The sequence below is a fragment of the Andrographis paniculata genome, unplaced genomic scaffold (genome assembly GCF_009805555.1).
Source record: "Andrographis paniculata isolate CXL003 unplaced genomic scaffold, ASM980555v1 Contig48END, whole genome shotgun sequence".
Classification (NCBI taxonomy): Eukaryota; Viridiplantae; Streptophyta; class Magnoliopsida; order Lamiales; family Acanthaceae; genus Andrographis; species Andrographis paniculata.
Genome location: NW_026137582.1, coordinates 1 through 72,079, shown reverse-complemented (window position 1 = coordinate 72,079; position 72,079 = coordinate 1). Strand labels below are relative to the sequence as shown.

General features: G+C 36.3%; 2 protein-coding genes and 1 long non-coding RNA gene across 5 annotated transcripts; 1 reads left to right on the top strand and 2 right to left on the bottom strand.

Moving 5' to 3' along the window:
• Positions 1-20,003: 20,003 nt before the first annotated feature.
• Positions 20,004-21,210, bottom strand: LOC127252757 (uncharacterized). The gene is made up of 3 exons (XM_051277056.1): positions 21,203-21,210; positions 20,813-20,939; positions 20,004-20,440 (listed from the first exon to the last, which is right to left on the bottom strand). The coding sequence occupies exons 1-3, from the start codon at positions 21,208-21,210 to the stop codon at positions 20,045-20,047; spliced, it is 531 nt and encodes a 176-aa protein (XP_051133013.1). The 3' UTR covers positions 20,004-20,044.
• Positions 21,211-27,551: 6,341 nt separating this feature from the next.
• LOC127252758 (uncharacterized) lies at positions 27,552-31,583 on the top strand. 3 transcript variants are annotated; one of them, XM_051277059.1, is made up of 12 exons: positions 27,552-27,822; positions 28,122-28,439; positions 28,526-28,763; positions 28,864-29,105; positions 29,216-29,422; positions 29,506-29,595; positions 29,705-29,803; positions 29,901-30,209; positions 30,304-30,366; positions 30,477-30,561; positions 31,030-31,169; positions 31,260-31,580. In XM_051277059.1, the coding sequence occupies exons 2-12, from the start codon at positions 28,125-28,127 to the stop codon at positions 31,275-31,277; spliced, it is 1,806 nt and encodes a 601-aa protein (XP_051133016.1). In that variant the 5' UTR covers positions 27,552-27,822; positions 28,122-28,124; the 3' UTR covers positions 31,278-31,580. The 3 variants fall into 3 exon arrangements, with proteins under 3 accessions (XP_051133016.1, XP_051133015.1, XP_051133014.1); XM_051277058.1 differs by lacking the exon at positions 27,552-27,822 and adding an exon at positions 27,866-27,969 and having other exon boundaries at positions 29,913-30,209; positions 31,260-31,583; XM_051277057.1 differs by lacking the exon at positions 27,552-27,822 and adding an exon at positions 27,873-27,969.
• Positions 31,584-34,902: 3,319 nt separating this feature from the next.
• On the bottom strand, positions 34,903-38,197 carry LOC127252759 (uncharacterized). Its single transcript, XR_007839136.1, has 5 exons — positions 38,067-38,197; positions 36,755-37,593; positions 36,463-36,618; positions 35,095-35,414; positions 34,903-35,016 (listed from the first exon to the last, which is right to left on the bottom strand). It is a non-coding gene; the product is annotated as an uncharacterized LOC127252759 (long non-coding RNA).
• Between the last annotated feature and the right edge of the window lie 33,882 nt (positions 38,198-72,079).

The window sequence follows — 72,079 nt, the reverse complement described above, 5'->3', positions numbered from 1 at the left end:
GTACGAACTCAATCACTTTTTTCTGTGTCGCGTTCTTCAAAGGGACTGCCTCTACTACCCATTGGTGAAATAATCAGTTGCTACCAGGATGAAACGAATTTTGCTTCGATGAAGCCGGATGGATTTTCCCCTATTACATCCAACGTCCAGGCTTTGAATGGCCATGGTTTGATCATCGCCTGGAGCTCCACTGTTGGCAGATGATTTAACGGGCCATGCCTCTGACACTTGACATCCTTTAGCAAATTTGATACAATCATCAAATATTTTTGGCCAATACAACCCCAGGGTGGATAGCCCATCGCATGTTCAATCCTGCTCGGTGTGCTCCACAGACTTCACCATGAACTTCTGCCATCACTTTGATGGATTCTTCCGGTCCCAGACACCTTAATAATACTCCTTCAAAGGTTCTCTTATACAGAACCCCTTCAATAAGTTGAAAATGTAGTGCTTTCAATCGAATACCCACAGGAGTCGCAGAATTTGGTGCCTCCAAATAGGCAATAATTTATGTTCTCCAATTGGTAATCGTATCAATGTTGCCAACAAATATTGGTTGACACGTATTCTGAGTCAAATTATCTGCTTGTCGATTCTCTGTTCTCGGTACATGCTCAATAACCACCTCTGCAATTCTATATAACAGGCGATATACCAAATCTCGATTTTGGCGTAAATGAGGATAATTACAAGCGTACCGTCTTAAAACTTGATTGATGACCAATTGAGATTCTCCAAAAATAATAACTGCCTGTGCCCCATTTGCCACAAGTGCTTCCAAGCCTAAGATCAATGCTTCATACTCTGCAGAGTTGTGAGTCATCTCTTCCATTTGAAGCTGCAGGCCATCTTCTGTGTTTCCTAGTCCTTCTAAAACAACTCCCGCTCCTGACCTCCCTTTTGAACGAGAACTATCAAAAAATATTTTCCATGGACTAGTACCTATATACGGTACCATTTTGTTTTCTATTGGCTCACTATTCGTAAATTCAGCCAATAAATCAGCCACCACCTGTCCTTTCACTACCTTGATAGGCCGATGTCACAGCGAAAATGGAGCTAATCTTATCACCCATTTCATTAATCTTCCCTGCATTGTTGGTCTGTGCAGAATTAATCTTATCGGTCCACTTTAGAAACCACCTCGGTTTCTCTTGGCAAAATATAGTGCTCCAATCGAGTACAGGCAAAGACTAAAGAATAACACATTTTTTTCAGGCATGGTATAATTTAGCTCCGGCTTTGTTAGAGTATTGCTTAAGTATTAAATAGCCCTTTCTTTCCCGTCTTCCCATTCTTGTGCCAGCAAACTACTTACCACGTTAAAACTGTTTGCCACATACAGTCTAAGAGGCCGGTCTCCTCTTGGAGGAACCAACACGGGAGGTTTTGTTAGTGCCTGCTTAATTTCTTCTAATGCCTCCTGCTGCTCCGGACCCCATGAGAAGTCGGTTGCTTTATTCTTTAGCAACCTGGTGATAGGTTTTAACTTTCCTACGGCATTTGATATGACCTCCTCCTCAGGTAGTTTATTTTACCCAGTAAACTTTGTACTTCCTTGACCGACCGAGGGGGACTTTTTAGAACCGCTTTGGCTTTATTCGCATCCACCTCTATACCCGTTTCATCCACTAGAAACCCAAGAAGTTTCCTGCTGAAACCCCAAAAGCGCATTTCGTTGGGTTCATCTTGAGGTTATATTTTTTCATCCGAAGGAAAGCGTTCTTGAGGTCGGCCAGATGTGTATCAAAGTCAGTAGACTTAATGATCACATCATCAATATAAACCTCCATTGACCGCCAAATTAAATCGTGAAAGATAGTATTCATTGCCTGTTGATATGTTGCTCCAGCATTCTTTAAGCCGAATGGCATAACTGTCCATTCGTAGATTCCCAAGGCTCCTGGGCATCTGAATGCGGTTTCGGTATATCTTCTTCCGCTAGTGAGATTTGATTATATCCCGCATAACCATCCATTAGGCTCAAAATTCGATGACCTGCCGCAGAATCGATCAACATGTCTGCTACGGGCATTACATACTCGTCTTTGGGGGTAGCCAGATTGAGATCTCTGAAATCAATGCAGAACCGAATTTTACCATTCTTCTTGGTTACAGGGACAATGTTGGCCAACCATTCCGCATACCGACAGGGTCGGATGAATCCAACTTTCAACAATTTCTCAATCTCTTCTTTAATCTGTGGAAGTAGCTCGGGACTAACCCGTCTTGGTGGCTGTTTGTACGGCTTGAAGCCATTTTTAATGGGTAATCTATGCTCTATTAGCTCGCGCACTAATCCGGGCATTTCTGAATAATCCCATGCCAGGCAATCTATATGATCTTGAATTACTGCCACCATTTGCTCCTATTGTTTCCTGGACAGCAATCCGCTAACCCTGACCATCTTGGGTGTTCGTTCGGTTCCTACATTGTATTCAATGAGTGGATCTTGAGTTGACAGAGAAGACTTTGTTTTCTCTAGAAGGTCTGGCCAGGGGAAGCCTTCCCCTTCACCAATATTATTGCTTGAACCTCCATCGCCATGTAATCTAACCATTAATTGGTTAAAATAAAACTGCCTAATCAACAAGTCGCATTCACCTATCTCTTCCATAATTAAACTTTAATAATTTTAGTATTTTTTGGCTAACAACAGAGCCACAATAGAAAACAAAAAATGTTTCTAATGAAACATATATCCCTGCGCAGTGAGCTTACAGCTCTTCCAGGGATACTCATCTATCACAGCTGTCTGTGAGATCGGAGGTACATATTCAGAGTAAAGTACGGATTCTTCCACAATCTCTGTGGAGCCGAACGGATTAGTGCTGGCATCCATTCTGAAAACTTGATCTCCTTCCTAGAACATGATATGCTAATGGAGAGAAGAGGGCACGCACTTGGAAACGTGAATCCAATCTCGCCCTAATAAGACCGAGTAAGTGGTGTTAGCATCCACCACAAAGAACACAGTTGAGATCACCTTCGGACCAACCTCAATAGGGGCCACCATCATCCCCTCTGGTTTCGTTGGCTGCCCTGTGAAGCTTGTCATCTCGATATCAACCGGAGACAAATCACCAACTCCTTTCCCCAATTTCCTCAAGGTTTTGAGAGGCATAACGTTGAAGACAGCTCCATTATCAATGAAAACCTTGTTAATCAGCTTACCATAGATGTGAGCGTTAACATATAATAGTTTTAAATGCGGGATTGCCCCTTTTGGTATAGGTGGAAAAACCATAGGTGGAGGATTGCTGTGCGTATGCCTGGGACTGTCAGTCATTGCCGCCCATTCTTGTTCCTCATCCTTCAGACTTGCCCAGATAGGTTCATCCTCTTCTTCGAACCATCACATACCAGTCATCCTGATTTCAAACGTTGTCTTGTCTACCCTTTCTATCTTACTACACAAAGTTCTCGTCCCCCCTGGGGCAAACGATCCAAAGATTATCTCAGGGGCCTCCTCTTCGGTGGCTACTATCTCGGGATCAATGTTGATCCATCTGCAGAATTGACAACAGAAACACATGGCCTTCTTGAGAGGCCTCTCGATTTCCCAACGCTCCTGTAGTTGGTCTCTTGGGTTTTTTCTTTCGGGTGGCGCCTCCATCTTCTTCTTCCCTTTGTCTGTTCGCCTCCCATGCTGAGCTGCATACCTGCGTTTGGCATTATGGATTTGCGTACAATTCATACCTGGAAACCGTGGATCTATGTCTATGGGCAAAGGCTTCCTATTCCGACTTCATTTGTCATGGACTGGTTGTGGCTTGCGTGTTGGTCGATCTCGAACCACCACTTTGTCTTTCAACTCCACTTCGAAAGAGCCATCCTTGTTGTCCCATTTTTTGCCACCCTGGTTTCGCAGGTCTTGAACCTATCATCCTGATCAAGCTCTCGCTCTTTTGGCCTACGCTCATTCCGTTTGGTGTCTCTTTCATCGTCACTTTGTGTGTTTTGTGAAGGATGCACAGAGATTACCCCAGTAGTTACTTTTGGGAAGGGCTGCTGCTCTACCATCGTCACATATTTAAACCGTCCAGCTTTGATGGCTCTTTGGATTTCCTTCCGAAAGTGCGTACACTGGTTAGTGTAATGCGTAAAGGAGTTATGCCATTTGGAGTATGACCTTCCCTTTATTTCCTCCTTTTTCGCCAACCGTTGTCCCTTTGGGATGCGAATTTACCCATCTGCTAGCAGAATATCGAAGATCTTATCTTCTTTGGATGCATCAAACATCGGTTGCTCCCGTTCTTCTGTCCCTGGGAGGGGTTTCAGTTTGGAACATACATAAGGCTTGCCATTTACAATCTCAGCCGCCATTTCTTCAGCACCTTTCCTTTGTTCTTCATCTGGTGCATACATCTCTGTATCGACACTGGCCATCTGCTGGACCTTGTTCCGCTGGAAGTTGTGATCCTTCTCTCTAAAGAGGGATTCTAGTCTCCCTGCCTTAGATGCTAAACTGGCCGAATCTCCAACATCGTGGACTTTCAAAGCCTTTCACAGTCACGTATATATATTCCTGACCACCAAATTGGTCATTTCGCTCTCCTCAATGACTGTTGGGCAACGTCCTTTCATCAGTCCTTTCATCACTCGTATTCCAAGGTTTTCCAAGGAGCCAGCTCTGGATGGCTCCGAACTCGCAATAGAGCCTGTTCCGAGCCGCTCATTACCTTCTGTGGAACCTGCTCTGAATGGCTCTGTACTCGCAATGGAGCCTGCTCCAGGCGGCTCACATTGAATTTCGTCACATTCGAAATTCATCATAATCTTCTTCACTCATAGGTCGTGGATTGGCCCTCGCTTGAATTCTGAATTGGTTATCACTAAACACACATTCATAATTTCCCTCGTTAGGAATGGAGGCGATCACTTCCAACAATGGAATCATCTTCGAATTGTAGAAAGTCGCATCTGCAGCTGTGACCTCCGTTGCGAATGGATCTTTCTCCGCTTTTACCTCTTGAACCTCATCGCCATCCCAAAACAGCAACTTCTGATGCAAACTCGACGGGACACACTCGAAAACGTGAATCCAATCTTGCCCTAACAATGCTGCATACGAAGGGTGGCTGTCTATTATCACAAATGCTGAGGGCAACTTCTTTGTGCCAACTTGTACTTCAACGGTAGCGATTGCCGCTGGCTTGTACGAGTTTCCCATAAAATCTGTAGCTCGCACTGAGGTTGGTATTAAGTCGTCCCTTGTCTTTCCTAACTTTCTGAATGTCCGAAACGGCATCATGTTAGGAAATGCGCTGCTGTCTATTAGTACTCTACCCACTGGTCGTCCTTCCATTAAAGCCCGAATGTACAGGGGCTTCACATGTTTATTCTGCCCGGACCCAATTCAATCAAATGTGACCGTTGTCACTACATCATTCCATTCTACAGCTGGTTCTTCATCTACGGTCACTCCCTCACAATTTTGCTCCCCTTCTGGAGCTTTGAACTCAGACGGCAGCAACTCCACAACCGATAATTGGCCACCTTTAGCATCACACTCCTTCGGTTGTGTAGTTTTCGGGACCCATCGGCGTTGCCAATTTGGAGCAGATCCGGTGTTTGGCGTAGAAAAAATCAGGCGAGGTTGCAACTCTTGATTTTTCCAAGGTCTTTCCTTCTGTTCATAAACTTTCGAGGCTTTCTTATCCAGATTAGTCGCTTGCTGAACCTCTTATTCAATTTTCTTACCATTTGCCCCCGCACTTTTCTGATCTAGCTGAATACCTTCAGCTTCCAACTTAGCCTGTAATTGTTTCCTTTGTGCCATTCTCTTCTGGGAGCGCGTGAGGTCACCCATTGCCCACCTGGAATTTGCCTCCGGCACATTAATTGTCCATTTGTCTGAATCTACTACTGATGGAGGCTTCCTCGTCGTTTTTGGAGTAATGGTAATCTGATCAGCGGATGTGATAGTCCAAACTCGTTTTCCACTAGCGACTTTCACCTCAGCCACAGTGGCATCCAGCTTGATATTTGAGCCTAGAGCTGTGGCTTTAGTCATCATGTTGTTGCGCTCCCGAACTTCCCGGGCATTTGGAATCGTCACTTTCATATTAGGGCTCCACTCTACGACTCTAGGTTCCTTACCTCCAACATTTCCATTAGGTGTGTTTCCTACAGATAGGCTATCAAAGACTGAACCTCGTTGTGGTATCCTAGGCCCGAGTCATTCATGGACCGGCTGCCGAACCGGTTGTTTCCCTTTGTTTTGTCTCTTAGGACCTCTTGTGGACATGTTGTTAATGGACGGAGCAGGAAATGGATTTGCGTCCACCTGCATACTCTTTTCTGCTAACTTCAGTCTGCCCTCATCTAAGGCCTTCTGGATTGTATTTCGTAGGTATGTACAATTGGCAGTAGCATGTGTACAGCTCCCATGCCACTTGCAGTACACTTTCCCTTTCAGCTCTTCTGGTGACGGCATTCGCTGCCCGTCCCGGAGTTTAATTTGTTTATCCTTCAGCAGATGATCAAATATCTATTTGACTTTAGACACATCAAAGGTATACTGCACACCTCCGATCTCCTTCTCCCTTGTAGGCCTTAATGCCGAACAAGAATAAGTTTTTCCCTTCAACAATTCAGCGGCCAACACATCTTGTTCCTCACAGCAATTCTCATTGTCTGAAATTTCATCATCTGCACAGCAAGTTACCCTAGCTTTCCCATCTTTCTTCCACCTTCCGACTGCAGCATCCCGTCTCTCTCGGATGAGCTTTTCTGCTCTCATTGCTAGTGCATTAAATGCGAAAAATCCTGAAAATCCTGAACTCCTAACCGATCTCGAAGATCTGATCGCATGTTATCTACTGCCATCGCAGTTGCTTGCTATTCAGGAATTTGCACTGTACACCGCGTCTTAGCTTGTCAAAATCTCTCCAAGAATTGTGCCACAGGCTCATCATACCCCTGTTTTATGGCTATCAGGTGAGATATTGTAGTCTCCACTGGTGGCACATAAAAACGGTCATGAAAAAGCCTCTCTAAATCTGACCAAGATTGCAGGGTACCTGGAGCCAACGACGTATACCACGAAAATGCAGTATCCGTTAGAGATAAAGAAAATTGTTGTAAATGATACCAACCATTTCCTCCCAAATCCCTGCACTGAGCTGTAAATTTCCCAATATGCTCTATCGTTGATCTCCCATCTTCACCTGAGAACAATGTAAAATCCGGTGCTTTATTTCGAACAGGCAACGGCATCCTCTCACTTACCCAAGTTGGATAGGGTTTTTGATACACCGGTCGCTCTTCAAATTTCATTCGTGGGAAAGCCCTTCGGATACTTTCTACTAGAATATCTGTATCTATCAATGGTCGGGCATCCTGCTGATTAGGAATCAGCGGCTGCCCTCCTGATCCTTAAGCTTGGCCAGCCATTCCTCCATGAGGGACAGCGGCATACGGAGCCTGCTGAACCCATGGCTGTGGAGGTGCGTTCCATGTAGGCTGACCTGAGAACTGCCCCGGCAATGTTGTCTTTGGATGGTTTTCATAAACACCGTTTCCCGCGACATCCGGTCCTCCTACCATCTGAGGGCCAAAGCCTCCGCTGGTTTGCCCTCCTTGCGGGCGTGGGAGAATCGTTACATTGCCGAACTGCAATCCTGCTCCACTCGTCAGCCCCTTAGGCGATCCAGCATTTCCACGACCTAAGATGGAACCTACATTCCCTGTGAGGGTTGGAATCCCTCCACCAGATGGAGTTATTCCCCTCGGACCTCTATATGTATTTCTTGAAATTCCAGAATTCTGGACTCCACTAGCCGCTGCTCGACGTTCTTCTTCGCGAATCTGAAATGCTTCATTCCTCACAGTTGGTCGGATCACATCAGCCAATTGCCTAGAGATTTCATACGCGATATCCCCGATTCCAGCATGAATACATTGATTCACTTCTCTGCGTACCATGGTCACCATCGTTTCGGTGGTTGATGATTCTTCTTCTTTCCTTAGCCCTGGGGTGCGGCTTCCACTTGGATGAACCGGCGTTCCAGTTCCAGTAATTCCTGCACTGATATTCAGACCTGAGCTCTGATTCTGATTTTCCATGGTGATCAGTTTACCACTACGAAGTTGCATACACGAACACGAACCCGACTTGGTCCCACCAGGCGTGCCAATTGTTGGAACCTGAATTTTTGAATTTCCAAAATAATTCGTCGATGTCGTCAGTGTGGGTTCTGAAAGTACTATAGAGAGCCAATCCGTCGTCGAGTTATGAAGATTTCACGAGATTGATCGAACTAAACTACGATTAACTATGAAAAGCGAGTAAAACAAATTGTAAGAACGTGAAAGCAAGTAAATCGAATTAAATTGCATAAAAATGAAAATAGAACATGAAAGAAAAGTAGAAAATAGATGATTTGATCTGGTTGTGCCTCTGTGTGTTGTGTTTTTTTCTAATTTTAATCCTAAGCTAGAATAACAACTTCTCCCACTAAAAGGGGCAGTTACAATTATTCTTCCACTTCTTCTAATAGCCAGGTAACCTCCTTCCACCAGCTTCCAGCCGCTTCCATTGCCACTGGACCGAGTTCCATTCGTTCTGGCGTCTTCCGTCGTTCCTGGACCGGGTTCCATTCGCTCTGAACTTCTTCCATTCCCTCTGGATCAAACCTGCAGCCTTACCCTGACTTGCTTCCATCATACTCCTAGCCGGTCTACGGAGATATATCCCCAACAGCCTGAGTTACAGGGAATCCTCACTCTTCTTTCTTTCATTTTGACCCATAGAACCTTCCATATAGGACATATAGGTGTCGGGGACTTCCATTAATATTACAAAGTTGCCAACTCAGGGTCGATGGAGCTTGTTGTCCAAATGTGGAAGTTATACTTTCTTGCTCCATGGAAGCTCCGCAGCCTGATGGAAGTCGTTACCTTCAGCTTTGAATCATTTCGACTTGGGGTCCACCATTTCCCAAGAACATGAAAACATAATATGATCTTGATTAAATGCTGATTAATCCAAGAAAACATCCAAAATAATTCAACATGCTCTGATACCAATTGTTGAATTTAAATGCCCGATTCTTAAAGCGAAAGGTACCTGAATATGAAGTCATATGCTAATCTTGGGTGATTAAGGGTTTGGTCTTCCAAGATCAGAGCAACGGCTTCTTTTCTATCATTGACGGGTGATGAGTAGAAATTACTGGAGAATCAGATCACTATACTCTATCCCGGGGACCTAACCCTAGCCTATTTATAATAAGGCAAACTGTTGCCACACTAAAATGTCATTGATAATGGCTGTCCGATTTTGGAAGATTTTAATCAATTGAATCAAGGCGACTTGGGCCGATGTAACATAATTTTGTTAGCGTCAGGTCCAAACATCTAAATCGGATTAATCATTGGTGAATTTTGATTAGCAATGACCCAAAAGAATGCAAGCTCGATGAAAAATCCGACCCGATTGATGATTTACGATGTTTAGCGTTTGGAATGGAAAAAGGGAATGAGTTAATTAAAATGTTAGTGGGGTTGATGGCCATGAACAAGACATTTAAATATGCAACATGATCTCAAGTAATAATGAGAAAGCAATGAAGGTAAATGAAAGTTACAAAAACCTTTGAGATTGATCAACTATGGAAGACAATTATGGGAATGTTAATGCAACTTAATGAGAATATTTTGCATAAAACAAGAACAACAATCGTGTGGAGAAAGACCACATCTCAATCCAAGAAATTATCTTTGTTGTCTTAACATTTTTCTTGCATTTGTTTTCTTTTGTTTTTGTATAATAATGTTGAAAAGCAGGGTACAATTGTAATACCCGACCCGTAACAGAATCATCTCATTAGGTATTTAACGAATTTGATTGTTTAACCCCTAGTCGATATGTTCATTTTGATCAGATATAAATTTTTTAGTTTTTATTTGTTGTGGGTGAATTTTATCTCATTGGATAGGTTTTAAAGTTATTTTTTCAATATCACTGATAGAGAGTAGATTTTAAATGTTGAACAAAAGAGATATGTTCAATTTAGTAAAAAGTTGTATGTCAAGAGTTTATGTCACAACTGTTAAGTTTCAAAATTCACCATAAATCTTGTATAGATCCAATTGATCTAAAATTTTAGAAGAGATAGTAATTTAACTTAGCTATCCGTTGTTTCAAATGAGGGGTCAATCGAATATTGGATGAGTGAGTTACAACCCAAATAGCATTTTAATATCCAAATTGTATGTTCACTGTATGGCCAAACGATTTTAAAAAATGTATTTTGCATATTTTGCCAAATTAAAAACTCTTACAACCCTCATTTCTCCCCCATTTAATTCTCTAACAGTGGATAAGGTTCATGGAAGGTTATATAATCAATCACTCAATTCTATTCTAAGTCGAATTTTACGGTAAACATTTCAACTAATTCATATTTTCGGACGCCTTTTCCATTCTAAAGTATTATCCAAGTTTTGTTCCTCTTTCAATGGTTTAATTTCAGTTTGGGAATGAATGTTTTTGGTTCATATCAAATTGGCTTGGTTTTGGTTAGTAAAGGATGTATTTGAACCTGTTTTTCCATTTACCGATTGAATTTGATGTCAATTTTGAGAAATTGAGTGTAATGCAATTTTCACCAAATTGATTTATAAATTAGGATTTTAAACTCAATTTGAGATGTGAAAATTTTAATTGATGGGGATTTTCACATATTATTGCAATTGGACCTTAATTATACGGTTAGATATTTCAAAATTGTAAAATCGACGTCGTTTGACCACCGTACCCTGATTTTTCAGCCTTGTTTGAATGACTATTGACTTGAAAATGATATAAAGGTACTTTCTAAAGCCTTGTGAATGATTTCGGTAGTTGTTGGATTGAGTTGGGATCATTTGAGAGCCGTGTGTTTGATTTTTTTGTCCGAGTTACCGAATTTTGTGCATTGTTGTTGTTTGATGTTCGTGTCTTAATTGTGGTTTAAGATTGTCCAGAAGTCCCGGCCGGCTTCAGGTTGTGCCATGTTTCCATTAGGCGAGATAAGTCTACAATTAAGGTAAGGGGTTAAATTATACATGCTTGAAATAAATGGACCATTATGATTATATCTTCGTGACATGTTAATACTAATTGCTAAATAGATTTGATGTGATATATAGTGTATATGATAAAAAAAAAATTTTGGGTTATTGATGCTGTTGGCGGTTGATCGAAGATTTTTGGAGATTCAAAAATATCTTTTAAGATACACAAAAATGATATATGTATAAAATGAAAATAGTGTCGTGCGTGTTCGTGTAGTAACTCCAAAATTTCATCAAAAATAAAAAAATATCTTTAACCAGTGAGTGCTCGGGTCAAACTCAGGGAATATCGACCAACTTTATCAAAATCCCGATTTATACTTATACTTAAAAGAATTTCAATTATTGAATAGATTCAAATTCAAACTCAAATTAAACACAATTAAAATCGATTGACTCGAGAAAATAACATATTTTGCGGCTAACTTTATTTTAAATAAAAATAAATATAATAATATAAAATAATTTAATTCAACATAAATTAGACAACAACAAATTAAACAAAATAAATTAATCGACATAAATTAAACAACATAGATTGAAAATAAATAGGAATAATTTAAGCCAAAATAAATTAACCCCAAATAAATTTAAAAAAATACTAATTAATTAAATGAACCTCTGATTATCTATCTAAACTAAACAATTAAACATAAATTATAATCAAACAAAGAACTACGTTAACTAAGCTATCATGATCTGCAACCAATTTAATTAGAAAATAAGTGGAAGCAAAACACGAAACTAAAGTTATGCTAAAGGAACAACAGATGCTAAAATTAACCAAAGAACTAAACTCATCTAATCTTATTAAACAAGCAGGCAACCAAGGGCAACATCAGAATGTCAATCTGTTTTACTACTGCAGGTAAACTGTCCAACTAGCACTCTTATACTAATGCAATACACAACAGCAGACTTAATCCAAAACAAGGCCATCTAAGACTAATGAAATGCAGCAGCAACTTAAGCTATCGATTGAAACTAAGCCAACGAATTACAACATACTATCCGATTCTTGCATATATAACAATTAAAAACAATGTATATACTCAAATAGGCATAAGCTAACGCTAATTACACATCAGCAATGAACAACAACAAATTACTAAGAATCAGTCTAAGCTAATGCAATCACCAAGTACGTATCAACTAACTAAACATGCAGCAAGACTGAGCTAGGACTAAACTACGTTAACTAATTTAACTAAAAGCACACCTACAAAACAACACTGGAGACTAACTTTAACAACTCAATATACATTATTATACAAATAAGCAAGTAACATACCGCCAAAAATACATTACAAGACCTAAACTGCAACTAATTACAAATTCAAACATGATTGAATCTAAAAACCTAACACAACTACACTCAACCTTAAATGCAGCAGACTTAACTATCACTAACTTATCAAACAAATGGATCTAATTCAACCAATCTATAGACTAAACTAATACTAATCTAAAAAAAAAAAAAAAAAGCTAAGGCAACTAGATTGCGACTAAGCAATTAGCACATATTTTACATATGCAAGTTAGTAATCAGTTAGTAAGCAAAGAGATTAACAATAATGCAAATAGACTTCCCTGCTTTTGTAGATGTTCCAGCCGAATTCTTTTCAAAATTTTTGGTAGTGCCGATGACTTCCCTCCTCACACTTGAATTGTTGTTTGTCCACGAACAACCTTGATAAAAATCGGAGGGAGCTACAATCAAACAAAACAACACTTCAACATAGCATAATTTATCATAGATGTAATGCAACATTCAAAATATGATGCAACGGAACTCCCTTTTTCGACATCATTGAAGTATCTTCGTGGTTTAGGAACTTTCCAAACATCGACATCCTCACACTTATTGCAAACTAAGTGTCAAATCTATTTCTGAACATTCTGAAAATTCCAGAATACGCGCACAGCAACAGCTTGTTATATGTAGATTTTCATCGAATGCCCTTAATTACTCAAATCAAATCAATTCAACACAACCTGCAATCAGCCCTGGGAGGTTGTTCATGCCTTGTCTAAATTATCGATTAATCCTAAAATCAACATAAGAATTAAACTCACAACTCATCTTACTCAAATCTCCTAGAAAGTCCGCAATTCACCAATCATATACCAAATATGTATATAAATTCGACAACTCATTCTAATCTAAGCTAAATCCAAATTCCAACATAATTTTATCCTAATCATAACATCAATAAATATCAGCAGGAGGACATAATCCAATTAAGGAATTAAAGTCACAATCGAATCCCAAAACAGCCCGGAAAATTTTCAGAGCATTAGCATTATGTTTGAAATTAAGAAATTCGATGAAAATAGGCAAGAGAAGGTGAAATTGAGTAATACAACCTTTCTTCCATGCTTACCAGTGGATTCGTAGGCAGCTGGAATTGGAACAAGTGGTGCTGTTGGCTTCATCGTCGTTGGTGGAAGAAAAGAGGTTACGGTAAAGAAATTGGGGGAATTTACGGTAAAATAATTAGGGTTGGACAAAATTGAAGGCTAATTCGATAATGAAGGAAGGTAATTGAAGGCGGTATTTTCACAAATGGTGACTGGAGGAAGATTTGAAGGTTGTAGTGGTTAGGCTTAGACTGACGGATCAATTCGGGAAAAAGAATTGGGCGCCACCACTCGAGAGGAGAGAAAGAAAAAGAGGAAAAATATATATATATATATATATATAAAAATCAATTTCCTTACCTGAACTTACCCGTATTGTTATCGCCAAAATTCTGAAAAAAAAATTCCAAATGTTTTCGAAGAATCAATTTAGGATTCAAGGCCCCACACTTTTAATTTTGTCTGCGTCAAACGGAGCACTGGTTTAGATAGACCGGCCCGGCTTCGCTGGGTCAACTATAGCTCCGCTCTTGGGAGGTAGATCGCTGCACTTTCAGGGGAAATTCTCCATCGCTGCAGTGGCTGGGCATCTTCAATCGATTCACAAACCTCAGCTTTGCTTCGATTTTATTTTCTGAATGAGTGGATAATTTGAAAATCTTGAATGAACAACAAAAATCATGATTATTAATAATATTATTATTATTTATTATTATGTACGCAATAAGATAAAGGTGCAGCGGCTCAATTTTTTTTTTTTATTATGATTATTAGTATTATTATATATGTATGTATATATACATGAATTGAAATCGAATAGAGCAGCGCAGAGCACACGAGCTGCAGACTTTTTTATTTTTTATTTTTTGAAAATTCTGATTTTCTCCGAAAGATAAATGTCGTGCAGGTTTGATCTTTGAAGGATATCGCATTCTCGAAACCTACAAAGCATACAGCCGATGGATTAGATGTTCAAAATAAAATAAAATTCAATATTAAAATTGAATTAGCAGTAAACTCAATATTTTCCAATTAAAACAAAGATACTAAGTTTATTCCCCGGCAACGGCGCCAAAATTTGATCGAAGATTTTTGGAGATTTAAAATATCTTTTAAGATACAAAAAAATGATATATGTATAAAATGAAAATAGTGTAGTGTGTTCATGTAGTAACTCCAAAATTTCGTCAAAAATAAAAAATCTCTTTAACCGGTGAGTGTCCGGGTCGAACTCAGGGAATATGCGAATATCTTATATTTAATTAGAAAAAAATGCAATGAGTTAATGCAACCGAAGAAACTGAAAAGATAAATTGCAGAAATTAAATCTAACTAAAAAGCGATAAAATATACGTATTTCGAAAAGGATGAAACGAGACGTTTGTGTCTGGCTTTTGCGTTCCTTAGTGGCTAGATTTCCATGGATGAAATGAGTGGGATGACGATGGCATGATAGCGAAAAATATATGTATAATTGCGGGGCGGCTCGGAATAATGAGTGTGATCAAGGGGCGGCTCTTAGAAGGAGCAGAGTGAGCGACTACTCAGGGCCCCTCAATAATAGAGGGCCCAAATTTAAAATATTACCCATTATTATTATTATTAAATTTTAACTTGTAGATAATATTTTTTTTTTTATAATTATCCAAATAAATTTTAAAATTTTAATTATATATTTTGTTTCCTCTCTTCTTTCTAACGGTCTTATCTATCTTTCCAAATTCAATCATCGTTTACAATTCTCTACATCACACCCTATCGCACTGCGTCTACCCACTTAAACCAAACTCGTTCACCTTCTCTCTCTTTCGTCCTCACTCAGTCATTCTCGCTTTTCGAACTTTCGGACAATTCATCTTTCATCTTGTTTTTTTTTCAAATCTACCATTGTCATATTAAAATTTCTGGTCCAATCGATGTCAATCAGTGATATTATTTTAAAAATATATTTTAATCATGTGTTTATAGGGCCTATAATTTATTTTTTGCTCAGGGCCCCAAAAAAGTCCGAGATGGCCCTGAGCATCATATTTGCTCGCTTAAGCTGATTCTCGACTCGGTTGGTACTTCACCTTAGGGGATTTACAACGAGGCTTCAGCGACACCCGCCGAAGAACATTATAAGCAATAAACTCTACTGTCACCTTAGCTATGTTGAACTACCCAAAATTTGTTTGTGACGCGAAACAAGGCTGACATAGTCGATTATTCTATCGCCCTTTCCGCAGCCTTGTCGAAAATTTAACTTGAACAATTCAAATTGAACATGGAATTTTTGGGTGTAGGTGACGTGGAGAAATATGATAGGAATTTTACTAGCTAAAATAATATGCTGGAATTAAAAGAAAATGAGGAGAAAACAGTTTGTTTGCGACACAAAACTAAAAATCTCGTATTATTTAACTAGATAAAAATATCAAGGAAAAGAAATGGAGAAAAATGGAGTGTATGGAATCTATATTATAGTGTATATGGTGTATTTAATATACAATTAGAGGAGATATTTATAGTGGAAGAAGCTTCTACAAGCTCCGCGGTTACAACCGCCCATAAATAACTACATCTAAAAATAACTACTAACTACCTCTAAAAATAGCTAATAATTACCTCTAAAAATAGCTATTAATAATTAATTATTAACTTACTAATAACTACCTATTTTCTAGAAAGATCTAGAATAAAAAAATACATAAAATAGACAAAAATTGGCTAAAAAGTAGTGTAGGATTTTAGTTAAGGGAGCTGGAAGAGTGCAGTAAATGCAGGAGCCTGGGCAATAAATATGCAGCAGCTGCTCATGGATTCCGCGCAGCCGTCACTTGCTTTTTGCGCCAACCGTCGCTTCGCTCACTTCTATACATGGCATTCCGCACTCATAAATGCAACCGCCGCTAGCTTTCCGCATAGCCGCCATCGCTTTCTGGGCAGACTCCGTCGCTTTCCGTGCAGCCTCCGTTGCTTTCCGCGCAGCCGCTATCGCTTTCCGCGCTCGCTCACTTCTGTGCTGCCGCCGCTCAGATTCCGTGCCTGCTCAAATATCCGCGTCAGCCGTCGTTCAAATTCCGCGCCAGCCGCCGCTCGCGCAAAATTAATGCTACTGCTGCACGTATTTTTGCACTGCATTAAGGTAAATTCAATATTTAATAGAGTTTGAAATTTATTAAAATTTACACAATAAATATTTAATTAAATAAAATAAATTATCTATTTAAAATGATTAATTACTTAATCTGCCAAAATTAAATATTTAAATTATAGTGTTTTCTTAAATATTTAATTTAATTAAAATTAAATATTTAAATAAAAAATAAATAATGCCAAAAAAATATAATTCAAGCAACGCATAAATTAATTTAATTTATACACCAAAATAATTATAAAATATATTTAAAAATTAATAAATTAATATTTTACACACAAAATACAATAAATACAATTATTAGAATAAATTTACATAAATTATACATAAACTCGACATACATAAATAATTAATTAAATAAAAATAAACTATAAAATATGTCAAAATCAAGAGTATCAGCGGTCAAATAATTATTGATAAATTATATTAGTCTTGGATTTGGCTAGATTTAGCCGTAGAAATATATGTTTTTCACCAAATCTCCTTTTGTTGATGACTTTAAATTTTTAATTTTCTCTTAGTTTCACATTTTTCTTGTCTATTTATATATTGTAGAAATATATTCTAAATAGATATTATTTAAATTTATTAATTATTATTTAATACTTCTTCCGTCTCAAACACCGTGCAACATATGAGTTCGGCACGGGAATTTAGGTAGCTAGTATTATGTAGAGTAATTTGAGATAATTTGGAAATTATGTGATGTGATCGGAAAAAGAATGTATATTATTTTTATTTGAGTGATGTGATAAGATAAAATGAAATGTATATATATAAATATAATTAATTATTACTAAATTTAAAAATATTGCAGTGAGTTTGAGACAAATAAAAAAGAAAATATTGCAGGGTGCATGTTTGGGACTGAGAGTAGTATCTAATAGATTAAGTTTTATTATTTAAAATTATTATGTCATTATTATTTGACTTTATCATTATTTATAAAGTCTATAAATAAATTTTAAGTTCATTCATTATTAATAAATATCTCATAAATCTTCTTTACCCACACCCGCTCCTCTACCAAGATGAAGATGGTTCGAATAATGTAGGGTGTGTTTTCTCCGGCCAAAGTTTGAAGGTTTCTACTGTGGAGCTATTGTGCGGTGGCCTTTGGGCGGGAATCTCACCCTACCATGACGATTGATAGGTAACATTGCAGTGTTCAAAACACGTGTGGGAAGACCACCGTATTCGAATACGACCTTGAATAGAGGCATGAACACAGTTATGTTCATAACAGGATAATGAATACGGCCCTCTTAACTATCCGGATAGTTTAATCTTCTTTTTGACTCATCAATACGGTTGTGTTCAATATCTGAGATTGATTAAGTTTAATTTAAATAAGACCAAAATTGATAAAAAAAAAAAAAAAATCAATAAGAATTGATAATTATGATATACAATGAGATCAAAAATAATTTTTACACTATTTTTGTTATGTTTTGTGTTTTGTACTTGTTCAACCATAGGCTCGTATACATACACACATAAGTTATAGTTTTGGTATGAATTACACTCGAAAGCGTTGTACCTCTTTCGATGACTATTGCGAGCCCTCCATATTCAACACTCTTCGTCATAATGGAATGTATTTTCCTATTTTTTAAATAAATTTAGAAATAATATTCCCTCCAGGATTAAAAAATAGAAATAATATATTTCTATTTGTAGGTTTGTTAAATATTTGAATAATTCATTTATAATAAATAATTTTATCAATCCACAATTTTATTGTTCTTAGTATAATAAATAATAATTAATTTACTACTACTTTTTCCTATTTATCCAATTTTTTTATTAATTTTTTAACAGTTTTTTTTTTTTAATACTCTCAATGTACTTTTTATGAGTCATCTTGGTAGCACTATGACTATCACAATGAAGAACCGTAGAAGATGACTGAGCAACACTAAGATTAATGAGTAATCGACGAATTCATAAGAGTTAGGATGTAGAGTCAACAAGAACACGATACTCTGACTCAGCACTCGATCAAGAAACTCAAATGTATTTCTTGTTGCGCTAAGAGATGAGAGAATCACTCAGGAACAAGTAGAAACCAATGGTCGAACGCCGATTGGAAGGGTCGCCAGCCCAATCAGCATCAGAGTAATCGCTGAGTGTCAAAGATGAGTGAGATAAAAAAAATGTTTACCATGCAGAAGAGTGTCTTTCATATATAGCGAAGAATATGTAAGACAACAGAGTAATGTAAGGTCCTCGGAGCGGCCATGAACTGACTCACAATGTGAACTGCATGAGCGATATTAGGTTAAGTAACAATCAAATAGACCAAACTCCCAATAAGCTGACGATATAGATTAGGATCATCAAGAAGAGAGCCATCATGAGGGGTAAGTCGAACGTCATAGGGAAGCGGTGTGCAAACTATCTGACAGTTTGTGAGGCCAGCTTGAGAAATAAGATCGGAGGCATACTTAGCCAGAGACAGATATAAACCATCGGAAGAATCAGAGACTTCAAGTCCTAAAAAGTAACGAAGATGGCCAAACCTCTTCATCTTAAACTACTGACTAAGATATACATGTAGATCAAAAATACCAGACACATCATAACCCGTGATGATCATGTCATCAACATAAAGTAAAAGGGTAACTATCCCTGAGGAAGAATGATGAATAAATAAATCAGATCGTAACTGAATGTGGTAAAACCAAACTCCGAAAGTGCAAAGTTAAATGTGGCATACCAGGCCCGAGGGGCCTGCTTCAACCCATATATAGTGCGGCGTAAACAACAAACCTTCGCAGAACCCGGGAAACCTGGAGGACTCCAGGAGTCCTATAAACTTCTTCAGAAAGAGTGTCATGCTAGAATGCATTCTTGACATCTAACTTAAATTGAGTCATATAAAATGAAGGATTAATCAATTATTTATTTATTTATTTTATTAAAAAAATTATTTAAGATATTTTGCGTTTTTTATTTGCATAAAAATTGTATAATAAAACATGAGGGGATTTCGCACAATAAATAAAACACATGATGCTTTGAGCAATTTACTAAAATACAAGGGGGGTTAAGTTGGCGGTTTGCCTATTCAATCTTTTCCATGTGAGCTATTGTAATTTTTTTCCATTTTTTTCTTTTTTAAATGTTAAGGTTGCCGGATTGTGTTTTTGAAGCTTTAGGTTGTGTAATATATTTGCCTTGTGTAATTTTATAAAATTAAAATTGCTTAAATATTACAAAGGGCGGAGTTTTTGACATATAAAATACTTAATAGTAATTTACAATTTTTTTTTGTAATTATTTCAAGGATGGTTTGACATTAAAAAAAATAAAAAATAAAAAATAAAAATCTTGATTAATTATATAATATATATTATTTTTCTTCTCTATCCAAATCTTAATTCCTTTTTATTCTTACATCACTCAAAATTTGGATAAAATTATCTTAACTAACTATGCAAAATCATGATAATTTTAAAAATAAAAATATACTATTTATGTAACTCTTTCTGGTTTTGGCGAGTCACCTGCTGTTGCTGGTGCAGCTACTTCATCGGGGGTTAGAAGTGGAGGTGACGGTAGGCGGGGGTCAGACGGACGCTTCAGCTCCTGCAGCAGCAGCAGCGCCCGATCCATCTGCTCCTGCACCGGATCCATCAGCTGATTCATCCCCTCCTGCACCCGATTTATCCCCTCCTGCACCCGATAAATCTGCTGATTTATCCGCTCCTGCACCCCATAAATCTCCTGATTTATCCGCTCCTGCACCCGATCTATCTCCTCCAACAACTGATGTATTTCTATTGGTGCTGTTGCTGGTGCAGCTGCTGCATCGGGGTTAGAGCTGGAGGTGACCGTTGGTGGTGCTGGTTGTATTGAAAATTCTAAAGCCTATCGATTAATCTTCAAAACAAACAATTATAACACTCTTGTAGAAGTATATAATAATTTAAGGGTCACATAGTAAATGCAATGTAATTCAAGTATAATTCCATAAAAAACAAACAATTAAAACACTCTCATAGAAATAGATAGCTTAAGCTTCTAGTGTTCCGTACAAGAGTTGAAATTGCAACCCAACTATCCAAGAGCCTAACCCAAAACAGTAAAATATCCTAAAAGATTGATTCAATTAAACTCTGGTAAGAATCAATGGATTGTTTGTACATGTAAATACAGCTTCAACAAATTAAGGTTTAATTTCTCGTCCAAATTATCAATCTCACGACTCCAACAATTAAAATTTAGGGTTTCAGATACTACCAATTTGCTGGACTGGTCGTGGAAGAAGGTGCTTGGGCGACGGTCGGCGGCTGGGCAGAGCACAGCGGTGGCGTCGTACGGCGTCTGCTTTCGTGCTGTCGATTGAGGAGGAGAGAAATTGCGAACCCTAATAAATCATGTGTTAATAGTGTTTTTAGGGGTACGCATTATTTTTTAGTTTGATAGGATTTGAAATCTTATCATCACATGCTAAAATTACGTAAGATTTATAAATTTCAAATCTAATTTGTTTTACAGATAAATTGGAGTATTTAAATTATTTATATTTTAATTGATATAAATTAAACTTGTATATTTATTTATTTATTTATTTTTATCAAATTGAGTTGTTGCAATAAATATTTTTTTAATAAGTATTAAAAATACTACATATTCATCTCTAGAGTTTATATTTATTTTTTGCAGTTAAATTTATTATATTAAAATATAGTACAAATTTATTATATTTATTTGAGTATATAATATAAAGAAATTTTAAATTAAAAATAAATTAAATGTATAAAATTAAAATACAAATAATAATATATAAATAATAAAAATAATTTTATATCCAATTAATAAAAATATAATCGGTTACTCTTTCCATCTAGTTCGATTATATCTTTTTTAAAATATCTAATCAAAATATGTTATATTTATACAACATCATATAATTATTCAATATTAAAAAAAGAAAAAAAGAAAAATTCAAACCCCGGTTACAACCACACAAGGGTTTAGGGTTTCTTCTTTTCGTTTTTAGGGTTTCATAACTTCTTTTATTCTTCTTCCCAATATGTCAATGGAGGTAGTTGAAGGCAAGTCAGTGTCGTTCGCGGATGGGGTGGTGGCGTCTGTGCGCAAGAATGGATTGGAAAAGGTGATGTTGACTTGGTCGATAATGATGGTGATATTTGAAGTGGTTAGAGCGGTGGCTATGAAGAAGATGGAAGTGGTGGAAGTGGCGGCGCTGGTGGGACTAGTCGCCGGCGGCACGTTAATCAATTTGTTCCGGGAGAAGAGCAACCGCATGGGCAATGCAGCCGAACTGTTGGGTATGGTCTTGGTATGGATCTCGCTTAACGGATACGTGGCTTCGTTTCCATTCGTCTTCGGACACCTGAGGTGGCCGATCACTATTTTGTGGATTTTGAGTGTACTTTTGTGGTCGGCTCTTGTTGTTTCATACGTATCCCTCGTTTTATTGTATTTTAGATCACAAGAAGAATCTGCGCTAGAGAATGTTTAAATATACTTTTATATGTCTTTTTTTTTAAAGTTAAATAATTAGCAATTAATAATATATATTTCGAATCTATATATTAATTGTTTGTTTTGTAGTGTATGTTTATTGATTTGGATTTGCACGATGATGATGATTTGTGTGAGTACTCTATGCTATCCTTTTGACATTAATTTTAGTAATATGTTTTTTAGTTATGTATGTCCATTTAGCTTTGTGAATCCTATCATTGATTACCACGGTGGCTGTAATTTAGGATGTGTTTCTTTGATTTTTTTTTGAAAAAAAAATTAGTTTGAGTTTAGTATAAAAATAACGTTTGATGAGTTGTTTTGTGAGAAGAACAATATATTTTTTTCGGGAATGCAAAATTCAAATAGTAAAATTTGAAAAAACTTTGCTAAAGAAATAGACCATAAATTTCTTTCTGGTTGAGTGAAAGCTAGAGCTATGGAATCCTTGTGAGTGTGGAACTTGACAATATGATCCAAGTTTATCTCCTAGCTATTTCTATGCATTTGTGTGTGTATGTATGTATATATATATATATACACATGTTTTAACTAGTAGGATTGGATTGAATTGAATTGTGTGCAAAGTGTTACCAAATTAAACTAAAGCTAAAGCTAAAACTAAAACTAAAACATAACCTCCCTGAGAAGATTGTGGCTGAATTATATTGCTTAGAGAAAGCACCTGAAGATTGTGATCAAGAAAACAACCAACTAACCACTACAAAGCCACAAAACTACAAAAATTATTTTGGATTTTTCGATTAATCACTCACATTGATAATCAACAATATAAAGCAGTGTGTGTTTTTTATAAAGAAGACAGGAAAAAAAATGATATTCAAGTCATCAAAAATAGTAATTAACATTGCACATCTATAGATCAAAAATAGTTAGTTAGTTTATGACGTATATATGGAATGATAAGTGATATTTTTATAATTGTATCAAAAACTTGAACACCATAGCATATCCGGCCTGAGCTCTTGAATGTAAAATTTAAGATATGTATGTATATATTAGTATTAGTTAATTTTTAGTTTAATAAATTCTGATAATATTTTATCACATCTATATTAAATATATGATACATATTTTAAATTTATTATATTATAAATAAATATCAATTAAATAAATAATCTCCGACAAAAAAGGCCCAAATTTAACAATTTTTTTAAAAAAATGATTTAATTTATAGTTTTCTTATGATTGATCTTAAAAAATAAATAAATAAGATGATAGTTGAATGTGTTATTTTATAAAAACAATAATATAAGTAGTACTTTTGGTAGATAACAAAAATTCAAACCATACACGCTACCAAAAAAAGGGCTATTCACCACGGGTTGAGAGTCCGTAACAATAAAATCGTAACAAATAGATATATTAGTTACGACAAAATCCGTGACGAAAAAAAAAAGCCCGGTCAACGTTTTAGGTTCTGTCGTTACGCAAAAAATATCGTAACAAATAATGAGATGGTAGAATTTGGTCAAAATAACATTAGTTACGTAAAGTGTTCGTAACTACTGGTATTTAATTTTTTATTTTTGGAAAAGTTAAATTAAAAAAAAAAAAAAAAAAGTAAAATACTGGATTGACGCTTTCATTCCAGAAACGATCAAAATGGACAAAAATGCTATATCATCCCACACTTAGACAAATTAGGGCATCTGGTTCATTTCCCTCGTTCGCTTCTCACAGTCGCCCGCGATCCGATTTCCTGTAGCTGCCGACGACGACGCGCGAGGTGAATTCGATCCGTCCCTGGGATCTACTCCGGCGCACCTCACCCAGGTAAGGTTTTGAAGGTAGCTCGAAAAAGATTTTGTATTACGCGAGGTATCTTCGACAAATTAGGGCATAATCTCGACTACCAAAAAAATGGGCTTTCATTACGGAAAGAAGATTCGTAACAATATTGTCATAATAAAAGATGGTTTTTGTTATGAATTTTTTCGTGACAAAAGGAATTTTTATTAGTCAACGTCTTTCTTTATTTATTACGATAAATGTTTCGTAACAATTAAAAATATGACAAAAAAATATCGTAAATACAATAATTACGACTTTATTCTGTAACAAAGAAAAGCATTTTTTATAATTTTTAATAAAAAATTAAAAATTAAAAAAATAATCAAACTTCAAATTTTGAAAATAATATTTAACAAATTGAATGTAAAATAAATATAAATAAAAATTTATTATTAATTAATTGTATATAAAATTTATTACAATATATAATAAATAAGTAAAAATATATTGCACTATCTACCAGCCGCCCTCCTCCTAGTTTTAACAAATTGAATGTAAAATAAATATAAATAAAGATTTATTATTAATTAATTATATTTATAAAATTTACAAAGGGTGTGTTTGGTTGGATGATTGGATTTTGGATTTGGATTTTGGAGAATTTTGAAGTATGGATTTTTAAGTTGAATTTGTTTGAGAGTTTGAATTTTGTAATGATTATGTAGGATGAAATTATTATTTTATTGAAAAAAATGATATATTGATGTGATAATTTGAAAGAGATGATATTTAAATAATATTTTATTGAAGAAAATGATATATTTAAATTTAGAAAATTTATTTTTTTGGTCTTTTATTTATTGTGTTCTTTTATAAAAAAATTTCAAATTTCAAATTATTATTCATATTTTTTTTTTGCTAAAAATATAAAATCAAATAAATATTTTTTACTTTAATAATATACTAAAAATTAATTTTATATTTAAAATATCACGTCATTGACTCAATATCTATTTATATCATATTATACCATTATTTTAAATATAATTTTAAATTATTTTTTTAAAAAAATAAATATAAATATGTAAAAATAAAATAATATTATCATTCATTTTTTCCCATCACTTATAACTAAATCATAAACCCTACCCACACCCGCCGCCCTCCCCTTTTCTTCTCCAACGCGAAGTTATCCTTTCTTCGTCCTCTTCTTTTTTCTTCTTCTAACTTGCTCAGCCGCCGGCGCCCCTGTAGGTTAAAAATCGATAATGTGAAAACATTTTTCTCATATCGATTTTTAATTTATGTTTCTTCCGTTTGCAGTCTCATCTACCTTGGTCGCTGGTCGAATTCTCCCCGCCGCAGCGTCCCGTTGAAGTGAGGGATTTTGGAACACGTCTCCGGCATCGATCCATCAGGTAGGTGGTTTTTCTAGCTTCTCCCTTCTCTTATTTCTTCTTGTCCTGCTTTCCTTCCTCGCCATGCCCTCGTCGGTGAATTTTGTTTATTCTATTTTGCGTTTCCATTCCCATTTGTTCATTGCTTGTTGTTAGGGTTGGTTGTTCAGCCACAACAACCAATGGCCGATAAGTTTGAAAGATTTGTAGTATTTTACATTGTAGATTGTCCTCTAGGTTTTATTTTGAAGCTCCTTCTGTTAGATTTAAAATATGCTTTTGTATATTTTTACACATTGAGTCATATATTTGGAAGTCTGATGTTTTGTTAGAAGCAAACTCTGGTATTGCGTGATCCACCATGTTGGTGATGTGTTTGTAACACAGATACTGAAAATTAATTTAGCCAGCAAAGTGCAGCACTTTTGAATTTTTTACATTGTTACTGTATACAATTGTGCCAAGTGAATTTATCGATTAAGTTAAGTGTGATGTTTTGTGCTGTTTGGTTTAGGAATTTGGGCATCCTACATTATGATAAATATATGTGAAATTCCAATGGTGTATGGTTCTGTTTCAATTTTCATGAAGATATGACAGCTTCTCTGTTTGTGTAATTGTATTGCATTTCAGTCATAATATCTGGGAAAGAGTGCTTCTGTTGTGGATTTTTTGGATTTGAAATTTTTCGGATGGAAAAAGGGTTTTTGGATATTATGTTTTGAATAGAAAATAGGTGTCGGATGTGATAATTAAATAGAGGGAAGAAGATTATTTTAGTATAGATTATATGATGCAACAAGATTTTTTTATTTTTTTTAAAAAAAACCAAAGTGCACACACAAGCAAAGTTAATAAATACACTTTATGATTTGATGGTTTTGTGAACTTTATTTATTTATTGGTGTACCCTCCCAAGACTTTCACTCATTTTATCTTTTCATTCTGCAATAATTGCAATGAAGTACAAAAATGATCTAGCAACACTATCCAATATAGAGTGCTTCTTTCCAAAACAACTTTGAATTTTGTTATTATGTGTGGATATTTAAATAAGTTTCATTGGATTCTACAGCATAATATATACAGATTCAGACGCATATATTGTTAGATAATGATACATACATATGCTGCATAATATGAATATGATATCATATCTACACTCTAAGTATTGGCTCCTTTGTCGGAACCAATACCATTTTTTTTGTTACTTGGTTGTATGCGTCGATTTGTCGGAAGCAACACCATTTGGGCTATTTTAACTGAAAATGAGTGCATATTTAACTTGTGTTTTTTTACAGGATACTAAATTGTGGAGACAAAAGTGTGCAGTGTGAATTCAGGATAAGCAACATTGAGTTTAACGGAAGGTCGGATTTCTTTTTAATGCATTTCCACAGTGCAAAGCTTCTAAGTGTTCTATGTTTTCTCGAGTGGTGGTGTAGTTAAGTGTTATGTGCATTCCCACAAACCTGCTTTACTCTTTAGACATCAGATTTGAGGATTTTTTTCATATTCGTACAAAAGGGCAAGGAAAAATTTAGAATAGTAGGAAATTTTTCTTGACCCAAGTAGGGTATGGATAATTCTTGCTGCTCTAGTATCTAGAGATGACGCTCAGAATTTTTGGCGGAGCGTAGACATCATTTAATTCTCATTAAATGGCATCCATAAAAGGTTCTAAAGTGGAGATAATGGCTGATTTTAAACCATGGGCCTTAATGTTGTGATGAATGTTATGTTTTACTTATAAGTGCAATACATGGACTTATAGGTACAAAAATGCAGTTTATTAAAGCTGATGCTATAACTTTGTTCATTTAAATTGAGGGAGCAAGCCCGTATCAAGACCGGGATGCAAGGAAGGGGACACAGTGTGCAGGTGTTATGGTTACGGCAGATACAGTGAGTTATGCCTCAGCTAGGGACCATAACCCACGAGAAGGTTCCGTGGCATATTACGGGATTCTTACGGACATTGTGGAAGTGTACTATAGCAATCAACAGAAGTATCTCCTTTTAAAATGTGACTGGGTGGATCTGGAGAGGGGCGTTAAAGAGGATGAGTTCAAATATAAATGTGTGAACTTTAAGTATTTGATGTACCCCAAGAACTTGCCCACGGATGAGCCTTTCATCTTAGCGACCCAAGCCTCTCAGGTGTGGTACATTGCAGACCCGGTTGATGAAGGTTGGAGCGTTGTCGTTCCGGTGTCACGGCGAGACACGTATGACGTGTATAGTACGATCGATCATAGATTCAGCACAGGGTTACCTTTAGATGACGGAGGCAATGTTAGAGGAGCAGCCGATTACTGGCTAAGGGAAGGTATTGAGGGGCAAGTAGTAGAAGATGCAGGGCAGATGGACCATGCCGATACTTCGCCTTCGGATTCGGAGGAATCCTCCGAAGATGATGGTGCTTAGCGCAGAATCAAATAAGCGGGCATTTTTGGTAGTATGCGAATATAGCCTAATTGGCCCATTTTTGATGGTTTGGCAACCACGCAACCTTTTTGAGTTCGCAGTTCAGAATAAATTACACATCTCAACAGATGGTCATCTATGTGGGGAGGGGGGGTCGGTGATTGAAGTACGTAATAGGTAACCACTTTCGGACATGCATGCCATCGTTCATAGGCCCTGTTTTCGCTTGATTTGCTGAAGCACTTTGCATCCATTATGCGCGCGCAGGATGTTATGATTTTTTCCGAATATGTCAACGCGGATAAGCTCTTTACCCCCGTTTGCGTATGCTGAAGCAATTTACCCTGATTAATTGCAGTAACTATTATGTGAATTTCTCGTAATATGTCACTTCATAAGCTTTGTTGTGATAAGTGTGTTTTGATTTTCTCCTAATATACGTTTTCATACTGCCAACTAACACTGGTGTCTTGCAGGTTATGGGCAAATCTCAACGTGCTGCCGTTGGAGGGTCACAGGATCCGGCAGTCTCTCCCGCAAGACGTTTTACCCGGGCATCCGCACGTAACAGCCCCCTAGAGGCAACTCATCCCGCAAGCAGGAATCCATCGCCCAGCCGCAATCCCACAAAGAAAGTGACAAAACGGAAGGGATCTCGGGTCTCGCCACTGCTCCAGCGACTCCGGTCCATCACATCAGAGTGGGAGAAAGAGCGCGATGCTCGTGGTCAAAGCATGAAGCCAACATCTTCCACTCGAAGGGCAGTGCTTCAGGATTCAGAGGGCCCTTTGGAGGTAATGTGGTTCCTTTGCCGAAAGCATGTCCTTATTTGAACTCTCAGTATAACACTACAATAGGCTGACACTGTTAACCCCAACAGGAACATGATGATAGGGATGTTCCATCACTTTTTGATCCGACGGCACTGACACAGGATGACGATGATACAATCCCCCCCACACAAGCAGATGACGAGACACTTCCGCCGACGCAGGACATGGAGACTGCAGAGAGTGATATACCAGTCTTGGATGAAGGGCCAGGCTCCGACCCCACTCTGATGACAGGAACAGAGGCGGGCAATATGGCACCATTGGACGAGATGACATCGCACGACGGTTTGGAAATTAGCCTTCAAAGATTACCGATTACATTTAGTGACTTCATATTTTGCATGTAATATCCTTATTAGAACATGTAATCTCCTGTTTGTGTCAGCTGGTTCGTCAAAGAAAAAGCAGGGGAGAGGGGCGGCACGAATGCCGCGTGGATGGGGAAAAGATCACAGGATGCTTGTATTCACATCGCCGGATGGTAAAAGCATCGTCGGACCCGACGTAAACGAGTACAAGACAGCCATTGGGGTCATTGCACGCAACGGAGCTCGACTTCCTCTACATTACCCCACGTTCGCTGAGATACCGGAGACGAAGAGACAGGGTGCATGGATGGAGGTTCAGGTGATGCAAACTTCATTAAATTGAAAGTTCTTTTATTTCATATAGATTCTTATATATGGCCCTACCATCTTCTCCGGACCTGGTGGAAACCGTGTGAAACGGCATTCCAGAGTAACAGCGGATTACCAGACTCAGCGGAGAAAGTGGTCTTGGCTGACCTAAGGGAAGTTTGGAGGCACTGGAAATACAGCATCAAATCAACTTACTTCAATCCGATCGAGGACGATGAAGAAGCACTGAAGAAGGTTCCCTCAAGCAGGATTGTGCCCGATCAGTGGCCGAAGTTGGTTGAGTATTGGCGCGACGAGAAGGTGAAGGTACGCATAGGGACATGCCAAATTAATATACGTTAAATCTGCACGGGCATGGACTGAGAACTAAATAACTTTGATTGACGTAGCTTCAATCCAAGAAAAATGCGTCGAACGTAGCGAAAAGAAGCTTTCCACATCGTACTGGGTGGAAGTCATTCACGACTCTGGCAGAGGAGGTACCTTTTATTACAATTGAGTAATTAGTCATGTCATGCTCCATCCCCATATTTTCCTCTCCTGTATTTCATTATGTTTTCGATGACAGAAGGCCTTGTATTGCTGCAGATCAAGGCAAAGGGGAAGGACCCCGACAATCTGGAGATTTGGATTTCCAGTCGCACACAAGGCAAGGGAAAGGATGACCAAGAAACCGAGGAGATATTGGTAGAATAAATTCGTTCCCAACTTAGTTACAATTCAGTCAGTATTTACATCTCTAACAACAAGAGCAAGTTCGGCCTCACTTAAATCTTTCCTGTAGACTTATTTACAGAATGAGCTAAACAAGGTTCCCCCTGAAGGGCGGACTCCCTCTGTTCGGGAGACTCTGTACCGACGGGCCCTTGGGGGAAAGATTAAGAAGCGGTCAAAGGTCGACAGTGCGGCAAGTTCAGCTCATCCCCGCAGCGAGTCAACTGGTTTAACAGACAGTGTAGCATTCCAGCATGGGTGGGAACAACTACAGAATGGAATGGAGGAGCTGAAGGCAATGATGGATGAGTTCAAAACCATCAAGGCTGATGTGTATGCATTCATGCACAGAAACTCCGGAGCGGTTACTGGCCAGGCAGTAAGTATTCATAATCCCTGACCTGTTTGGTATGAGTATCCCATGAGATTTGGATGGCGAAGGAATTTACCATCCTCGGCATGTTATATGATAGGGCACATCTCGTATTGATTCAGTCCCTGAGATTCCCAGGCCTGTGTCCGAGCCAAGCATGACGGTATGATTCCGTGACGCCCTGGAGTTTCTTAGAAATCAGTGCAGTGTCTAATTTAGGCTACTCTTGACTGCGTACTACCTTATCCAACTCATATGCCCTGTCTGTTGTAGGTCGGCACACATGTGCTTCTATTATCCCGCACCGGTGAGAAAAAAGTTGTTGCAGAGGGACTTCTGCTCTGCCCCCCTGGGCCAGGTTGGTCCGGTATCTTTGAGGATGTTTAATTAAACTTTTAATATGCCTCAGCGAGATATCGTAGGTTTTCGTGACTGTTCAGGCCTCATATTGCGTATTAGCATGGATTCACTAAGTGTAGAAGTATACAATGATACGATCCGTGGATTTCCAAAGCGATGTAGACTGTTAATGTAGGGGTGGTAAAATAACTGCTATTATGACGACCCATGTTTATTGAAGGATGTTTGGTTTAAAGATCAAGCTGCAATTACATGGGAAATTAGGGTATAATGTGCTTCGCTACCTAACTCATGAATGTAATACCATGTACTGTACGACATGTCTGAATGTACGTACTCCTCTTGTTCTAGTTCCAAAGTATTACACTTATAATGTCTGTGTTATGACATGTTATATATACAGTTCGAACGTCTGTTGATATATATGCTTGAATGTAATCAAAAATTGCTCTTGTGAATGCTGTAGGTGACACACTTTCCTTGGTCAAGGTCTTCGTGACATCCGCGTCAGTCCCGGACACACCCCTTATTTTGCCGACCATTTCTGGGGCGACTACCCTTCGCGATGTCGTCGGCGAAGATCCTATTGAGTGGAGCTACAACGACGTAAGGATCTACTTTAATACCTTTCTTGTATTGCATTCCGAAATTTATAAGAAGTATGACTTAAAGTAATCTCTGTGTTGGCAATTGCAGCTCATGCGCCGGGCTTGAAATGTTGGTACCGATACACCCATGTTAATTGCCCCGTTTGTCATATGGATTGAATGTCGAACCTGTCTTTGGATGGATTGTGTTGAGTTTTTGTTGAACTATGTCTGGAATTGATGCGTAGACCTTTGTGGTTTGAATTCGTATGGTGAAAAATGTGCCTAATTGCGTTGTTTACTTCTGTTTGAACTGTTAAGCACGTTTTGCGGAACAGGTTGTTGATGTGTAGATACTAGTAGGCTTGTTCTATGGGTTGCTTTACTTTGTTGGTAGGTATGGAATTCAGATTTTAATATGAATTAATGTTTGCGCGGGGCGTAATGATGATGATGTTTATAGCAATCTTTGTATTCGTAATTTATTTTCGTATCATACGCATCACAGCAGGTCCATTTGTTACGAACAATTTCAATTGCAGCGTACCCCCTGTTTTTCACAATACGCTATTTTTCCGTAACAAAAGGCCAGAAAATCGTTACAAAAAGTGGTCTTTGGATATTTGTTGTTACAGACGGTTTCGTGACTATAAGTAGGTAATATTTTTTTTACGGGGTTCAATGCCGTTACAAATAGTCGTAACAAAAACCAAGTTCTGACAACCGGTCAATGGAAAACACTTGTAACGCGAGGAACTTCCGTAACAAATACCGTAACTAAAAGTCCTGCCACATGCGCGGAAGGATCTACCTTTCGTTACGAGAGAAAATTCGTAACAAACATCGTAACAAATACCATACTTCAGGGAGCGTTGACCGATCGTAATAGTTACGAAAAGTGGCGTGGCAAAAAACATTCGTTACGCGAGTACACATTACGGAAAAAAGTCGTAACAAAGGCGTAGCAAATACGCAAATTGCACGAAATATGGCTTCTTGTTACGATTTTCCGGCCGTAATAGAAAACAGTTTTTTTGGTAGTGACACAAGCCACCTTATTCAAACTAGTTAATCTTTGTTTAGATTGACATTTTTGTAGTTTAAATTTTTTAAAACAATAGTTAATATTTAATTTGATAGGTGAGTAAATAAATATTTAATTTTATATTTTCTGAAAATATAGTATAAAAATCATCCAAAAATATCTATATAAATAGAATATTGATTTAAAACTAGGGTAACTCTAACCATAAAAGAATTGGTTTGTGATTTTGGTTTGAATTTAAATTTTTGTTTAAATAATATTTTGATATAAAATTTTATTAAAAAAAAAATAGTAGGGATTTATTGTGAATCATATAGGCTAAATTATATTTATTTTGATTTAGGGCAAAACCAATTATAAAACATATGCGTTTGAAGTTTATCAAAATTTACTATTTCGAAAAAGACACTTCTTCCTTCTGGAGCTTTTTATACTACTTTGTCTACACTCAAACATTAAAAGATAATAATATTTTAATATAAAAAGTAATAAGTAAAAAGTAAAGTAGCTTGATAAATTTATTAAACAATAAATCAAAAATAAAGTGAGATATTATAATAAATTTATTAAACAATAAGTAAAAAATAAAATGAAATTTCAATGATGGAGAAGGTAATGATTTCTTTTTGAAAAATCAAGATTTTATCGAAATTACAATCTGATTTGAAGATTAAAAATATTAATTGTTTTTATGAAAAATTATACAATGCAAACTTTTAAAAGTTTTTAAAAATTTTGAGGTCCATCAACAAATTTTTAAAGTTTATAGTTTCATTGGATTTTAATGGACAATTATAAAAAATTTGTGCACGAGATTATTAATAAATTATTATCAATTTTTTTTGAAAATATGTATTTTTATATTATAAATATAATATTTGAAAATTACTACTATTATTATGTATTACTGTTTTTTTTTAATTATCGAAGTACATTATATTGTCGGTAAAATTAACTTAATATATTTTTTTTTATTGAACCGTTAGTTATATTTATTTATTTTTTACTTTTTAATTTTATTTCTTATGCAAAATTGTAAAATTTGTGTTTACATAACTTTATATAATTATATAAATCAATAAAAAAATTTTTTACAATTCTACAAAATTCATAAATAAATCAAATCAAATTTATAAGAATCCATCTAAATCAATTAATAAAATTCATCAAAGTCTGCATTGACTCAGTAGAGTTTCTAAATCCACGTAAACTTTTTAAAATCCAAAAAAATCCAAAATGAATATACCCCTTAATTTCGAAATACCGTTTTGATCATGCACTGAAACCACCCACCACTTCTTCTATCACTTCTCATTTCATTTCATTTCTTTTTTTAAATTAAATAATTAAAAAAATAATTTTTAAAAAAATATACTACAAGTATAACTATAAATTACGGTAAATAGTTTGAATCTCTTCAAAAAAATAAGACTATTCAATCGTCCATGGCCATTCATAGGTGAAGACGACCACGTTTCATCAGCAAATATAAAATAATATAATAACGGTTAGTAGTACAATTTTTACTGTTTAAAATTATTTTTACTTTTATTACATCGAAACAATTTTTTTAAAAAAATATTATTTTTATAAAAATTTATCCAAATATCAAATCATTTTGCTTCTTGTTTATTTTTTAAACTAATTCAAAAGACCCTAAATAGCATTGTTACGTGGTTGATAACTTGTTCTCTATTTATTATTTATATGCATATAAACATTTATTAAAAATTCTAAATTATTTGTACAAATAATTTTATTTGTTACAAAATCAATATAAAGTCATAGATATATCTCAATTTTTGTGATTAATTATATTCATAGCGTCTCCGTTAATATTGGTTGTTCAATTATTTTAAACATATACACAATAAAAAAACAAAACATTCATTAAATTTATAAATTAAGAAATCTTAATTACGATATTTGTATACTGAAAAATTTATAATTATAGTAATATACCAACTTCAATCACACTCCAATTTACCGTAAGTTGTCTAGATTTTTTTTTCAAGCGGTTTACACCGTTGATTTTGATTTGTCAAAAGATTAAATTAAAATTGAACATTCTTAATTACAATTTTAATTCCACCTTGACGATTTTGTTTATGATTTCGGAAGAATTGGTTTTTGTCCGCTTTATATTTAATCAATCTTTTGAAATATTTATTTTCATTTCCAAATTTTTATAATTCGTTGTTTTTTTAGAAGCAGAAGATTACATCCCAACTAATATATCCACATTGGATCACAATATTTTGATTTCAATTGCTCCTACTAGCTTATTGTAAAACAAACTTAGTCGTCTTTATAGTACATATGAATATGTCCGAGACTTCTAAATGTTATATGGCGGTGGTAGACGAATTTATGGAATCAAGAATTTCATCCTTAATGAGTCTTTCAACTGTGTTTATTGAAATATGACCTAAACGTCTGTGTCACAATAAACTGGAGTCATGCAATTTTCGTTTAGTACCTTTTGATTCCACATTTAGGGCCTCATTATAGGAAGCTAGAATGTCAAGCATATATAAGTTGTCATTCATCATAAAAGTACCAAAACCATCCAAACATGAATTCAAAAATAACTCAACTTTATTGTTTTTAAAAGAACAATGATAACCAAATTTGTCCAAATAAGAAATAGAAATCAAATTTCGTCTAACTGACGGTACAATAAAAGTGTCTCGCAATTCAAGAAAATGTCCAATACTCAATAAAAACTTGAAAATGCCAACGGCTTCCACCTCTCTGAATCCCTATTTCCAAAGTAAATGCGTCTTTCAGCATCAGTTGGGTTTCGGTAGCTCAGACAACTCTGCATTGAAACATTGATGTTAGTAGTTGATCCAGAGTCTAACCATAACGTGTTTTGAGGTACTGAAGCTAAACTAACCTTAGAACAAACCAAAGTAAGAAACGTATGTGCCATTCGTGAAACTTAGTACAATTCTTATTCTCATGTCCAGTTTTCTTTCAAAAGAAGCAGGTCTTCTCAGGACGAGCCCGATGAGCTAGAGCTGGAACATGAGCCTTAGCAGTCTCAACCTCAACGGCCTTATATTTTCTCTTATTTCTGCCTGCATCCTTTGAGGTACCAACTACATGTACCTTCTCAGTCTTATTACGCTTCATCATTTCTTCCTCCTCAAGGCAGTGAGAGATGAGCTCATTAAGAGTCCACTTCTCCTTTTGGCTGTTATAAGTGACTGTAAACTGATCGTATTGAGTAGGAAGTGAGAGCAAAACCAATAAGACTAACATGTCCTGCGAAAGATCTAACTTAAGTGCTCTCAACTTAGAAGAAGTATTAAACATATTCAGGATGTATTCCCTTATGTTTCATTTGTCGTTATACCTCATGGTGATGAGACTCTTGAGAAGAGTACTCATTTCCGCCTTATAGCTTTTAGTAAATCGTTTCTTAATTTCGACAAGGAACTCATTTACAATAGTGATATCATCAGATATCGTACCTCTAAAGATTTCTGAAATGCTTTTCTTTATGATCATTAGACTAAAGCGATTAGACCTATCCCACTTCTCAAATAACTATTTTTCATCTGCAGTGCTTTCTGTCATAGTAGAATAGTGTTGTGTATCCTTAATGCCAAGTCTAGATCAATACAGTCCAAATAAATCAATATTGATTCTTTCCAGTGCTGAAAGTTGTCCCCAGATAGTATTAGAACCGAATAGATACAATAAAATTTCATCCTGAAGATAACAATGAATAAATATACATATATATATATATTGCCATGATTGCACATATGAATTTAGTTGCAGATATGCACTAATGCATTGTTATAGTACACATGCATATTTTAATATGAAAATAAATAAATTAATAAAATAAAATAAAAAGGAAAATTGAACTTTCTAATCGAGACTCTCAAACTTCAAATGTCATACACGAATTCCAAGAATAAAAATTATTCATGCACTTGAATTCTAATACTTATTATTATTTCATAAATAACAAGCACATTAATTACGAAATAGTGGAGGCGTAAATTTATTCTGAAGATGAAAATTTGAGTCGGGTGAAACAAAATTAAATTAATCAAAAGAGGATCAAATCAAATACATAATTAAATTTTGAAATAGGAAGAATTGTAACATCTAAATTTTCCCAAGAACATGAAAACATAATATGATCTCGATTAAACGCCGATTAATCCAAGAAAACATCCAAATAATTCAACATGCTCACATACCAATTGTTTAATTTAAATGCCCGATTCTTAAAGCGAAAGCGTACCTGAATATGAAGCCATATGCTAATCTTGGGTGATTAAAGGTTTGGTCTTCCAAGATCAGAGCGACAACTTCTTTTCTATCATTGTTGAGTGATGAGTAGAAACTGCAGGAGAATTAGTCTCTATACGACGCTCTATCCCGGGGACCTAACCCTAGCCTATTTATAATAGGGCAAAATCACTTTATCACCAAAATTTGGATAAAATTATCTTAATTAACTATGCAAAATCATGACAATTTTAAAAATAAAAATATATTATTTATCTAACTCTTTCCAGGCTTTGGCAAGTCACCTGCTGTTGCTGGTGCAGCTACTTCATCGGGGGTTAGAAGTGGAGGTGACGGTAGGCAAGGGTCAGACAGACGCTTCCGCTCCTGCAGCAGCAGCAACGCCCGACGCTTCTGCTCCTGCACCGGATCCATCAGCTGATTCATCCCCTCCTGCACCCGATTTATCCCCTCCTGCACCCGATAAATCTCCTGATTTATCCGCTCCTGCACCCCATAAATCTCCTGATTTATCCCCTCCTGCACCCGATCTATCTCCTCCAACAACTGATGTATTTCTATTGGTGCTGTTGCTGGTGCAGCTGCTGCATCGGGGGTTAGAGCTGGAGGTGACCGTTGGTGGTGCTGGTTGTATTGTTGGTTGTGCTGCTGCTGCTTGTTGTGCAGGTGTTTCTGCTGGTTGTGCTGCGAGATCATCGTATAAATCCAAAAAATCATTTGACAAAAACGATAACCAATAATATAGATCGGCACGGGCCATATGCATCCAATCGCAATACAAAGTGGAACTTTGTACCGCCAGTGTCCAAGTATAGTTCGACTGAACAAACCAATATAAATAGATCAAACGGTGCCCAGTGCCAAGACATCTACCATCTCTAAAAAATAATGCCATCTCTCTCGCAATATGGTAGCGCAAAATAGCAGGCCATTCCCGAAAAGCAAGCCAATCACCAACAATAAATCTATGGGTGTGAGCTTATGTTTCTTCCAGGTCAGGAAGAATGAAAATACGCACACTACTAAGGCGTTGAACGTAAGCACTCCGACGTTGTGTTTACGTACGCCCGATCGGGCGGAGGTAGACAAGTCCTCTGACTCATCTTCTTTGTCATCTTCTTTGCTGCGAAAAGAATGCACATCAATAACATGCATATACAAAAATAATTACCAAACAGCCGTAATTGAAAATTCTAAAGCCTATCGATTAATTTTCAAAACAAACAATTAGAACACTCTCATAGAAGTAGATATAATAATTTAAGGGTCACATAGTAGATGCAATGTAATTCAAGTATAATTCCATAAAAAACAAACAATTAAAACACTCTGAAATAGATATAATAATTACGCTTGCAGAACAAAATGCTAAAGCTTTTAGTGTTCTGTGCAAGAGTTGAAATTGCAACCCAACTATCCAAGAGCCTAACCCAAAACAGTAAAATATCCTAAAAGATTGATTCAATTAAACTCTGGTATGAATCAATGGATTGTTTGTACATGTAAATACAGCTTCAACAAATTAAGGTTTAATTTCTCGTCCAAATTATCAATCTCACGACTCCAACAATTAAAATTTAGGGTTTCAGATATTACCAATTTGCTGGACTGGTCGTGGACGAAGGTGCTTGGGCGACGGTCGGCGGCTGGGCAGAGCACAGCGGTGGCGTCGTACGGCGGCTGCTTTCGTGCTGTCGATTGAGGAGGAGAGAAATTGCGAACCCTAATAAATCATGTGTTAATAGTGTTTTTAGGGGTACGCATTATTTTTTAGTTTGATAGGATTTGAAATCTTATCATCACATGCTAAAATTACGTAAGATTTATAAATTTCAAATCTAATTTGTTTTACAGATAAATTGGAGTATTTAAATTATTTATATTTTAATTGATATAAATTAAACTTGTATATTTATTTATTTATTTTTATCAAATTGAGTTGTTGCAATAAATATTTTTTTAATAAGTATTAAAAATACTACATATTCATCTCTAGAGTTTATATTTATTTTTTGCAGTTAAATTTATTATATTAAAATATAGTACAAATTTATTATATTTATTTGAGTATATAATATAAAGAAATTTTAAATTAAAAATAAATTAAATGTATAAAATTAAAATACAAATAATAATATATAAATAATAAAAATAATTTTATATCCAATTAATAAAAATATAATCGGATACTCTTTCCATCTAGTTCGATTATATCTTTTTTAAAATATCTAATCAAAATATGCTATATTTATACAACATCATATAATTATTCAATTTTAAAAAAAGAAAAAAGAAAAATTCAAACCGCCGTTACAACCACACAAGGGTTTAGGGTTTCTTCTTTTCGTTTTTAGGGTTTCAGAACTTCTTTTATTCTTCTTCCCCAATTTGTCGATGGAGGTAGTTGAGGGCAAGTCAGTGTCGTTCGCCGATGGGGTGGTGGTGTCTGTGCGCAAGAATGGATTGGAAAAGGTGATGTTGACTTGGTCGATAATGATGGTGATATTTGAAGTGGTTAGAGCGGTGTCTATGAAGAAGATGGGAGTGGTGGAAGCGGCGGCGCTGGTGGGACTAGTCGCCGGCGGCACGTTAATCAATTTGTTCCGGGAGAAGAGCAACCGCTTGGGCAATGCAGGCGAACTGTTGGGTATGGTCTTGGTATGGATCTCGCTTAACGGATACGTGGCTTCGTTTCCATTCGACTTCGGACACCTAAGGTGGCCGATCACTATTTTGTGGATTTTGAGTGTACTTTTGTGGTCGCCTCTTGTTGTTGCATCCGTATCTCTCGTTTTGTTTTATTGTATTTCAGATCACAAGAAGAATCTGCGCTAGAGAGTGTTTAAACACACTTTTATATGTCTTTTTTTTTTTTTTTTAGCTAAATAATTAGCAATTAATAATATATATTTTGAATCTATATATTCTGAAGATTGTGACCAAGAAAACAACCAACTAACCACTACAAAGCCACAAAACAAAAAAAATTACTTTGGATTTTTCGATTAATCACTCACATTGATAATCAACAATATAAAGCATTGTGTGTTTTTTATAAAGAAGACAGGAAAAAAAAAAATGATATTCAAGTCATCAAAAATAGTAATTAACATTGCACATTTATAGATCAAAAATAGTTAGTTATTTTATGACGTATATATGAAATGATAAGTGATATTTTTATAATCGTATCAAAAACTTGAACACCATAGCATATCCGGCTGGCCTGAGCTCTTGAATGTAAAATTTAAGATATGTATGTATATATTAGTATTAGTTAATTTTTAGTTTAATAAATTCTGATAATATTTTATCACATCTATATTAAATATATGATACATATTTTAAATTTATTATATTATAAATAAATATCAATTAAATAAATAATCTCCGACAAAAAAGGCACAAATTTAACAATTTTTTTTTTAAAAATGATTTTATTTATAGTTTTCTTATGATTGATCTTAAAATATAAATAAATAAGATGATAGTTGAATGTGTTATTTTATAAAAAACAATAATATAAGTAGTACTTTTGGTAGATAACAAAAATTCAAACCATAAACAAGTCACCTTATTCAAATTAGTTAGTTTTTGTTTAGATTGAGATTTTTGTAGTTTAAATTTTTTTAAAACAATAGTTAATATTTAATTTGATAGGAGAGTAAATAAATATTTAATTTTATATTTTCTGAAAAAATAGTATAAAAATCATCCAAAAATATCTATATAAATAGAATATTGATTTGAAATTAGGGTAAATCTAACCATAAAAGAATTGGTTTGTGATTTTGGTTTGAATTTCAATTTTTGTTTAAATAATATTTTGATATAATATTTTATTAAAAAAAATAGTAGGGATATTATTGTGAATCATATGGGCTAAATAATATTTATTTTTATTTAGGACAAAATCAATTATAAAACATATGCGTTTAAAGTTTATCAAATTTTGCTATCTCGAAAAAGACACTTCTTCCCTCCTGAGCTTTTTATACTACTTTGTCTATGCTAAAATATTAAAAAATAATAATATTTTAATATAAAAATCAATAAGTAAAAAGTAAAGTAGCATGATAAATTTATTAAACAATAAATCAAAAATAAAGTGAGATATTACAATAAATTTATTAAACAATAAGTAAAAAATAAAATGAAATTTCAATGACGGAGAAAGTAATGATTTCTTTTTGAAAAATCAAGATTTTATAGAAATTGCAATCTAATTTGAAGATTAAAAATATTAATTGTTTTTATGATATTATTCTTTTGTATTTAAAAAAAAAATAATTTGTTTCTTGTTGTGGGGGAAACATTAAATAAATAAATACATACTACATACATTTAGGGGATTGTATTCAAGTCTTTTAAAATTTAGAGGTATTCAATCGAGACTTTTAAAAGGTTCGTTAAAATCTTGAGGTATTCAATGCAGACTTTTAAAAGTTTTTTAAAATTTTGAGGTCCATCCGCAAACTTTTAAATTTTATGGATTTCATTGGATTTTAATGGACAATTATAAAAAATTTGTGCACGAGATAATGAGAGATTTTGATGGATTTTTAAAATTATTATTATTATTATTATTATTATTATTCTTGTTGTTGAAGTTGTTGTTGATAATATATAAGTGATAAAGAGTATGATAATATTTATTAATATTATTTTAAATATTTAATAAAAAGTAATAATTTAAAAATAAAATATATTAATAAATTATTATCAACTTTTTTTGAAAATATGTATTATTATATTATAAATATAATATTTGAAAATTACTACTATCATAATAAATATGTATTACTGTTTTTTTTTAATTATCGAAATACATTGTATTGTCGGTAAAGTTAACTTAATATATATATTTTTTTCGTTGAACCGTTAGTTATATTTATTTATTTTTTTACTTTTTAATTTTATTTCTTATGCAAAATTGTAAAATTTGTGTTTACATAAGTTTATATAATTATATAAATCAATAAACAAAATATTTTAGAATTCTACAAAATTCATATAAATCCATAAATAAATCAAATCAAATTTATAAGAATCCATCTAAATCAATTAATAAAATTCATCAAATTCTACATTGACTCTGTAGACTTTCTAAATTCAAATAAACTTTTTAAAATCCAAAAAAATTCAATGAAATCCCAAATGAATATACCCCCTTAATTTCGAAATTACCGTTTTGATCTTGCAATAATACCAGCCACCACTTCTTCTATCACTTCTCATTTCATTTCATTTCTTTTTTTTTTTAATAAAAAATTTAAAAATAATTTTTAAAAAAATATACTACAAGTATAACTATAAATTACGGTAAATAGTTTGAATCTCTTCAAAAAAATAAGACTATTCAATCGTCCATGGCCATTCATAGGTGAAGACGACCACGTTTCATCAGCAAAAATAAAATAATATAATAACAGTTAGTAGTACAATTTTTACTTTTTAAAATTATTTTTACTTTTATTATATCGAAACAATTTTTTTAAAAAATATTATTTTTATAAAAATTTATCCAAATATCAAATCAATTTGCTTCTTGTTTAATTTTTAAACTAATTCAAAAGGCCCTAAATAGCATTGTTATGTGGTTGATAACTTGTTCTTTATTTATTATATATATGTATATAAACATTTATAAAAATTTCTAAATTATTTGTACAAATAATTTTATTTGTTACAAAATCAATATAAAGTCGTAGATATATCTCAATTTTTGTGATTAATTATATTCAGGCGTCTCCATTAATATTGCTTGTTTCAATTATTTTAAACATATACACAATAAAAAAACAAAACATTCATTAAATTTATAAATTAAAAAATCTTAATTACAATATTTGTATACTAAAAAATTTATAATTATAGTAATATACCAACTTCAATCAAACTCCAATTTACCGTAAGTTGTCTAGATTTATTTTTCAAGCGGTTTACACCGTCGATTTAATTAAATTAAAATTGAACATTCTTAATCACAATTTTAATTCCACCTTGACGAATGCATTTAATACATCTCCAACAATTAAATAAATACATAAATAAATGTCCACGTGTACTTGATTTCAAACACTTGAAAAAGATTATTTGATTGTACATATATTTACACACGTACAAATATATGTATATATTGCCATGATTGCACATATGAATTTAGTTGCAGATATGCACTAATGTATTGTTATAGTTCACATGCATATTTTAATATCAAAATAAATAAATTAATAAAATAAAATAAAAAGGAAAATTGAACTTTCTAATCAAGACTCTCAAACTTCAAATGTCATACACGAATTCCAAGAATAAAAATCATTTATGCACTTGAATTCTAATACTTATTATTATTTTATAAATAACAATCACATTAATTACGAAACAATGGAGGCGTAAATTTATTCCGAAGATGAAAATTTGGGTCGGGTGAAACAAAATTAGATTAATCAAAAGAGGATCAAATCAAAAACATAATTACATTTTGAAACAGGAAGAATTGCAACATCGAAATTTTCCCAAGAACATGAAAACATAATATGATCTCGATTAAACGCCGATTAATCCAAGAAAACATCCAAATAATTCAACATGCTTCACATCAATTGTTGAATTTAAATGCCCGATTCTTAAAGCGAAAGCGTACCTGAATATGAAGCCATATGCTAATCTTGGGTGATTAAATGTTTGGTCTTCCAAGATAAGAGCGACGACTTTTTTTTCTATCATCACCCGTGATTAAGGGTTTGGTCTTCCAAGATCAGAGCGACAACTTCTTTTCTATCATTGACGAGTGATGAGTAGAAACTGTAGGAGAATTAGTCTCTCTATCCCGGGGACCTAACCATAGCCTATTTATAATATGGTGCTGATTTTGGAAGATTTTGATCAATTGAATCAAGGCGACTTGGGCCGATGTAACATAATTTTGTTAGTGTCAGGTCCAAACATCTAAATCGGATTAATCAATGGTGAATTATGATTAGATACGACCCAAAAGAATGCAAGCCCGATGAAAAATCCGATCCATTTGATGATTTACGATGTGTAGCGTTTGGAATGGAAAAGGGGAATGAGTTAATTAAAATGTTAGTGGGGTTGATGGCCATTAACAAGACATTTAAATATGCAATATGATCTCAAGCAATAATGAGAAAGCAATGAAGGTAAATGAAAGCTACAAAAACCTTTGAAATGTATCAACTATGGAAGACAATTATGAGAATGTTAATGCAACTTAATGAGAATATTTTGCATAAAACAAGAACAACCATCATGTGGAAAAAGACCACATCTCAATCCAAGAAATTATCTTTCTTTTCTTTACATTTTTCTTGCATTTGTTTTCTTTTGTTTTTGTATAATAATGTTGAAACGCTGGGTAGAATTGTAATACCCGACCCGTAACGGAGTCATCTCATTAGGTGTTTAACGAATTTGATTGTTAACCCCTTGTCCATATGTTCATTTTGATCGGATATAAATTTTTGAGTTTTTATTTGTTGTGGGTGAATTTTATCTCATTGGATAAGTTTTAAAGTTATCTTTTCAATACCACTGACAGAGAGTCGATTTTAAATGTTGAACAAAAGAGATGTTCAATTTAGTAAAAAGTTGTATGTCAAGATTTTATGTCACAACTGTTAATTTTCAAAATTCACCATAAATCTTGTATAGATCCAATTGGTCTAAAATTTACAGATAAATAGTAATTTAACTTAGCTATCCGTTGTTTCAAATGAGGGGTCAATCGAATATTAGATGAGTGAGTTACAACTCAAATAATCTCTTAATATCCAGGTTGTACGGTCACTGTATGGCCAAACAATTTTAAAAAATGTATTTTGCATATTTTGCCAAATTAAAAACCCTTACAACTCTCATTTCTCCCCCATTTCATTCTTCAACGGTGGATAAGGTTCATGGAAGGTTATAGAATCACTCAATTCTATTCCAAGTTGAATTATACGGTAAACATTTCAACTAATTCATATTTTTGGATCCCTTTTCCATTCTAAAGTATTATCCAAGTTTAGTTCCTCTTTCAATGGTGTAATTTCAGTTTGGGAATGAATGTTTTGGGTTCATGTCAAATTGGCTTGGTTTTGGTTAGTAAATGATGTATTTGAACCTGTTCTTCCGTTTACCAATTGAATTTGATGTCAATTTTGAGAATTTGAGTGTAATGAAATTTTCGCCAAATTGATTTCTAAATTAGGATTTTCAACTCAATTTGACATGTGAAAATTTTAATTGATGGGGATTTTCACATATTATTGCAATTGGACCTTAATTATACGGTTTGATATTTCGAAATTGTAAAATCGACGTCGTTTGACCCGTACCCTGATCTTTCAGCCTTGTTTGAATGACTATTGACTTGAAAGTGATATAAAGGTACTTTCTAAAGCCTTGTGAATGATTCAGTAGTTGTTGGATTGAGTTGGGATCATTTGGGAGCCGTGTGTGTGATTTTTTTGTCCGAGTTACCGAATTTTGTGCATTGTTGTTGTTTGATGTTCGTGTATTAATTGTGGTTTAAGATTGTCCGGAAGTCCCTGCCGGCTTCGGGTTGTGCCATGTTTCCATTAGGCGAGATAAGTCTACAGTTAAGGTAAGGGGTTAAATTATACACTCTTGAAATGAATGGACCGTTTTGATTATATCTTCGTGATATGTTAATACTAATTGCTAAATATATTTATGTGATATATAGTGTATATGATAATTTTTTTGTTGGGTTATTGATGTTTTTGGCGGTTGATCGAAGTTTTTGGAGATTTAAAAATATATTTTAAGATACAAAAAAAAGATATATGTATAAAATGAACATAGTGTCGTGCGTGTTCGTGTAGCAACTCCAAAATTTCATCAAAAATAAAAAATCTCTTTAACCGGTGAGTGTCCGGGTCGAACTCAGGGAATATGTGAATATCCTATATTTAATTAGAAAAAAATGCAATGAGTTAATGCAACCGAAGAAGCTGAAAAGATAAATTGCAGAAATTAAATCTAACTAAAAAATGATGAAATATACGTATCTCGAAAAGGATGAAGCGAGGTGTTTGTGTCTGACTTTTGAGTTCCTTAATGACTAGATTTCCATGGATGAAATAAGCGGGATGACAATGGCGTGATAGCGAAAAATATATGTATAATTGCAGGGCAGCTCGGAGAAATGAGCATGATCGCATTTGCTCGCTTAAGCCGATTCTTGACTCGGTTGGTACTTGACCTTACGGGATTTAAAATGAGGCTTCAGCGACACCCGTCGAAGAACATTATAAGCAAGAAACTCTACTATCACTAGAAATTTCTATGACCCAATAGACCACCGCCTATGCCCCATGAACTATTCTTCCAACCTTTCCGCTAGTGGCTCTACCCCTCTGATACCTCTCTTTAATCGGAATCGAATTCAGAACAACAATTAAGCAGGTCGACAAGGCTCCACGTACTTAGCTACATTGAACTACCCGGAATCTTTTTGTGACACGAAACAAGGCTGAAATAGTCGATTCTTCTATCGCCCTTCCGCAACCTTGTCAAAAATCTAACTTGAACAATTCAAATCGAACATGGAATTTTTGGGTAAAGGTGAGGTGAAGAAATATGATAGGAATTTTACTAGCTAAAATAATATGCTGAAATTAAAAGAAAAAGGAAGAGAAAATCAGGTTGCTCGCGACACAAAACTGAAAATCTCGTATTATTAAACTAGATAAAAATATGGGAGAAAATAAATGGAGAAAATAGAGTGTATATTTGTTGTTGTAGATTTCCAACAATAAAAGTAAAATCCAAAAAACAGAAATTATCTTCGAATTTGATTAAAAAGATGTCTGAAATTGAAAATCCCTAGACACCGTACTATACATAAGAAAATTGAAAAGAAAACTAGAGACTGGAAAAGTAAAAGGATTATCCCCAAAAGAAAATTCACTGAATTTGATGTTGATTGATGATCCTTTTTCCAGGTTGTAAAAGGCCTACTTATAAACCTACGTCAACCGCCCTAATGTCGTTATCAGATCATGCTCCCACAACCGCCCTCCGGTTGTAACTTCTTCCCACCGCTCTAAAACTGTTATTCAACCGCCCCATTTAACCGACCTAAAAACCCACCGTCTTTTTCCTTCGCCCGACTTCCCCTTGTCCGATCTCCGTATCAACCGACCTCCGTATCAACCGATCTAAAAACCCCACCGTCTCCTTTTCCTTCGCCCGACTTCCATTTGTCCGACCTCCGTACCAACCGACCTCTGTATCAACCGACCTCCGTATCAACCGATCTAAAAACCCCACCGTCTTCTTTTCCTTTGCCCGACTTCCCTTTGTCCGACCTCCGTACCAACCGACCTCTGTATCAACCGACCGCCTGGTCAGGAGTCCTCTCGAAGAAGCCCATTCCTTGGTTACGCCTTAATCTTTGGGTCTTAATACCAGTGGCAGACCCATCGTATCATAAACCAATCTCTGGTCCTATTTGCAGGCCCATTAGAAAAATTCAAACCCCGGTTACAACCACACAAGGGTTTAGGGTTTCTTCTTTTCGTTTTTAGGGTTTCAGAACTTCTTTTATTCTTCTTCCCAATTTGTCGATGGAGGTAGTTGAAGGCAAGTCAGTGTCGTTCGCGGATGGGGTGGTGGTGTCTGTGCGCAAGAATGGATTGGAAAAGGTGATGTTGACTTGGTCGATAATGATGGTGATATTTGAAGTGGTTAGAGCGGTGGCTATGAAGAAGATGGGAGTGGTGGAAGCGGCGGCGCTGGTGGGACTAGTCGCCGGCGGCACGTTAATCAATTTGTTCCGGGAGAAGAGCAACCGCATGGGCAATGCAGCCGAACTGTTGGGTATGGTCTTGGTATGGATCTCGCTTAACGGATACGTGGCTTCGTTTCCATTCGTCTTCGGACACCTGAGGTGGCTGATCACTATTTTGTGGATTTTGAGTGTACTTTTGTGGTCGCCTCTTGTTGTTGCATCCGTATCCCTCGTTTTATTGTATTTCAGATCACAAGAAGAATCTGCGCTAGAGAATGTTTAAATATACTTTTATATGTCTTGGTTTTTTTTTTAAGTTAAATAATTAGCAATTAATAATATATATTTCAAATCTATATATTAATTGTTTGTTTTGTAGTGTATGTTTATTGATTTGGATTTGCACGATGATGATGATTTGTGTGAGTACTCTATGCTATCCTTTTGACATTAATTTTAGTAATATGTTTTTTAGTTATGTATATCCATTTAGCTTTGTGAATCCTATCATTGATTACCACGGTGGCCGTAATTTAGGATGTGTTTCTTTGATTTTTTTTTGAAAAAAAAAATTAGTTTGAGTTTGGTATAAAAATAATGTTTGATGATTTGTTTTGTGAGAAGAAAAATATATTTTTTTCGGAAAATGCAAAATTCAAATAGTAAAATTTGGAAAAACTTTGCTAAAGAAATAGACCATATATAAATTTCTTTCTGGTTGAGTGAAAGCTAGAGCTATGGAATCCTTGTGAGTGTGGAACTTGACAATATGATCCAAGTTTATCTCCTAGCTATTTCTATGCATTTGTGTGTGTATGTATGTATATATATATATATATATATACACATGTTTTAACTAGTAGGATTGGATTGAATTGAATTGTGTGCAAAGTGTTACCAAATTAAACTAAAGCTAAAGCTAAAACTAAGGGGGGTGTATTCAATTAGGATTTTAATGGATTTGTTTGAATTTTGAAAAGTTCGTAGACTTGAGTGGATTTATAAATTCTATAGAGTCTATGGATTTTGTTTATTGATTTGTATGGATTTTGATGGATTTGATTGGATTATTTATTGATTTCATTGGACTTTATTAGACTTTATAAATTTGTAAATTAAATAATTTTTTTATTGATTTATATAATTTCAAATATATGTCGTACACTTGCATGTATATAAAAAATTTCAAATATTTAACAAAAATATTAAAAGTACATTAGTTCTCAAAAAAATATATCTATTATTATTCTCACTTTTATTTTATTTTATTAATAATAATATTTTTAAATTTATATTTTTTGTTATAGTATTATTTTGATCGGATTTATTATATTACATATATTTAGCGTAATTAATTTTTATTTTGTAACAATATATTTAATTGTTATTAATATTATTTATATGAATTTTTATACAAAAAATATATTTATAAATAAAATCACATTAAAATTACAATTTTTATTAATTAAAATTAAAAATAAAATAATTAAAAAGAATAAACTAACATTGTCAAATATAATCGGTGGTTTTTAAATTGACGGAACGGAAATCGAAATAAGAAAATATAAATTAAAATTATGGAAGGTTTAATTTTGATTTGACATTTCCAAATATTAAAACTGATAATTTTAATTCGAACTATTCGAGCAAATTTATTTGTTATTATATATATATGTATATAATTTTGAATATTATTTCAAATATATAAAATTTTAAAATATTTGTAATTTTATATTAAACATTTAAATTTTCTTATCTTATTGATATTATTATAATAAAATAATAAATACATATAAAATAATAAATAGTTATTAATGCTATAAATAAAATTATATATATTTTTTTACTAATTTTGAGAATCCATTGAAATCTCACATCATAACAAGAGATTTTATATAGTGTAATTTGTCAACAATTTTATTAAAGAATCCAACAAAATCCATGGATTTTTAAAGTCCACGGATTGTTGAATACACCTAAATTTTAAAAGACTTTTTTAAATCTGAATTGAATACACCCAGATTTTAAAAGACTTTTAAAAGTAAAAGTCTGGATTGAATACACCAAAATTTTAAAAGAGTTTTTAAAATCTGGATTGAATACACCCAAATTTTAAAAATCCAATGAAATCCAATAAAATCCATATTGAATACACCCCGCTAAAACTAAAACATAACCTCCCTGAGAAGATTGTGGCTCAATTATATTGCTTAGAGAAAGCACCTAAAGATTGTGATCAAGAAAACAACCAACTAACCACTACAAAGCCACAAAACTAAAAAAATTATTTTGGATTTTTCGATTAATCACTCACATTGATAATCAACAATATAAAGCAGTGTGTGTTTTTTATAAAGAATACAGGAAAAAAAAATGATATTCAAGTCATCAAAAATAGTAATTAAAATTGCACATCTATAGATCAAAAATAGTTAGTTAGTTTATGACGTATATATGGAATGATAAGTGATATTTTTATAATTGTATCAAAAACTTGAACACCATAGCATATCCGGCCTGAGCTCTTGAATGTAAAATTTAAGATATGTATGTATATATTAGTATTAGTTAATTTTTAGTTTAATAAATTCTGATAATATTTTATCACATCTATATTAAATATATGATACATATTTTAAATTTATTATATTATAAATAAATATCAATTAAATAAATAATCTCCGAAAAAAAAGGCCCAAATTTAACAATTTTTTTTTAAAAAATGATTTAATTTATAGTTTTGTTATGATTGATCTTAAAAAATAAATAAATAAGATGATAGTTGGATGTGTTATTTTATAAAAACAATAATATAAGTAGTAATTTTGGTAGATAACAAAAATTCAAACCATAGACAAGCCACCTTATTCAAACTAGTTAATCTTTGTTTAGATTGACATTTTTGTAGTTTAAATTTTTTAAAACAATAGTTAATATTTAATTTGATAGGAGAGTAAATAAATATTTAATTTTATATTTTCTGAAAAAAATAGTATAAAAATCATCCAAAAATATCTATGTAAATAGAATATTGATTTAAAACTAGGGTAACTCTAACCATAAAAGAATTGGTTTGTGATTTTGGTTTGAATTTAAATTTTTGTTTAAATAATATTTTGATATATAATTTTATTAAAAAAAAAATTAGTAGGGATTTATTGTGAATCATATAGGCTAATTTATATTTATTTTGATTTAGGGCAAAACCAATTATAAAACATATGCGTTTGAAGTTTATCAAATTTTACTATTTTGAAAAAGACACTTCTTCCCTCTGGAGCTTTTTATACTACTTTGTCTACACTCAAAACATTAAAAGATAATAATATTTTAATATAAAAAGTAATAAGTAAAAAGTAAAGTAGCTTGATAAATTTATTAAACAATAAATCAAAAATAAAGTGAGATATTATAATAAATTTATTAAACAATAAGTAAAAATAAAATGAAATTTCAATGATGGAGAAGGTAATGATTTCTTTTTGAAAAATCAAGATTTTATCGAAATTACAATCTGATTTGAAGATTAAAAATATTAATTGTTTTTATGAAAAATTATTCTTTTAGATTTAAAGAAAAATAATTTGTTTCTTGTTGTGGTGGAAACATTAAATAAATAATTACATACTACATACATTTACATAAATTTAGGGGGTGTATTCAACTCTTTTAAAATTTAGAGGTATTCAATCGAGACTTTTAAAAAGTCCGTTAAAATCTTGAGGTATTAAATGCAGACTTTTAAAAGTTTTTAAAAATTTTGAGGTCCATCCACAAATTTTTAAAGTTTATAGTTTCATTGGATTTTAATGGACAATTATAAAAAATTTGTGCACGAGATTATTAATAAATTATTATCAATTTTTTTTGAAAATATGTATTTTTATATTATAAATATAATATTTGAAAATTACTACTATTATTATGTATTACTGTTTTTTTTTTTTTAATTATCGAAGTACATTGTATTGTCGGTAAAATTAACTTTATATATATTTTTTTATTGAAACGTTAGTTATATTTATTTATTTTTTACTTTTTAATTTTATTTCTTATGCAAAATTGTAAAATTTGTGTTTACATAAGTTTATATAATTATATAAATCAATAAAAAAATATTTTACAATTCTACAAAATCCATAAATAAATCAAATCAAATTTATAAGAATCCATCTAAATCAATTAATAAAATTCATCAAAGTCTGCATTAACTCAGTAGACTTTCTAAATCCATGTAAACTTTTTAAAATCCAAAAAAATCCAAAATGAATATACCCCTTAATTTCGAAATACCGTTTTGATCTTGCACTAAAACCACCCACCACTTCTTCTATCACTTCTCATTTCATTTCATTTGTTTTTTAAAATTAAATAATTTAAAAAATAATTTTAAAAAAAAATATACTACAAGTATAACTATAAATTACGGTAAATAGTTTGAATCTCTTCAAAAAAATAAGACTATTCAATCGTCCATGGCCATTCATTGGTGAAGACGACCACGTTTCATCAGCAAAAATAAAATAAGATAATAACGGTTAGTAGTACAATTTTTACTGTTTAAAATTATTTTTACTTTTATTACATCGAAACAATTTTTTAAAAAAATATTATTTTTATAAAAATTTATCCAAATATCAAATCATTTTGCTTCTTGTTTATTTTTTAAACTAATTCAAAAGACCCTAAATAGCATTGTTACGTGGTTGATAACTTGTTCTCTATTTATTATATATATGTATATAAACATTTATTAAAAATTTCTAAATTATTTGTACAAATAATTTTATTTGTTACAAAATCAATATAAAGTCGTAGATATATCTCAATTTTTGTGATTAATTATATTCATAGCGTCTCCATTAATATTGGTTGTTTCAATTATTTTAAACATATACACAATATAAAAACAAAACATTCATTAAATTTATAAATTAAGAAATCTTAATTACGATATTTGTATACTGAAAAATTTATAATTATAGTAATATACCAACTTCAATCACACTCCAATTTACCGTAAGTTGTCTAGATTTTTTTTTTTCAAGCGGTTTACACCGTTGATTTTGATTTGTCAAAAGATTAAATTAAAATTGAACATTCTTAATTACAATTTTAATTCCACCTTGACAATTTTGTTTATGATTTCGGAAGAATTGGTTTTTGTCCGCTTTATATTTAATCAATCTTTTGAAATATTTATTTTCATTTCCAAATTTTTATAATTCGTTATTTTTTTAGAAGCAGAAGATTACATCCCAACTAATATATCCACATTGGAACACAATATTTTGATTTCAATTGCTCCTACTAGCTTATTGTAAAACAAACTTAGTCGTCTTTATAGTACATATGAATATGTCCGAGACTTCTGAATGTTATATGGCGGTGGTAGACGAATTTATGAAATCAAGAATTTCATCCTTAATGAGTCTTTCAACTGTGTTTATTGAAATATGACCTAAACGTTTGTGTCACAATAAACTGGAGTCATGCAATTTTCGCTTAGTACCTTTTGATTCCACATTGAGGGCCTCATTATAGGAAGCTAGAATGTCAAGCATATATAAGTCGTCATTCATCATAAAAGTATCAAAACCATCCAAACATGAATTCAAAGATAACTCAACTTTATTGTTTTTAAAAGAACAATGATAACCAAATTTGTCCAAATAAGAAATAGAAATCAAATTTCGTCTAACTGACGGTACAATAAAAGTGTCTCACAATTCAAGAAAATGTCCAGTACTCAATAACAACTTGAAAATGCCAACGGCTTCCACCTCTCTGAATCCCTATTTTCAAAGTAAATGCGTCTTTCAGCATCAGTTGGGTTTTGGTAGCTCAGGCAACCCTGCATTTAAACACTGATGTTAGTAGTTGATCAAGAGTCTAACCACAAAGTGTTTTGAGGTATTGAAGCTAAACTAACCTTAGAACAAACCAAAGTAAGAAATGTATGCGCCATTCGTGAAACTTAGTACAATTCTTCTTCTCATGTCCAGTTTTCTTTCAAAAGAAGCAAGTCTTCTCAGGACGAGCCCGATGAGCTAGAGCTGGAACATGAGCGTTAGCAGTCTCAACCTCAACGGCCTTATATTTTCTCTTATTTCTGCCTGCATCCTTTGAGGTACCAACTACATGTACCTTCTCAGTCTTATTACGCTTCATCATTTCTTCCTCCTCAACGCAGTGAGAGATGAGCTCATTAAGAGTCCACTTCTCCTTTTGGCTGTTATAAGTGACTGTAAACTGATCGTATTGAGTAGGAAGTGAGAGCAAAACCAATAGGACTAACATGTCCTGCGAAAGGTCTAACTTAAGTGCTCTCAACTTAGAAGAAGTATTAAACATATTCAGGATGTATTCCCTTATGTTTCATTTGTCGTTATACCTCAAGGTGATGAGACTCTTGAGAAGAGTACTTATTTCCGCCTTATAGCTTTTAGTAAATCGTTTCTTAATTTCGACAAGGAACTCATTTACAATAGTGATATCATCAGATATCGTACCTCTAAAGATTTCCGGAATGCTTTTCTTTATGATCATTAGACTAAAGCGATTAGACCTATCCCACTTCTCAAATAACTATTTTTCATCTGCAGTGCTTTCTGTCATAGTAGAATAGGGTTGGTGTATCCTTAATGCCAAGTCTAGATCAATACAACCCAAATAAATCAATATTGATTCTTTCCAGTGCTGAAAGTTGTCCCCAGATAGTATTAGGACCGAATAGATACAATAAAATTTCATCCTGAAGATAACAATGAATAAATATACATATATATATATATTGCCATGATTGCACATAATAATTTAGTTGCAGATATGCACTAATGTATTGTTATAGTACACATGCATATTTTAATATGAAAATAAATAAATTAATAAAATAAAATAAAAAGGAAAATTGAACTTTCTAATCAAGACTCTCAAACTTCAAATGTCATACACGAATTCCAAGAATAAAAATTATTCATGCACTTGAATTCTAATACTTATTATTATTTCATAAATAACAATCACATTAATTACGAAATAGTGGAGGCGTAAATTTATTCTGAAGATGAAAATTTGAGTCGGGTGAAACAAAATTAAATTAATCAAAAGAGGATCAAATCAAATACATAATTAAATTTTGAAATAGGAAGAATTGCAACATCGAAATTTTCCCAAGAACATGAAAACATAATATGATCTCGATTAAACGCCGATTAATCCAAGAAAACATCCAAATAATTCAACATGCTCACATACCAATTGTTTAATTTAAATGCCCGATTCTTAAAGCGAAAGCGTACCTGAATATGAAGCCATATGCTAATCTTGGGTGATTAGGGGTTTGGTCTTCCAAGATAAGAGCGACGACTTCTTTTCTATCATCACCCGTGATTAAGGGTTTGGTTTTCCAAGATCAGAGCGACGACTTCTTTTCTATCATTGTTGAGTGATGAGTAGAAACTGCAGGAGAATTAGTCTCTATACGATGCTCTATCCCGGGGACCTAACCCTAGCCTATTTATAATAGGGCAAACTGTTGCCACACAAAAATGTCATTGATAATGGCTGGCCGATTTTGGAAGATTTTGATCAATTGAATCAAGACGACTTGGGCAAATGTAACATAATTTTGTTAGTGTCAGGTCCAAACATCTAAATTGGATTGATCAATGGTGAATTATGATTAGCAACGACCCAAAAGAATGCAAGCCCGATGAAAAATCCGACCCGATTGATGATTTACGATGTTTAGCGTTTGGAATGGAAAAGGGGAATGAGTTAATTAAAATGTTAGTTGGGTTGATGGCCAATAACAAGACATTTAAATATGCAACATGATCTCAAGCAATAATGAGAAAGCAATGAAGGTAAATGAAATTTCAAAAACCTTTGACATGGATCAACTATGGAAGACAATTATGGGGATGTTAATGCAACTTAATGAGAATATTTTGCATAAAACAAGAACAACAATCGTGTGGAAAAAGACCACATCTCAATCCAAGAAATTATCTTTCTTTTCTTTACATTTTTCTTGCATTTGTTTTCTTTTGTTTTTGTATAATAATGTTGAAACGCTGGGTAGAATTGTAATACCCGACTCGAAACGGAATCATCTCATTAGGTGTTTAACGAATTTGATTGTTAACCCCTTGTCGATATGTTCATTTTGATCGGATATAAATTTTTGAGTTTTTATTTGTTGTGGGTGAATTTTATCTCATTGGATAGATTTTAAAGTTATCTTTTCAATACCACTGACAGAGAGTCAATTTTAAATGTTGAACAAAAGAGATATGTTCAATTTAGGAAAAAGTTGTATGTCAAGAGTTTATGTCACAACTGTTAATTTTAAAAATTCACCATAAATCTTGTATAGATCCAATTGATCTAAAATTTTACAGATAAATAGTAATTTAACTTAGCTATCCGTTGTTTCAAATGAGGGGTCAATCGAATATTGGATGGGTGAGTTACAACTCAAATAGTGTCTTAATATCCGGGTTGTACGGTCACTGTATGGCCAAACGATTTTAAAAAATGAATTTTGCATATTTTACCAAATTTAAAACCCTTGCAAATCTCATTTCTCCCCCATTTCATTCTTCAATAGTGGATAAGGTTCATGGAAGGTTATAAAATCACTCAATTCTATTCCAAGTCGAATTTTATAGTAAACATTTCAACTAATTTATCTTATTGGATCCCCTTTCCATTCTAAAGTATTATCCAAGTTTTGTTCCTCTTTCAATGGTGTAATTTCAGTTTGGGAATGAATGTTTTGGGTTCATGTTAAATTGGCTTGGTTTTGGTTAGTAAATGATGTATTTGAACCTATTTTTCCGTTTACCGATTGAATTTGATGTCAATTTTGAGAAATTGAGTGTAATGCAATCTTCGCCAAATTGATTTCTAAATTAGGATTTTCAACTCAATTTGACATGTGAAAATTTTAATTGACGGGGATTTTCACATATTACTGCAATTGGACCTTAATTATACGGTTTGATATTTCAAAATTGTAAAATCGACATCGTTTGACCCGTACCCTGATCTTTCAGCCTTGTTTGAATGACTATTGACTTGAAAATGATATAAAGATACTTTCTAAAGCCTTGTGAATGATTTCGGTAGTTGTTGGATTGAGTTGGGATCATTTGGGAGCCGTGTGTGTGATTTTTTTGTCCGAGTTACCAATTTTTTGCATTGTTGTTGTTTGATGTTCGTGTCTTAATTGTGGTTTAAGATTGTCCGGAAGTCCCGGCCGGCTTCAGGTTGTGCCATGTTTCCATTAGGCGAGATAAGTCTATAGTTAAGGTAAGTGGTTAAATTATGCACGCTTGAAATGAATGGACCGTTATGATTATATCTTCATGATATGTTAATACTAATTGCTAAATATATTTATGTGATATATAGTGTATATGATAAATTTTTTGTTGGGTTATTGATGTCTTTGGTGCTGATCGAAGATTTTTGGAGATTTAAAAATATATTTTAAGATACAAAAAAATGATATATGTATAAAATGAACATAGTGTCGTGCATGTTCGTGTAGTAACTCCAATATTTTGTCAAAAATAACATATCTCTTTAACCGGTGAGTGTCCGGGTCGAACTCAGGGAATATGCGAATATCCTATATTTAATTAGAAAAAAATGCAATGAGTTAATGCAATCGAAGAAACTAAAAAGATAAATTGCAGAAATTAAATCTAACTAAAAAGCGATAAAATATACGTATCTCGAAAAGGATGAAGCGAGGCGTTTGTGTCTGACTTTTGTGTTCCTTAATGGCTAGATTTCCATGGATGAAATGAGTGGGATGACAATGGCGTGATAGCGAAAAATATATGTATAACTGCAGGGCGGCTTGGAGGAATGAGCGTGATCGCATTTGCTCACTGAAGCCGATTCTCGACTCGGTTGGTACTTCACCTTAGGGGATTTACAACAAGGCTTCAGCGACACCCGGCGAAGAATATTATAAGCAATAAACTCTACTGTCACTAGAAATTTCTATGACCCAATAGACCACCGCTTATGCCCCATGAACTATTCTTCCAACCTTTCCGCTAGTGGCTCTACCCCTCTGATACCTCTCTTTAATCAGAATCGAATTCAGAACAACAATTAAGCAGGTCGACAAGGCTCCACGTACTTAGCTACATTGAACTACCCGGAATCTTTTTGTGACACGAAACAAGGCTGAAATAATCGATTCTTCTATCGCCCTTCCGCAACCTTGTCAAAAATCTAACTTGAACAATTCAAATCGAACATGGAATTTTTGGGTAAAGGTGAGGTGAAGAAATATGATAGGAATTTTACTAGATAAAATAATATGCTGAAATTAAAAGAAAAAGGAAGAGAAAATCAGGTTGCTCGCGACACAAAACTGAAAATCTCGTATTATTAAACTAATAAAAATATGGGAGAAAATAAATGGAGAAAATAGAGTGTATATTTGCTGTTGTAGATTTCCAACAATAAAAGTAAAATCCAAAAAACAGAAATTATCTTCGAATTTGATTAAAAAGTTGTCTGAAATTGAAAATCCCTAGACACCGTACTATACATAAGAAAATTGAAAAGAAAACTAGAGACTGGAAAAGTAAAAGGATGATCCCCAAAAGAAAATTCACTGAATTTGATGTTGATTGATGATCCTTTTTCCAGGTTGTAAAAGGCCTACTTATAAACCTACGTCAACCGCCCTAATGTCGTTATCAGATCATGCTCCCACAACCGCCCTCCGGTTGTAACTTCTTCCCACCGCTCTAAAACTGTTATTCAACCGCCCCATTTAACCGACCTAAAAACCCACCGTCTTTTTCCTTCGCCCGACTTCCCCTTGTCCGATCTCCATATCAACCGACCTCCGTATCAACCGATCTAAAACCCCACCGTCTCCTTTTCCTTCGCCCGACTTCCATTTGTCTGACCTCCGTACTAACCGACCTCTGTATCAACCGACCTCCGTATCAACCGATCTAAAAACCCCACCGTCTCCTTTTCCTTCGCCCGACTTCCCTTTGTCCGACCTCCGTACCAACCGACCTCTGTATCAACCGACCGCCTGGTCAGGACTCCTCTCGAAGAAGCCCATTCCTTGGTTACGCCTTAATCTTTGGGTCTTAATACCAGTGGCAGACCCATCGTATCATAAACCAATCTCTGGTCCTATTTGCAGGCCCATTAGAAATCAAACCCTACACATTGTTTTTCCTCACTCAACAACTTGCCTCCTCCCACCCGACTCCTAAGCGTCACTTATCGGATTACGTGAGATGTGACGTTTAGGGGTTTGTAGTATGTTACAGTGCTATCATTACATTGTTTTATGTCATATCACGGGATTTATGTGAAACCCTTCTCTTACCCTTTCACATTCACGCATTCAGAAACCCAAAAATCTCATCTTCCTTCTCTCTAGCATAAATCCTCCAAGCCTCTTCTCCTTCATTTCCACGCATCGCAATGGCCAATCAATACGTACCCGCTTTGCCCTTTGACGGAACTGATCCGTCGGTGCCTTTTGTGGCTTCGAGGGTTCTCACCCCCACCGTCCGTCCCTATTGCACCTCCGCCGAAGATGCCGAGCGTATGAAGCTCATCATCTCATAGGTCTCTCCAATGGCCATAAACGACGCTGCCTTCAAGCCGGAAAGAATCTTGGACAGCATCAGGACTCACCTCACCGATCCCAAAGATGCTTACCGCAAGTGGCATGCCAGACTGCTCCCTCACTTTCAAGAACAATGGAGAAGGCAGGGCAGCGACAAAGCCATTCTTCTCTCTACCCAGCCTCTCCACCTCCATGATAAAGTCCTCTTGGCCATGGCAGTTTTTTGGCACTCACAGATGGGAGTTTTCTTTTTTCCTTCTGGCCCCATTGGCCCGACCCCCATGGACGTGGCCATTATCGCCCACCTACCCATAGTGGGCGACGATCCCGTTCTGGTCTCTTTCGAAGGTCGGGAGCCTTCGCCCGATCATGCGGGTTGGGCTCTTGCTAAACTCGGCGAGAATGAGAGAGGTTGGACGAGCTTCGTTACCAAATTTTTGGGCGAAGAGGGTACTCCCGTCTCCGAACTGGAACACACTGCCTTCCTCCTTTTTTGGCTATGCAGGTACATTTTATTTTCCTTATATTTTTCCATATTGACTCGAAGTTGGACATTTAATTAAATTTTTTCTACCTTCCACAGATATATAATGCTTTCCCTCTCCTAGCTCGTCCTTTCTTCCCAGGTCGACCTAGCCATTCATTTGGCTAATGGCCAATTTTTTTCCATAGGCACCTTATTTTTAGCTAACCTTTTTGAGGGCTTGTCCCGAGTGAGCACCCGCCTAACCGACACCAAAAAGGCAGACACAGCCGCCTAGGGACCATTTTGGTTCCTGGAGCTGTGGCTTCACCTATACTTCCCGAACGCATTTTTTGGCCGTTTGCCTATTAGTCTGAACCCTCAGAGGTCGTTAGGTTTTGCCTTAGCCAGATTAACCCCTAGTTTCTCTAATCTTCATCCATCTTATCCCGTCATCAACCAAATTTTGTCCGAGGACTGTAGCAATTCCCGTTACTATGTTTATGAAACTTTTGTCCAATATACCACCGACCTTTTTTGGCTTTATCCCGACACTCCGTATCCCCGACCTTATCCCGATCCTCTTCCCCATCCGACTTATCCCTTTTCGTGCGATTCTGCTTTAAAACCCCGATCTCTATTTTCAAGTAAGAGGTCGGACAAGAAAAACTACAGATCTTTTTATACCTTTAAGTACCAACCCCAATTTTTGGCCCTACAGTTCGGTTGCTGTCAGGGTCTGCCGGGGCCACTCGCTAGACCTCACCTTATACCCCAAAGCCCTGAAGGGCTAGTGATCCTTGAGCTCATACCACCCTATCTTACCTAACTCACTGCCTATATTACCTTCAATTCTTACTTACCTTTCCGTCTTAAACCTTCGGCGGCTGAGGCCTTCCTAACCTGGTGGTCAGCCACTTGGTCTCTCATTGCTCCCCCAACCGACCAGTTGGTTGGAAAACTCATTCGGCCCCCAACACTGGCGCTGGGTTCTCCCCGACTAGCCTCTGCTCCTAGAAGCAAGAGGCCGGCTCCTACCGAAGGCAGGTCTGGGACTCAGAAGAAGAAAAAGAAGGCCGCCCCAACCGTCGACAGGCAGGCAGTCCAGGAATACCTATTGTCCCTGCCAGTGGACGCAAGTGGATTGCCAAAATATTTGCGAGAGCAATTCGGTAAGTCCTTATACCTTCAAGTTTGTCATTTTTTTAATGTATGCTCTTCTCCATTTTACTATTTCCTATTCAGATACCCCTTTGCTGCCACCGACCACTGCTCCGACCGCCCCTCAGCCAACCGCATCCCAGCCGACCACGGTTCAGCCGACTACTGGCCCGACTGCTCCTCAGCCGACTGCAACCGAACCGACCAAAATTCAACCGACCACTTCTCTGACTGCTCCTCAGCCGACCACAATGACTACAGCCCAACCAATCGCTCAACCAGCCAAGATACCTATTGAACATCCGACCATCCAACCGGTCGGTCCTCCGGAAGACCTGCCAACTACCAGGCGACCGACCGCTTCACCACCGACCCCTCTGCCGGTCGAGGTACTTTATTTCTTCACACTTGTAAGAAAACACTTATCCAATTTCACTACTAACTTTAAACTTTCCTCTCATAGGACAACCCGAGTCCTTCGACGGTTGCTCCTCAAACGACCCCTATTATTGCAGATGGGGAACTGCCGATGATCAGCCGGCCTCAGGAAATGGCGGGGAGGCAAACTTCTCCTCCAGTTTTGCCCACACCTGTTCTTCCAGCGCCACAGGTAACTCTAAAATTCCTTTCCACCTTTCCACATGACTTTTCTCTATCAGTCTCTAACTCATTTATCTTTTTTCAACTAGGAACCCGAAGCGGTCCCTGCAATGGCCGACCAATTCGTTGTCCCGCCTTTCCAGCCAGCCGCCTAACCCGTAGGCGAGGAGCCTCTTGCAGCTCCACAACCAGTCCGACCGAACCCCCCACCTCGTGAGGTTGAGGAGATTTTTTCCTCGAGGTAGGGTGAAGCTTCAGTGAACCAAAACCTGAGAGATGTGGTTAGTATTCCTTCACCTTTTACCCTATGATTCCTTTGCTTTTTCCTTAACTGAAACTCTCCTTTCAGGGTTTGGAACCGGTCGCTACCAATCGTCTGCAAGCAGACGAATCGGCCGTCGGCGCAAGGGCTCGCCGAGGTCTGCCTTTGGTATTTCGGATTTTGGCTCCTTCCGAGGCAACAACTGTATTCAACCAGGTAGCTTTCTACCTTGTATCTGATCTTTTGATAAGTTCATTTATGTTCCTCCATACCTTAACACCTTTTCATTCCAGGTTGCCAAAGAGATGAACGTATTGGCCCGAGTAACTCTCCCGACTCCCACCCGACCTATCATAGCACGCTGTGCTGACTTGTTTTTCGCTGACTTGAGTACAGCCGACCTTGAGGCTTTGGTTCTGGTTTCGATAGACTTGTTGGTGCAGCATCCAATGGAGTCGGGAGCTACTTCCATCCTTGATCGGATGATGGAGAGGATTACGGAACTCCAAGCCGAATTACCTCTGATCCGACCTCCGTCGTCCGAGGCCACGCCATCTCAACCGACTGCTGATCCGGCTAGCCTTGAAGTCTCCTTGAAGAAGGTCAATAAAGACCTTGACCACGCCAAGGCTACGCTGGATGAACTCCAACAAACACAACAAACGCTAGCGGCTGAGATCTCCCAAAAGATGGAAGAGCTCAGGCGTCTTCAACAACAGTTGGAGTCCCTGGATAGCAACATCCAGGAAAGAGGTCGCCTGGTGGAGGAACATCGCCAAACGCAGACGAGTCTCTACGATCAATTACAGGCAAGCATCCGAATGAGACTCGTCAGAGGACACCAGGAGGCCTACCAGTGTCGTCGGCAACCCGGTCGGAGCTGAAATGGGCCTACCTTCGAGCCGCCCTTCGGACCTTCCTTTCCCCATAGCTTTTGTGTATACGTACATAATCTCAAGACTCAGTCTATGTATCCTATTATACAGAACATAGATCCGTAATTTTTGCACCTTAGCTAAGTCAGCAACTAAACACTCCAACATGTATATAATTCATACTTCTCCACTACGAACATCACCAATACCCACCACCTTGCACTAACACCCAAATGGATTCTCCTCGCATTCGTGTCTCTGCCAATAATTGGGAGGGTTCCTTGCAACCATTCCTTGTGGGCAAGCACCCCATAGGCCATCATGCTGAGGACCTGATACAGGTGCTCAAACAACTTGACTTTAAATTTAAGTTCTCTGGCAGAGGTAGGAAAATCATACATCGTACGATTCACCTAATGGAGCGTGTGTCCACCAGCTACGAACCCCTCACCGACATTCTTACTCACATATCTGACCTTGATCATCATATGGATATGATAAACCATCATGTCATGACCATTCTCCCTGACCTTAGCTGGAACAACATTTTCTGTCAGCAAAGATCAACACTCTCCAGATTGCACGTACTTGTTGAGCGGGAAAGTCACTCTTTACAAGATTTGAAAGTTCGCACTGAACAAGACCTTTAAGAAATGCAGGACCAATGGGATCGTTATCGTCCCGACCTAGAAGATCTCCTGGACAAGGAACCTGAAATGGTTTCTGCAAATTGGGACGAAGTTTTTGAACCAGAAGATGATCATGTTTGTGTCACCCTTCGGATGATGATTAAAACCTCTTCCTGTGGGTTCGAACCTTTAAAGGATTCTTAGCTTTCTCGTAATAAAAATTAACGACAGTGCTCTGAAAAGGCAGGAGAATACCTTTTCAGATACTTGGCGTTAATATTCTCATGTACCAATTTTCCTTCCTAATTCACAATAATAAAAGCTCCGTTTCCTATTTTCTTGTGAATGATGAAGGGCCCTTCCCAATTCGGGGACCATTTACCCATCTGATCAACTTTCTTGTATGTAGGCAGAATTGTTTTCCACACCAAATCTCCTTCTGCAAATACTTTAGGGGACACTCTTTTTCCATAATACTTAGCTCTGATCTCATTTTGTCTCCAGAGCATTCAATCATTCGGTGTCCACTTCCTCCAATCGTCGCCACATTCCTTGTACATACGCTTCATCATTAGTTACCTTGTATTAACTACTCTGGGTGAAGATACAACAAATTCTGCAGGAAGCACAACATCTTGCCCGAACGTGAGTTGGTAGGGAGAAAATCCAGTAGAAGTATTCCTACTATTTCGGTGGGCCCACAATGCCTGAGGCAACAATGTATGCCATTTCCTTGGATTTCCCTCCACCATTTTCTGGATGATGCCGATGACGATTATATTTACCGCTCAGCCAATCCATTAGCCTGTGGGTAGTAAGGCGAATAACGATACAATTTGATGTTGAACTCGGCCAAAAACTTGATATTCCCCGGTAAACATCAAACCCTAATCAGTCGTAAGAGTGTGAGGAATCCCAAACCGATAAATAATGTGATTAAGTACGAACTCAATCACTTCTTTCTGTGTCGCGTTCTTCAAAGGGACTGCCTCTACCCATTTGGTGAAATAATCAGTTGCTATCAGGATGAACGAATTTTGCTTCGATGAAGCCGGATGGATTTTCCCTATTACATCCAACGTCCAGGCTTTGAATGGCCATGGTTTGATCATCGCCTGGAGCTCCACTGTTGGCAGATGATTTAACGGGCCATGCCTCTGACACTCCTGACATCCTTTAGCAAATTTGATACAATCATCAAATATTTTTGGCCAATACAACCCCAGAAGGTGGATAGCCCATCGCATGTTCAATCCTGCTCGGTGTGCTCCACAGACTTCACCATGAACTTCTGCCATCACTTTGATGGATTCTTCCGGTCCCAGACACCTTAATAATACTCCTTCAAAGGTTCTCTTATACAGAACCCCTTCAATAAGTTGAAAATGTAATGCTTTCAATCGAATACCCACAGGAGTCGCAGAATTTGGTGCCTCCAAATAGGCAATAATTTATGTTCTCCAATTGGTAATCGTATCAATGTTGCCAACAAATATTGGTTGACACGTATTCTGAGTCAAATTATCTGCTTGTCGATTCTCTGTTCTCGGTACATGCTCAATAACCACCTCTGCAATTCTATATAACAGGCGATATACCAAATCTCGATATTGGCGTAAATGAGGATAATTACAAGCGTACCGTCTTAAAACTTGATTGATGACCAATTGAGATTCTCCAAAAATAATAACTGCCTGTGCCCCATTTGCCACAAGTGCTTCCAAGCCTAAGATCAATGCTTCATACTCTGCAGAGTTGTGAGTCATCTCTTCCATTTGAAGCTGCAGGCTGATCTTCTGAGTTCCTAGTCCTTCTAAAACAACTCCAGCTCCTGACCTCCCTTTTGAACGAGAACTATCAAAAAATATTTTCCAGGGACTAGTACCTATATACGGTACCATTTTGTTTTCTATTGGCTCACTATTCGTAAATTCAGCCAATAAATCAGCCACCACCTGTCCTTTCACTACCTTGATAGGCCGATGTCACAGCGAAAATGGAGCTAATCTTATCACCCATTTCATTAATCTTCCCTGCATTGTTGGTCTGTGCAGAATTAATCTTATCCGGTCCACTTTAGAAACCACCTCGGTTTCTCTTGGCAAAATATAGTGCTCCAATCGAGTACAGGCAAAGACTAAAGAATAACACATTTTTTCAGGCATGGTATAATTTAGCTCCGGCTTTGTTAGAGTTTTGCTTAAGTATTAAATAGCCCTTTCTTTCCCGTCTTCCCATTCTTGTGCCAGCAAACTACTTACCACGTTAAAATTGTTTGCCACATACAGTCTAAGAGGCCGGTCTCCTCTTGGAGGAACCAACACGGGAGGTTTTGTTAGTGCCTGCTTAATTTCTTCTAATGCCTCCTGCTGCTCCGGACCCCATGAGAAGTCGGTTGCTTTATTCTTTAGCAACCTGGTGATAGGTTTTAACTTTCCTACGGCATTTGATATGAACCTCCTCAGGTAGTTTATTTTACCCAGTAAACTTTGTACTTCCTTGACCGACCGAGGGGGACGTATCTTAGAACCGCTTTGGCTTTATTCGCATCCACCTCTATACCTGTTTCATGCACTAGAAAACCCAAGAAGTTTCCTGCTGAAACCCCAAAAGCGCATTTCGTTGGGTTCATCTTGAGGTTATATTTTTTCATCCGAAGGAAAGCGTTCTTGAGGTCGGCCAGATGTGTATCAAAGTCAGTAGACTTAATGATCACATCATCAATATAAACCTCCATTGACCGCCAAACTAAATCATGAAAGATAGTATTCATTGTCTGTTGATATGTTGCTCCAACATTCTTTAAGCCGAATGGCATAACTGTCCATTCGTAGATTCCCAAGGCTCCTGGGCATCTGAATGCGGTTTCGGTATATCTTCTTCCGCTAGTGAGATTTGATTATATCCCGCATAACCATCCATTAGGCTCAAAATTCGATGACCTGCCGCAGAATCGATCAACATGTCTGCTACGGGCATTACATACTCGTCTTTGGGGGTAGCCAGATTGAGATCTCTGAAATCAATGCAGAACCGAATTTTACCATTCTTCTTGGTTACAGGGACAATGTTGGCCAACCATTCCGCATACCGACAGGGTCGGATGAATCCAACTTTCAACAATTTCTCAATCTCTTCTTTAATCTGTGGAAGTAGCTCGGGACTAACCCGTCTTGGTGGCTGTTTGTACGGCTTGAAGCCATTTTTAATGGGTAATCTATGCTCTATTAGCTCGCGCACTAATCCGGGCATTTCTGAATAATCCCATGCCAGGCAATCTATATGATCTTGAATTACTGCCACCATTTGCTCCTATTGTTTCCTGGACAGCAATCCGCTAACCCTGACCATCTTGGGTGTTCGTTCGGTTCCTACATTGTATTCAATGAGTGGATCTTGAGTTGACAGAGAAGACTTTGTTTTCTCTAGAAGGTCTGGCCAGCGGAAGCCTTCCCCTTCACCAATATTATTGCTCGAACCTCCATCGCCATGTAATCTAACCATTAATTGGTTAAAATAAAACTGCCTAATCAACAAGTCGCATTCACCTATCTCTTCCATAATAAAACTTTAATAATTTTAGTATTTTTTGGCTAACAACAGAGCCACAATAGAAAACAAAAAATGTTTCTAATGAAACATATATCCCTGCGCAGTGAGCTTACAGCTCTTCCAGGGATACTCATCTATCACAGCTGTCTGTGAGATCGGAGGTACATATTCAGAGTAAAGTACGGATTCTTCCACAATCTCTGTGGAGCCGAACGGATTAGTGCTGGCATCCATTCTGAAAACTTGATCTCCTTCCTAGAACATGATCTGCTAATGGAGAGAAGAGGGCACGCACTTGGACACGTGAATCCAATCTCGCCCTAATAAGACCGAGTAAGTGGTGTTAGCATCCACCACAAAGAACACAGTTGAGATCACCTTCGGACCAACCTCAATAGGGGCCACCATCATCCCCTCTGGTTTCGTTGGCTGCCCTGTGAAGCTTGTCATCTCGATATCAACCAGAGACAAATCACCAACTCCTTTCCCCAATTTCCTCAAGGTTTTGAGAGGCATAACGTTGAAGACAGCTCCATTATCAATGAAAACCTTGTTAATCGGCTTACCATAGATGTGAGCGTTAACATATAATAGTTTTAAATGCGGGATTGCCCCTTTTGGTATAGGTGGAAAAACCATAGGTGGAGGACTGCTGTGCGTATGCCTGGGACTGTCAGTCATTGCCGCCCATTCTTGTTCCTCATCCTTCAGACTTGCCCAGATAGGTTCATCCTCTTCTTCGAACCATCGCATACCAGTCATCCTGATTTCAAACGTTGTCTTGTCTACCCTTTCTATCTTACTACACAAAGTTCTCGTCCCCCCTGGGGCAAACGATCCAAAGATTATCTCAGGGGCCTCCTCTTCGGTGGCTACTATCTCGGGATCAATGTTGATCCATATGCAGAATTGACAACAGAAACACATGGCCTTCTTGAGAGGCCTCTCGATTTCCCAACGCTCCTGTAGTTGGTCTCTTGGGTTTTTTCTTTCGGGTGGCGCCTCCATCTTTTTCTTCCCTTTGTCTGTTCGCCTCCCATGCTGAGCTGCATACCTGCGTTTGGCATTATGGATTTGCGTACAATTCATACCTGGAAACCGTGGATCTATGTCTATGGGCAAAGGCTTCCTATTCCGACTTCATTTGTCATGGACTGGTTGTGGCTTGCGTGTTGGTCGATCTCGAACCACCACTTTGTCTTTCAACTCCACTTCGAAAGAGCCATCCTTGTTGTCCCATTTTTTGCCACCCTGGTTTCGCAGGTCTTGAACCTATCATCATGATCAAGCTCTCGCTCTTTTGGCCTACGCTCATTCCGTTTGGTGTCTCTTTCATCGTCACTTTGTGTGTTTTGTGAAGGATGCACAGAGATTACCCCAGTAGTTACTTTTGGGAAGGGCTGCTGCTCTACCCCCATCGTCACATATTTAAACCGTCCAGCTTTGATGGCTCTCTGGATTTCCTTCCGAAAGTGCGTACACTGGTTAGTGTAATGCGTAAAGGAGTTATGCCATTTGCAGTATGACCTTCCCTTTATTTCCTCCTTTTTCGCCAACCGTTGTCCCTTTGGGATGCGAATTTACCCATCTGCTAGCAGAATATCGAAGATCTTATCTTCTTTGGATGCATCAAACATCGGTTGCTCCCATTCTTCTGTCCCTGGGAGGGGTTTCAGTTTGGAACATACATAAGGCTTGCCATTTACAATCTCAGCCGCCATTTCTTCAGCACCTTTCCCTTGTTCTTCATCTGGTGCATACATCTCTGTATCGACATTGGCCATCTGCTGGACCTTGTTCCACTGGAAGTTGTGATCCTTCTCTCTAAAGAGGGATTCTAGTCTCCCTGCCTTAGATGCTAAACTGGCCAAATCTCCAACATCGTGGACTTTCAAAGCCTTTCACAGTCACGTATATATATTCCTGACCACCAAATTGGTCATTTCGCTCTCCTCAATGACTGTTGGGCAACGTCCTTTCATCAGTCCTTTCATCACTCGTATTCCAAGGTTTTCCAAGGAGCCAGCTCTGGATGGCTCCGAACTCGCAATAGAGCCTGTTCCGAGCCGCTCATTACCTTCTGTGGAACCTGCTCTGAATGGCTCTGTACTCGCAATGGAGCCTGCTCCAGGCGGCTCACATTGAATTTCGTCACATTCGAAATTCATCATAATCTTCTTCACTCATAGGTCGTGGATTGGCCCTCGCTTGAATTCTGAATTGGTTATCACTAAACACACATTCATAATTTCCCTCGTTAGGAATGGAGGCGATCACTTCCGACAATGGAATCATCTTCGAATAGTAGAAAGTCGCATCTGCAACTGTGACCTCCGTTGCGAATGGATCTTTCTCCGCTTCTACCTCTTAAACCTCATCGCCATCCCAAAATAGCAACTTCTGATGCAAACTCGACGGGACACACTCGAAAACGTGAATCCAATCTTGCCCTAACAATGCTGCATACGAAGGGTGGCTGTCTATTATCACAAATGCTGAGGGCAACTTCTTTGTGCCAACTTGTACTTCAACGGTAGCGATTGCCGCTGGCTTGTACGAGTTTCCCATAAAATCTGTAGCTCGCACTGAGGTTGGTATTAAGTCGTCCCTTGTCTTTCCTAACTTTCTGAATGTCCGAAATGGCATCATGTTAGGAAATGCGCTGCTGTCTATTAGTACTCTACCCACTGGTCGTCCTTCCATTAAAGCCCGAATGTACAGGGGCTTCACATGTTTATTCTGCCCGGACCCAATTCAATCAAATGTGACCGTTGTCACTACATCATTCCATTCTACAGCTGGTTCTTCATCTACGGTCACTCCCTCACAATTTTGCTCCCCTTCTGGAGCTTTGAACTCAGACGGCAGCAACTCCACAACCGATAATTGGCCACCTTTAGCATCACACTCCTTCGGTTGTGTAGTTTTCGGGACCCATCGGCGTTGCCAATTTGGAGCAGATCCGGTGTTTGGCGTAGAAAAAATCAGGCGAGGTTGCAACTCTTGATTTTTCCAAGGTCTTTCCTTCTGTTCATAAACTTTCGAGGCTTTCTTATCCAGATTAGTCACTTGCTGAACCTCTTATTCAATTTTCTTACCATTTGCCCCCGCACTTTTCTGATCTAGCTGAATACCTTCAGCTTCCAACTTAGCCTGTAATTGTTTCCTTTGTGCCATTCTCTTCTGGGAGCGCGTGAGGTCACCCATTGCCCACCTGGAATTTGCCTCCGGCACATTAATTGTCCATTTGTCTGAATCTACTACTGATGGAGGCTTCCTCGTCGTTTTTGGAGTAATGGTAATTTGATCAGCGGATGTGATAGTCCAAACTCGTTTTCCACTAGCGACTTTCACCTCAGCCATAGTGGCATCCAGCTTGATATTTGAGCCTAGAGCTGTGGCTTTAGTCATCATGTTGTTGCGCTCCCGAACTTCCCGGGCATTTGGAATCGTCACTTTCATATTAGGGCTCCACTCTACGACTCTAGGTTCCTTACCTCCAACATTTCCATTAGGTGTGTTTCCTACAGATAGGCTATCAAAGACTGAACCTCGTTGTGGTATCCTAGGCCCGAGTCATTCATGGACCGGCTGCCGAATCGGTTGTTTCCCTTTGTTTTGTCTCTTAGGACCTCTTGTGGACATGTTGTTAATGGACGGAGCAGGAAATGGATTTGCGTCCACCTGCATACTCTTTTCTGCTAACTTCAGTCTGCCCTCATCTAAGGCCTTCTGGATTGTATTTCGTAGGTATGTACAATTGGCAGTAGCATGTGTACAACACCCATGCCACTTGCAGTACACTTTCCCTTTCAGCTCTTCTGGTGACGGCATTCGCTGCCCGTCCCGGAGTTTAATTTGTTTATCCTTCAGCAGATGATCAAATATCTATTTGACTTTAGACACATCAAAGGTATACTGCACACCTCCGATCTCCTTCTCCCTTGTAGGCCTTAATGCCGAACAAGAATAAGTTTTTCCCTTCAACAATTTAGCGGCCAACACATCTTGTTCCTCACAGCAATTCTCATCGTCTGAAATTTCATCATCTGCACAGCAAGTTACCCTAGCTTTCCATCTTTCTTCCACCTTCCGACTGCAGCATCCCGTCTCTCTCGGATGAGCTTTTCTGCTCTCATTGCTAGTGCATTAAATGCGAAAAATCCTGGAAATCCTGAACTCCTAATCGATCTCGAAGATCTGATCGCATGTTATCTACTGCCATCGCAGTTGCTTGCTATTCAGGAATTTGCACTGTACACCGCGTCTTAGCTTGTCAAAATCTCTCCAAGAATTGTGCCACAGGCTCATCATACCCCTGTTTTATGGCTATCAGGTGAGATATTGTAGTCTCCACTGGTGGCACATAAAAACGGTCATGAAAAAGCCTCTCTAAATCTGACCAAGATTGCAGGGTACCTGGAGCCAACGACGTATACCACAAAAATGCAGTATCCGTTAGAGATAAAGAAAATTGTTGTAAATGATACCAGCCATTTCCTCCCAAATCCCTGCACTGAGCTGTAAATTTCCCAATATGCTCTATCGTTGATCTCCCATCTTCACCTGAGAACAATGTAAAATCCGGTGCTTTATTTCGAACAGGCAACGACATCCTCTCACTTACCCAAGTTGGATAGGGTTTTTGATACACCGGTCGCTCTTCAAATTTCATTCGTGGGAAAGCCCTTCGGATACTTTCTACTAGAATATCTGTATCTATCAATGGTCGGGCATCCTGCTGATTAGAAATCAGCGGCTGCCCTCCTGATCCTTAAGCTTGGCCAGCCATTCCTCCATGAGGGACAGCGGCATACGGAGCCTGCTGAACCCATGGCTATGGAGGTGCGTTCCATGTAGGCTGACCTGAGAACTGCCCCGGCAATGTTGTCTTTGGATGGTTTTCGTAAACACCGTTTCCCGCGACATCCGGTCCTCCTACCATCTGAGGGCCAAAGCCTCCGCTGGTTTGCCCTCCTTGCGGGCGTGGGAGAATCGTTACATTGCCGAACTGCAATCCTGCTCCACTCGTCAGCCCCTTAGGCGATCTAGCATTTCCACGACCTAAGATGGAACCTACATTCCCTGTGAGGGTTGGAATCCCTCCACCAGATGGAGTTATTCCCCTCGGACCTCTATATGTATTTCTTGAAATTCCAGAATTCTGGACTCCACTAGCCGCTGCTCGACGTTCTTCTTCGCGAATCTGAAATGCTTCATTCCTCACAGTTGGTCGGATCACATCAGCCAATTGCCTAGAGATTTCATACGCGATATCCCCGATTCCAGCATGAATACATTGATTCACTTCTCTGCGTACCATGGTCACCATCGTTTCGGGTGGATGATGATTCTTCTTCTTTCCTTAGCCCTGGGGTGCGGCTTCCACTTGGATGAACCGGCGTTCCAGTTCCAGTAATTCCTGCACTGATATTCAGACCTGAGCTCTGATTCTGATTTTCCATGGTGATCAGTTTACCACTACGAAGTTGCATACACGAACACGAACCCGACTTGGTCCCACCAGGCGTGCCAATTGTTGGAACCTGAATTTTGGAATTTCCAAAATAATTCGTCGATGTCGTCAGTGTGGGTTCTGAAAGTACTATAGAGAGCCAATCCGTCATCGAGTTATGAAGATTTCACGAGATGATCGAACTAAACTACGATTAA

Coding starts and splice junctions, on each gene's coding strand:
- LOC127252757 (XM_051277056.1), bottom strand. Junction 20,441..20,812: donor ACGACCAGTCCAGCAAATTG/GTAGTATCTGAA, acceptor ATTAATCGATAG/GCTTTAGAATTTTCAATACA.
- LOC127252758 (XM_051277057.1), top strand. CDS start 27,901: ATGCGCGCGCAGGATGTTATGATTTTTTCCGAATATGTCAACGCGGAT. Junction 28,764..28,863: donor CGAGATGACATCGCACGACG/GTTTGGAAATTA, acceptor TGTTTGTGTCAG/CTGGTTCGTCAAAGAAAAAG. Junction 30,367..30,476: donor TGTCCGAGCCAAGCATGACG/GTATGATTCCGT, acceptor TGTCTGTTGTAG/GTCGGCACACATGTGCTTCT.